Genomic DNA, 72,089 nt, shown 5'->3' with positions numbered 1-72,089 from the left:
CTGGTCCCATTGATGCTGTGTTTTTTGCTTTGGAGAGGGCGGCTCTTACCTGAGCATCTGAGATGTCAGGGGGCAGCACTCTGCTGGGATAGATATTTGCCCTTTTGGTGGGGAAGGGGGGGAGAAGTTTGCGCTGAACCTGTCAGCTAGGATGTTGGCAGTGTCTGTGGGTTCGGTGTATTTTTTGTCATTTTGGACTAATTCTGAGCATATCTGGGAATTCCCACCCAGGTTCCTAACATAAGTAAAGAAAGCCTTGTAATTATCCTTAGTGTCCTGTGCAATTTTTCTCTCGAAGCTGGCCTTAGACAATTTTATGAGTGCCCATAGTTTTTTGCTAATACTGATCAGAGATGCCTTCCCTTTTTGGAATTTTGCTCTATTATGTAGTAGCTTCCTCTTTCTATTGCATAGTTTGTTTACGGCTGGGGTCCACCAGACAGGACACCTAACTTTGGAGGATTGGGTCTTGGTTTTATTTGGGATTGCATGATCCATGCATTCCTGAAGGTGTGCATAGAATGCATTTATAAAGGATTCTGTGGTCTGGGCTGTATTTTCCACAGGCCCGGGGGCTTTGAAGGATTCCACCTCAGTTTTGAGGAGTGTGAAATTTGCTTTAGAGAAGTTTTTCACTGTGGTTTTCTGGTAGGGGCTGGGGTCGGGATGTGAATATCTAGTGAGATTAGTTTATGGTCTGATCTTACCAGTGAGGGATACACTTCTGGTCTGGAGCATAGAGTCCCCATGTTGGTGATGATCAGGTCCAGTATGTTTTCCCCTCTTGTGGGAGTGGCAACAAGTTGTTCCATAGCATTTGAGTTTATAAATTCTAGGAATCTTTGGGCTAGGGTGTTGGAGCTAGAGTAATGCTCCCAGTCTATGTTAGGGTAGTTGAAGTCGCCCAATATAATGGTGTTTGGAGAGACCTTCATATTTTCCAGTGTTCTCAGGAAGGCTGAGTGGGGTTCCTGGGTTTGGGAGGGTGGTCTGTAGCAGGCTATAAACTGGAAGGCAGTTTTACCCACTGTTAGTTGCACATGGATAGTATCTGATGCTTCATGCTGTGCCACCAACCTGGAGGTGTGGGTATCTTTGACGAATATTGATACTCCCCCTCCTTTTGTGGTTTGGTCCAAGTTTTGGGGCCGAAAAACATGGTATGACGTATAACCTGGTAGTGCTGGGGTGCTCTCGGGAGCCTTGAACCAGGTTTCTGTTACTGCAAAGATATCGATGTTCTCCATGCTAAGGAGAGTTTTGAGTGCGTGCATCTTGAGGCTTGTGACTTTCCCTTGTTCTAGATTCTACTTGCTTTGTTCTCTCATGTTTTATGTATTCTCTTCATGTATTTTTATTGTCTTTTTAGTTATTGTTAAACTGTCTTACATATTTCTTCTATAGAACCATTTCAGATGAGCATATTGGAGATGAGATTGCCGTTAGTGAAGGGCTGCTTAGATCACAGTTTATTTACCATCTATGAGGTACTGAGGTTATGAATGGCTGTGATTTCAAAATGAGTGCCATCTGACTAAAATCTTCAATTACATGCCTTTTCTGATGGCTTTGCCAGTGTTGCAATATGTGAAGAGACTTAATATGTGCTGGTCTTCATACATGCACACACACACACACACACACACACACGCACACACACACACACACACACACACACACACACACACACACACACACACACACACACACACACACAGACACACACACACACATATCTATATCTATATCTATATATCTGTATAGATATCTATATCTATATATCTATATCTGTATTGATATCTATATCTATATTTATATCTATATTTATATGTATGTATATGAACTAAAAGAGTGACCTCACAGGAATTTAATGAGCATCATCAGATTCTTACTTCATAGCACTGTATAACTTGGATAAAAGTTATAATAGTGAGGCTATGTTTTTGTGGCTGTACTCATACGTGAACATTCATGATCATCCTAAGAATACTATTAAGGCAGGTGATATGTATTCCATTTTTAAGAGGGTTGAGGGTTAGGTCTTTAGAGACACCATCCAGACCTAAAGGACACTCTTTATGCAGAAGATATTATCATATCATAATTCATACTCAGGACTATAATCCAGTCACTATAAGTAAGTAAACTATTGCAAAAGAATACCATTCTGAATAAAACCATTCAATCATTCATTCATTCATTCATTCATTCATTCATTCATTCATTCATTCATTCACTACTCATTTACCTGCTACATCTAGATGAGTATAACAGTTAGCAGAGCCTATCTCTTCAATGAATTGGTAGAAGAAAGCGAGTGTCTTATCCTGAAATAAGTTCTAGAAACTCAGAGGCTGTACATGCATATTCATATAGCATGCACATTGCAGGCAACATGGAATGACACATCCTGGAGAGGAAACTGGAGCACCCAGAGAGATCCTACAGGAAGAAAGGGAGGAACTGCAGTCTATTGCACAGAAGGTATACCAGCTAAGAACTTGAAGTGGAGACCCAAGTTCTGAGAGGCAGCAATGTGAACTGCTGTGGCACTTATGTAAGCCAAAACAGCTGTAGCAGAACTACAAAATGGCTACACACTTTACTGCCTGACTCTGCTTTTTAGTCAGCATAGTATTAAATGGCAACTCTTTTTACCTCACTTTGAGGCCATAGAAAATTATATATATATATATATATATATATATATATATATATATTTTTTTTTTTTTTACTTGGGCATGTGGACAGACTGTCTTCTGTTTAAGTCATATAAGAACAATATAAACAAAATAATTGAACTAAACTGTCTTATCATGTGTCTCTGTTTCTTTCACCGAGGACATGCAGCCTTGTTTAACAAGGTTTTGAAGTCATGGTTACAAATGAAGTTTACCACCTGATGGATTACTCCTGAGTACAAATACCTGGAAATTACAACCTCACACATGTCTGAAAGAGTGTCCTCCATGTGGATAACTTTTGATAGATTACTATCTAGCCTGTCTAACTACATATAACTGTGAGATGCAATCAGCAGTGGGCAGTTTCACCAAATTGTTGGGATAATAAATAATGATTTCCATGTAATCACTAGACTGAAAACAGTTTTTCATATGTATTATTGTATGAGGAAACACTGGAAAGACTGCACTCTAATGGTTGCAAGGCACACTAAGTGTGCAGTGCAGTGACTTACTTTAAAGAGACTTGTTTAGAGTATGCCAGTTAGAATAATTTTCTTTCCTCCATTCACGGTGGCTGTTCTTGTTTTGTTCTGATATGAGTTTGGAGATAATTACTTAAATGTGAGGGTGGGGAATGCTACTTACAGGGATAGTGCGGGTCTTTGCCCCTAGAGTACAATGATATTTTAGGTTTTTGGGGAAATTACATGTCAGCTGAAGTCTCACCATTTAAAATTACCATTCTTTTGTTTCATACTTTACTTAATTTTTTATTTTACAGACTCATGCTATTAAATCTTGTAACTTAAAACAAACTGCATATACCACTTTGCAAGCAACCTTTTACAGAATGGTCATGCAGGAATACATAAATGATTTATTTTTTTATTTCCTTCATGGAATCTGTCCAGTGGCTTTCCTACCAGGCTGTGCCTCATCGGCTCATACATTTCTCCAGGAACTAGGTTTAGACATCCACAAATGAGACAGGAGTCCTGAGTTCTATTCATTTCTGTTCTGGAGCCTGATCAACCAATTCATTCCCCTGGAGGCATGAGTCAGTCATTGGGGACAATTGCAAATTTTACTTGTACTATTACATTTTCAATACCTCCCAGCCCTTCCTCATTAGTGTCCATTATATCCATGATAGCTGAAAGGGAAGGGAGTCATGAGACCCTTTTTATCAACACAATCTTTGCATAGCCAGTTATACCAGTGATCATCTACTCACCAGCAGGCATCACTAATGTGGTATTTTGGGTCTCCTCCCTCCTGTCAGGATGGACAAGCTGGTTTTGGCTGCTCCAATCTGTCTCCCCTCACCTGCCACCCCCCCCCAGCATTTGTAATTCATAAATTATTCTAACTGCATTGCCCCAGGTCGAGGCCATGACTAAAATGCATATTATAAAATAAAAACAAAAGTAAGTTATAAGGGACTTCAAATGGATAGCAAACAAAATCACAAGACCTGAACAGCACACTTGTGTTACACCTAAATATTTCACCTGATTCCAGTATTTCTAATTTATACTCCTTTATTATATGACACTGCTGTTGCTTTTTAATGTTGCACTACCTGCCTATACATTTATGATTATATGAGCATCAAAGGGACTAGGCAGCCTAGAAAAAAAACGTAGACCTACCACAATGTGAAATACAGCTTTTATCTTTTTCATGTCAGATAAAATGGCATAAGCAATGGGTACACTAATACAGATAACAGAGATTATTTGGACAATTACTTCTTATCAGACAACTTGTAGGTTTCAGAAACTGATACTCTTGGCTAATGTTACTTTTCTGAACAAACAAGGTGCAGACTTCAAAAATTGATAGCCTTGAATATGGTTACTTTTTGTTTGCAACTGATAAAACATGAAGATTATTTTGCATAGTTTCCCCATAAAAGAAAAGTGGGAAGTTGTAAGAAGTCCCTGTGAGGACCATATTAGTTTAATGACGCAGCTGAAATTCCAGAATGACATTATTTATTTCTGCTATGGTAGGGCCAGGGTTTGAAGAATAATGTTAAAGGTAAACAGACATTATGTTTTTTAACTTTCTGTACAAAGAAAGAGTCATGAGACTGCAGTTATTTTCTTCAAAGCTGCCAGTATAGCATACCACACTTTCTTGTCTCTTTTCATTTTTAGTTGCGGACTCCCTGTTTGCACATTTGACATTTTCTTTTCTTTTCTTTTCTTCCATCTCCACATGTCTTTTGTAAATATCCTTAGTTCAGTGTGATGGCAGCATTCTTTAGTTTTGGACAGGATACTGTATAACATTATAGGATCATAGGAGGTTACCTAGCTAATGGCTTTAGAGCCTTTTTCAGCCTAGCCATCCATGCCCCAGTTTTCCCAATTATCAATTCCTATGGTCCAGAATGGCGTTGGTATATGCCTGTGACTTAGGGCATCTACAAACTGCCCCTGTCCATGAGGGCCACAGGTGACAAGCCAGATGGGGTGAGTTTGCAATTTCCCATTCATTGGTCCAAAGTGCACTTGAACTTGCTTAGTGAAGAGTTCTCTTTCGCATGAATAGGGAGTCTGTTTTAGAGAAAGGATAATCTCTTGAGACACATACCTATTTCTCCAATGTATTTTGTTTATGTCACAGACAAGATTAAGATCTTTAGACTGGGTAACTCTAGTGCTGTTTGTATTGTGAATGTGTAGCAGATCCATCAGAGCTGGATAGGAGAATGCCTTTTAGGTTAGGCATAGATCGTCCCTTAGTTCTCTGTAGGAGGCCGAGTACAGGGACAGGGTTTTGAGGCAGTCCACACAAGACATATCATTTACACCCTGTATTCTTTAAGTGAGTTGTCTCTGTGGCTGCTGAAGTTATTGCAAATGCCTGGTCAGGTACTTGCTGAAGGGTGCATTTTACTCGATCATTGGTCTAATGAGGGCTAATTATGATGGGTAAATCCGAAGGCATGGATTGCAGAGGCTTCATGATAAGGAGGGGTGGGGTTAAATATTTAAAACAACTATCTGACCATTTTATTTCTACTGTCTTTTAAGAAAGTGTCTTTATTCTGAGACTCACATTAACAGTATTTGATTATGTGGTCTACTCCAAACTGGATTATGTATTTGCAACATACAATACTGACCTGGAATCTGCAGGAAATTCAGACTACTGTGAAGTCCATACTGCTTTAGTATTGCATATGAGATCTACATTGATAAGCCCTTGGAGTTCTACATTTTCACTTATCATCATCATAATCATTTTCTAAATAACTGAGCAGGATAGACCACACTTCTCTATTCACAGCAGCAGTCTCCAGTTCATCCTGTAGGTGTACTGTAACCCACCTAACATGTCCTGAGTCTGCACTAGCACTTCCTTCAAGAAGGTATCTTCTCAAGGTGTATAAACTGACTCAACTGACTCCTCTTAGTGCGGAGGAGCAGTGCCTTAGTTAAGATCCTCCTGGATTGCTGAGTTCATCAATCCATCATGGAAAGTGAGCCCAACTACTCAGTGAAGGAATCTTTTTTCTGCTGTTTGCATTTCCAGTCCTATAATTTTGGACAGTGCCCAGAGCCCATGAGTGTAGGTGAGAATGGAAGCACAGACCAGCCAGTAAACTAAATACTTCATTCTATTACTGCGCTATTACTTCACAGCCATAGTTGTGCACAGTGTTTATAGTACTACTGCTGCTATGGCAATCTGCTAGTCAATATACCATTCCCTTCTAGCATTACTTATGTGTATGACCCCAGAAACTCCAACTTTCACCAATATTTGTAAACACAAAGTATTTGGAAGCAGGATATGTGTGTGTGTGTGTGTGTGTGTGTGTGTGTGTGTGTGTGTGTGTGTGTGTGTGTGTGTGTGTGTGTGTGTGTGTGTGTGGAGAGGTACAGAGAATAATGTTCATGCCAAGAGGTAAAACCACACAACATAAAAATTGTTCTATAACCCAGCCCAAGAAAGTATGCATGTCTTATATCAGGCTATTTATGTGCATCTGTGTTTGTGTGTGTGTGCGTCTGTCTATGTGTATCTCTGCATGTGCTTGTGTGTGTATGTCTACCTATGTGAAAATGTGTGTGTGTGTGTGTGTGTGTGTGTGTGTGTGTGTGTGTGTGTGTGTGTGTGTGCGCGTGTGCGCGCATATGTATGACAATGGTGGCAGAATGGTAGGATAGTACACAGTGCAGATACAAATATAAATTTTGACAAATGCAGTTTTGTTCAGCTCAGAGAACTCTGAATTTAAAGAAATGCATAATATGCACATGCTCTAATATCGTGTGAGTATTAACAGATAATTTTGTTTTTAATTTCTTACCTTCGCTGTCTATTCAGCATTGTTTCATATATTTTACACCTCATAACCGCTGTATTTCAACAGCTGAGGGAAATGAAAGTGTAAGCCAAGGGAAAAAACATAGAGAGGTGATGTGACATTCATGTGTGGTGCTGTCGTGCTTTAATCTCTCTTGTAACCAATTAAAAAGTAAAACAGCCTTTGTTTTTGCAAATGCTTTAACAATCCTTAATTATTTTTCCTTAGATTAGTAGAATACAGTGAAGACCTGCAGCAAATAATGTTAACAATGGTTATGCTTCCCCACTCCTTGTTTTGTTGTGCCTGATAGCACTATACTGCATATGTTAAGTATATAATGAAGATATAAATAGTAAAACGAATGGTGTATGTTTTTTTCCATTTCCTTTCTTTCTTTGCCAGATATAATATGCTGCCAGCCAGCTTTAATGGAGTATACTCAGAAATATTTTTTTTCTCTTCATTGATAACTTTCTACTTGTCTCACTGTCTGTAGTAACACTTTATAAGTTTAGATGACCAAATATTATATTTTAAATAAGTTGTATTATATATGACACAGGGCACTGAACAGCATGCCTACTTTAATGCGTCTCTGTTTTAATGAAATTACTTCGAATTTGTTCTGTGTCCTTATATCCTGTATGACTACAGCACTGTTGCAGAAGCAGGAAGTTCCTGTGCTTACTATGCATGATTGACAAATACTTTATTACTTTTTTATCTTAAACCCACTGTAAACTTATTTTGTTTCATAAAAAAATGAAGTCAGGGCATTATTATGACACACAATTAACTAAAGGTTATCCATTCACTTAAAACTGATTGTCAAGTCAGTATGTTACTGATAACAGTGAAAGAAATGTGTGGTGAATCATGTCCGCCACACCTGTGTATGCTTGGACTTGACATACTTTAGCTGTGAGCATTTTAATAAAAAATGTTGTGATGCATAAAATGCTCATGATTCTTCAGACAAATCTATACTTTGTGCATTAAATCCTCATGCTGACTACCCCGCTCACCCATCATGACCATTTCTAGCAATTATATGCTTTCACTCACAATCATTACTGTTCTTACTTAAATTTACTTTTCATATAACTAATCACTTCATCTTTTTTTCTATCACAGATTACCATACCTGAATTTAAAACCTTGGAAGGACTGAACCTCGTGGCTTACATAAAATACTGCACTTGGTGCTCAAATGTGGCTGCAAATAGCAATTTTCCTGCATTGCAATATTTACTTTTAACACCAAACGTTAAGTTTATTTGTTGTTTTTGTATCTGTGCCTTATTGTACTATCTGCAACAACACCACTACTATGCAGACTTTTCAAAACACTATTGCATGACTTTTCTATACAATGTATAAACTTTTACAACATGTCTTTATTCACTAGACTATGTATACACTTATAAAATGCTGACTTTCTCTACGCTATTCACTAGACTATGTTTACACTATACACTGTTTATATTCAGCTATGCTTATTGCAAAGTTTAATACTTAACATGCATAATTTAACCTCAAACTGCACAATGTTTGTAATATGATGGACACGTGGCTATACAGGTGAAATGTTCCAAAGTACAGCTATTCCTTCTCCCGTTCTCTTAAAGGCATGCTTTAAAATAAGCATAACAAATACATATTGAAAGTCAGCTGTACCCAAGTGGTTTGTTTACCTGACTATGCTATAGTGGTGTGTACAGACATTGAAAAAGAATATCTAGAAAGTGTTTTAACAAAACTTTACAGATGCTAATTTAATGATTGATACATAATAAATGCATCCAACATTTTGTGACACTCTCCTGCAATAAAAAGAGTGGCCAGGTGTATCCAGTGTCACAAAGGGCCTGTCTTTATGAACACTGAAGTTAAAGGTAAATAGAAACACCTGTCATCCTTTAGACTATGCCACCCAATGGCCAAATTGCTGGAGATAGTTTTCTTTAGTAAGTTATTCAAACATGCCTATATCATAATCTTAATTTTTTTTCTGCATATATAGCTGAGACATGATGGAAATTCACCTTATGCAAGAGTTCTAACTAACTATAAAATACAAAGCACAAGGCAGTTATAATTCAAATAGGTGAGTCAGTGGCTATTAAACAAACAGAACTGATCATTGTGATGAATAAAGAAGAAAACTCTAGTTTTTCAGACATCCATTACATCTTGTGTCAACTGTGAATCTGATGTTGGACCAAATATAATCAAAATGGTTTGGAAATTTATGGAGATTGTACAATCTCTGCCACTAAATGTGTTGGAGAAATTTAATAGAACACCCTCATGTCACTAAATCCAGCAATACAGCTAGTGACAGTCTGTTCTCAACTATTTCACCAACGCATGGAGCACCAAACCTCTCTCTCTCTAAAACAGAACAACATCTCATACATTTTAATCAGAAGCTAAAGTCACACCTGCAGAATCTCTGGCTCTGCCCCTACACTAACACTGGATAAGTACCCCTATACTTAACTGTAATTCTGCACTTCTTCCTACATTTCAGCTACTTCCCTCTCCTCTCTTTCTCACAACCATTTTTCTTTATACTCTCATCCACTTGCCATAACTGACTACTATCCTCCCTCTTTAACACTCACTTCACCCTTCTTACATTCACCTGTAGAATCGTCTTTTCCTGTCCATCTCCTGCTTCTTCATACTTTCAATCACTTCTAGTCCTTCTTCTTTTTCTATTCATGTTTAGTCTATTACACCAGCTGCTGAGTAGCACAAAAATAAAATAAAATAAAAGCATTGAAGGATGCTGCTTTTCTGTACCTTTATGTCTTTTTGATGCCTTTATTATGATGCTGCTTATTGAAGTATACAGTGCTAGTGGTCCACTGAAATTTATGTTTTTATATATAAAATGCCACTGTCCACTGAAATGTTTGTCTGTATATATAAAATGCTACTGGTCCACTGAAATTTATGTCTGTATATATACAATGTTACTGGTCCATTGATATTTATGTCTGTATATATACAACGCTACTGGTCCACTGAAATTTATGTTTTCATATATAAAATGCCACTGTCCACTGAAATGTTTGTCTGTATATTTAAAATGCTACTGGTCCACTGAAATTTATGTCTGTATATATACAATGCTACTGGTCCATTGAAATTTATGTCTGTATATATACAATGCTACTGGTCCACTGAAATTTATGTCTGTATATATACAATGCTACTGGTCCACTGAAATTTATGTCTGTATATATACAATGCTACTGGTCCAGTGAAATTTGTCTGTATATATAAAATGCTACTGGTTCACTGAAATTTATGTCTGTATATATACAATGCTACTGGTCCACTGAAATTTATGTCTGTATATATACAATGCTACTGGTCCACTGAAATTAATGTCTGTATATATACAATGCTACTGGACCACTGAAATTTATGTTTGTATATATACAATGCTACTGGTCCACTGAAAATTATGTCTTTATATATATATATATATATATATATATATATATATATATGGATCTACTTCACAATGCCGAAATTTCAGAATGCCAACAACCGTATGGCCGACACCATATGACCGACATCCGAAATCTTGACATTGTAAGTAGACCATGTAAAAGGAAAATAACATTTCCTTTCAACTGCTAGCAGGGGGGTTATGCCCCCTGCACCCCCCGTGGGTGGCTCCACCCCCCGGTAACTTTAATATACCAAGTACGAGATCGCACTACAGTGCAGGAATGGAAATATTTCCATTCCGCAGTATAGTGAGATGCTGGTTCCACATTGTCAGCATTCCGAATGTCGATCATATGGTGTTGGCCATATGGTTGTCGGCATTCTGGAGCATCGGCAATGTAAGGTAGACCAATATATATATATATATATATATATATATATATATATATATATATATATACATATATATATATATATATATATATATATATATATATATATATATATATATATATATATATATATATATATATATATACATATATATACATATATATATATATATATATATATATATATATATATATATATATATATATATATACAATGCTACTGATCTACTCAGATTTGACTGTATATTGAATTATGCTTATCATCTTCCTTTCCAATAGTCTGTATCTGTGCCTTATTGTATTATCTGCAATGACTCTATTACTATACAGTCTTTTCAAAATACTATTGGATGACTTTTGTATACCAGTTCATGCCTTTATTTACTAGACCATGTATACACTAGTAACATGATGTTTTTCCCCCACATTATGTATAAATCTTACATATATCATTTGGGTCTTTTCTCCTTGGGCTTCTGCTAAAAAGGGGACTCTGTGCACAGTTGGACTTTCCTAGTCAGCAAATACAATCAATCAATCAAGAAAATCTGCCACTTCACTTCAGGAAGATCACAGTGAAATGTAAATTGTCACATTTTTCTTTTATCACAGTCTTACTTTGCAAAGCTGGCATTTTACACAGAAAGTATGTTCCAGGGTTATTGCATATGGTACTTTAAATATCTTTGACTGGCAAAAGAATTTTGGATCACTACACGGCACAATTACAGCAACATAAGTAGTTACTGTTTTTTATTTACCCTCATTCAACAGGCTTGTATCACTAGAATGGTTGCCTTCTCAACATGTGCAATGCAATTTAGATAAGTAACCTGGAAAAAATGTGTTACAAGTATGGAATCTGTGCCATTCAAAAATAATTGAATAAATGCTGAAATGCCAATACTGTTGAATACACAACTCATAACAGATGCATTAACCACTGGTTATAATTAGAAGTAAAACTATATTTGCTTGAGTTGAATGCAGTCTTTACTTGCATTGTCCTTCTCTTCAGGAAGTATATTCAGTTTTTAACAGTGAGACAGTTTTTCCCTATTTCAAGAATAGGTAATGTGTGTGTGTGTGTGTGTGTGTGTGTGTGTGTGTGTGTGTGTGTGTGTGTGTGTGTGTGTGTGTGTGTGAGTGCATATAATGCTCTGCTACCCTCCTCTGATAAGCCACCTTTCTAATATGTGCTAAATACAGAATGCTGCATATGAGCAATGTGTTTTCCTTTAGAGTTTCATATACCGATAGGTGATAGATTACAGGAAATATTTTACTTAGCATGTGAATTGCATAAATGAAATCTAAGATGCTTGTGAAAATTATTACAACAGCTATATAAATAAAAATATTAATCCTTGCTTGTAGATTCTAGCATCACATGCTTCCATTTCTGTAGTAATATTTTCTGTTATTTTAGAAATTCTTATGCTGGGCTTTAGTGTAACAAACCGGCATTAAGTTCTAAATTCCTGAAAAAATAGCATACCTCTATGACATTTTATCAGTCAGTACATTCTTACTATAAAATGCTTAATACCTTACTTTGCCATTATAACAAATTAGTGCTGTTTCTGAAAACTTACAAAAATAATAGGGTCATCAATTACCAAAGAATTTTAAATAACTTCACATGTTCAAAAGTGATCATAGCCTTCTGCTTCAAATCTTTTTGAAGAAGGTATTGACATCCTTCAATGCCTATGCATGCGTGCGTGCGTGTGTGTGTGTGTGTGTGTGTGTGTGTGTGCGTGTGTGATATATATGCGTGAGCATGCGTGTGTTGTGGGACATAACATGCCACAGGGTATTATATATTTAGATTTACTGAAACTTTTTATTATGCATAGCATTTAAAGTTAATTCACAGACTTGACATTTTTAACATGTTCAGAATTACTGCAGTGATTAATTTTATAAAATCAACAAGCTGTAAGAGAAATACAACAGATTAATTATACAGCCTTATAGATACTATCCCCATTGCACTATTCTGGACTCTTTCCTAATAACGTGTTTTATCTCTGTACATACGACCTTTCAAACACAATTTGAAAAATGGTTAAAATACAAGCATTAGGGACACAGTGATCGGTTGCAACAATGTCTCAAGATCACAGTTGACTTGGATTTATATTTTATTGTTTACAAACTTGAAGAGCCCCAGAAGGACTATCATTGTCTGTAGTGAGAGAAAAGAATCTGATTTTAAAATTAAGGTTCTACGTGAAGAGCAAGAGGAACATGATTTACAACCTAAGAAGAAGGTTGACTGTGGGATGTTTTCCCTGAAGTCTAGTCTGCACATACATATATACACAGGAGAAAGATTTAGTGAAAGGGTCTACATTAAGAACTGCTCAACACTACTGCCTGCTTCTGAAAAAAATTAATCAGCTGCTCATTTGTAACCTAACTACTAATGTTTTGTCCTGCTGCACAGCCAAAATGTTTTTGTAAGAGTATACATTAAACAACATTTGAGAGAAACTATCGTGTTCTCTAAAAAATGTCAGGGTAGCTTCCTAAAAAATATTGAACATGCTTAAACTCTAGAACCTCCTGAATTTTCCAGCTGCATGACATTATAAAGATTTTTCTCTGAAGAACACAGTAACATTTTACATCTCTTTGTATATAGAATGTTTTAAAGAATTCCAGGACTGGGACAACCTTGTACTTGACAGCACATGTATGACATTCCACTTGCTACTTGAAGCACAGCAACTCTCAACTGTCCCTGACTTTGTAGAATAGTCCTGATTTTTGGTCTGCTCCTTTGAGGATTGTAGTCAATAAATAATGACAGATATTTTAGTTTCAAACTTGATATCCTTTAGAAAGTGTACATAAATGCAAAATATGGTATTCTAGTAACTTTCTTAGCATATATGACCTATATTTAAAATCTGTCTCTGATATTTGAGCCTTTGCCTCTCATTACTGTTTGGAATTGTTCCTGATTGTTGTGCTAAGAGGTCGAGAAGTAAGACATAAAGACAGCATATTGATAAAAATAGTATAATCCATTCTGCTTTGAAGTCTGCTGGTCATTGTAGCAACACATTCTTGTAATTTCTTGACAGTGTTAAGTGAAAAAAAAATCATATGGGTTTCCCATTTCCACCAAAAGGGGGCACTCTTCATCTTTAACACAGCATAAAGAAACATTTTTGTACATAATGCATGACAACCATCAGCAAAATTCATATACAGCTGGACATGCTGGTCCTTCTTATCTTTAAAAAAGGTGCACAGGTACAGCTATCACACTTTATAATTTAATGAACTATAGCAAAAGAAATGAATATGCAGTATTCATTCCAACTAATCCCTGGCCCTGCGATTAAACTCACATTCCTAGGGTGACATTTGAATTTTACACTAATATGAACACTGTATCTGCTGCAAATTAATGAGTCTCTGAATAGCACAGTGCATTTGTCATTTGAATTTATGCTAATACAGTGAGGTCTCCTGGTGATGCTGACGGTCCTCAGCAGCTGTTCAGGCTCCAGAATGTGCAGACACTTTCTCTCTACTTATCACTTTTTCTTGCCTTGGACTTTCTGGCTTGTCACTGGAGTAGCAACTGCATTGCCAGTTATTGATAGCCCTGCTAATTATCTCTGACTTCACACTGCAGGCCTGACCACCTTCCAAAACACTAAGCAGAAGTAATGGATCATCTCTGAGAGAATTTCTTTCCTCACAAGGTGACAGTCTCAGACCACAAGGTCAATAAGAGTTCAGGCAGCATGAGTGGTAGTTACAAAGAATGTTGACATGGCAACAGATAACCCTTTCTCAAATAAATTTCAGTGAACATAACTCACACTAATATGCCAGCTCGTAGGACAAGGTTGTACTTCTATGACCTAATCTAGACCTGGCTGACACCACTCATGGACTTCAATTGTTTTTCAGAGCAAAAATGACTGATCTGTGTAATAAATGTTTAGTATTTATTATAAGGGATAAAGGATTACTGTGCGTGCAAAGAAAAATGAGTTAACGACCCGTTCAGGAATTAAGGAAAGAATGCAGTGAACAATAAAAAAGGGTAAATGACTGGGAGCCTGGTATAAGACATGGATAATATCTTGGGCTGGGTTAGGGAACAGGTTTTATGTTTTGTGGGTTTACTTCTAGTCGTGAACCTTATTCTCCCAACCTACATATGTGTGTGTGTGTGTGTGTGTGTGTGTGTGTGTGTGTGTGTGTGTGTGTGTGTGAGTGTGTGTGTGTGTGTGTGTGTGTGTGTGTGTGTGTGTGTGTGTGTGTGTGTGTGTGTGTGTGTGTGTGTGTGTGTATGTGTGTGAGAGAGCATATATACTGGCTGTGGAGTAGGTATATATAACTTTCAGGGTATGCGGCCCTTGACCCATATGTGAAGTCAGGGGAGGGCTTGCCTCTACAAAAAAAAATTGTTTTGAGATGTTTCATTTTGTTACATCTTAACATCAGGTTTTGAGGTTGCGTAACTGAGCATTTGCAGCAAAAGTACTGATCTACTGAGGTTTCATAAGAAGATATACACATAGACATAGACACACACACACGCGCGCGCGCGTGTGTGTGTGTGTGTGTGTGTGTGTGTGTGTGTGTGTGTGTGTGTGTCTGTGCGTGTGTACATTTAATTGTGTGTGTGTGTGTGTGTGTATATATATATATATATATATATATATATATATATATATATATATATATACAATTATAATCCGCGGTGGTGGTGCTGTGGTAGCGTTGTCGCCTCACAGTAAGACGCTGTCCGGTTCGACTTTCAGCTAGAGCGTCTTCTGTGTGGAGACTGCATGAATGGGCGTTCCTTCGTTGAAGGTTGTGCGTCAGGGCTGACAACTCGGTATGTAAAAATCAACTGCCAATCATTAGCGGACCGAAGTTCCGCTGTGGCGACCCCTAACCGGGAAAAGCCGGAAGACACAACAACATATATATATATATATATATATATATATAATTATATAATATGTATATGTGTGTGTATAAACACACATATTCAGTGGATATAAAAAGTGTTCACACCCCTGCTAAAGTACCAGGTCTTTGTGATTTAAAAAATGAGACCACAATAAATCATTTCAAAGCTTTTCCCACCTTTAATGTGACCTATAACCTGTACAATTCAATTGAAAAACAAACAAATCTGTTAGGGGAAAAAATATAAAAAATAAAAAATGTACAATAAGCTGGTCGCATAAGTGTGCACACCCTTCAGCTAATACTTTGTCGAAGCATCTTTTGATTTAATTACAACATTCAGTCTTCTTGGGTAGGAGTCTATCAGCATGGCACATCTTGACTTGACAATATTTGCCCATTCTTCCTTGCAAAAGTGCTCCAAATCTGTTAGATTGTGAGAACATCTGTTGTGCACATCCCTCTTCAGGTCACCCCACAGGTTTTCTATTGGATTTAGGTCTGGGCTCTGGCTGGGCCATTCCAATACTTTAATTTTCTTCTGGTACAGCCATTCTTTTGTTGATTTGGATGTATGCTTGGGGTCATTGTCGTGATGAAAGGTGAAATTCCTCATCATTTTCATCTTTCTAGCAGACGCCTGAAAATTTTGGGCCAAAATTGACTGGTATTTGGAACTGTTCATAATTCCCTCCACCTTGACTAAAGCTCCAGTTCCAGATGAAGAAAAGCAACCCCAAAGCATGATACTGCCACCACCATGCTTCACCGTGAGGATGGTGTGCTTTTGGTGATGCTAAGTGTTGTTTTTGCGCCAAACCGTTTGGAATTGTGGCCAAAATGTTCAACCTTGGTCTCATCAGACCATAACATATTTTCCCACATGCTTTTGGGAGTCTTGATGTATTGTTTTGCAAATTTTAGCCAGGCTTGGATGTTTTTCTGTGTAAAAAAAGGCTTCCGTCTTTCAACCCTACCCCATAGTCCAGACATATGGAGAATACGGGAGATTGTTGAAACATATAGTACACAACCAGTACTTGCCAGAAATTCCTGCAGCTCCTTCAGTGCTGCTGTAGATCTCTTGGCAGGCTCCCTGACCAGTTTTTGTCTTGTCTTTTCATCAATTTTGGAGAGATGTCCAGTTCTTTGCAATGTCACTGTCGTTCCATATTTTCTCCACTTTTTGATGACTGTCTTCAGTGTTCCATGGCATAACCAATGTTGTAGAAATTTTTTTGTACCCTTCTCCTGACTGATACCTTTCAACAATGAGATCCTTTTGATGCATTGTAAGCTCTCTGCGAACCATGGCCTTTGCTGTAGCAGGCAACTGAGTAAATGTCAAGAAAATCCTACTAGGACAGCTGAACTTTATTTGGAGTTAATCAGAGTATCTTTAATTGATGGCAGGTGTGTACCCAAGAAGACTGAATGTTGTAATTAAATCAAAAGGTGCTTCAACAAAGTACTAGTTTAAGGGTGTGCACACTTATGCAACCAGCTTATTGTACATTTTTTATTTTTTTATATTTTTCCCCTAACAGATTTGTTTTTCAATTGAAATGTACAGGTTATAGGTCACGTTAAAGGTGGGGAAAGTTTTGAAATGATTTATTGTGGTCTCATTTTTTTATATCACAAATCCTGGTATTTTAGCATGGAGGTGTACACTTTTTATATCCACTGTATAACAGAGTGAACAGAGCACACAGCCAAACCAATTAGTAAAAAAATTACAAAAAAACTAGCCAAGCTAGAGTTTTCACTGTGTGATTCCTTAATTGGCCTGAATTTGTCCAGTAACAGACATAAAAAGAAAAAGTCATGGACATTCAGAACTGCCATAAAGCTGAAACGCCTGATGTCCTTAAGGGGCCATTTGCATATATCCCATTATCCTCTTTTACAAGAGGTTATAAGGAATCACACAGTGAAAACTCTAGCATGGCTAGGATTTTCTTGTAATATTTTACACTCATACACACATACATATATATATATATATATATATATATATATATATATATATATATATATATATATATACACATACACACACTCATGGACATGTGGATGCGTATGTGTGCATGCAGTTAATTACCTGATTTACTTGACTCAAAGATTAGGTACAATTACATAGCATATGCTATGTGAAAGCAGCCTTATTCAATATGCAGCTGTTGCATGAAGAGTTTTGCACAGCTCTATTTTGTAGTTTCTCTGGTTCGTATTTCCAGTACCAGAGTCCGATACTTTGGTGCACATCACAAGTACAGCAGCTGCAAAGGCCAGACCCTATAATATTTTAGATTGATTGTGCTTTACAAATGCAAACATCTTTGTTGCATTATGCGTAGATACTTAAAATGACAACATATCCATTAGGTCACATGCTACTGGTCTGTTATGCAGTGTGCAGCCTTCAAATTCTAGAAACGTTATTGAGCCTCTCCTAGATGTTGGGCCACCTCAAAAGTTAAGCATGCGTTCCTCTGTATAGAAGGTGACCAACCCCCTCACCCAAAGCATGCACTATTATTATTTGGCTAGGTACATCAGTAGTGTGTTTGTAACTTGCAATTAAAATAATGAATAGGTATTGATTATTACTGAATTTAGCCTGAGATGCATAAAATTAATACTGAACAGATACCTTTTAGATACACATTTTCAGGTTTGCTTGGACCCTATTGAAGGAGGTTAAGGATGCACTTGGGTGGCTGCCCTCACTATTTCAGAATCACTGTTTTAAATCAATGCAATAAAGTTGTATAAAAGACTTACCCCAGGATTCACGAAGCCTCCGTGTAAGAGTTATAACTCTTACACGGAGGCTGCAGTTAAACGGAGTGATGTCAGCATGCTCTGCATATTCATGAGAGCATGCTGAATCACACCTAAGTCTAACACGGTCCGTGTAAGACAGTAGGGGGCGTGTCCGTAGGCTGAGCCCTGCAAGCGGACACGCCCCCAGAAGTCTAAAAGTGCCCAAAGTAGACACCCACAACAGAGTCCACGGAAATGTGAATAAACACAACACAACACATGCCCCTACAGACCATAAACATATAAAAGAAATATAAATGAACATGTCATATTTTTTTTAAATTGTAAAGATGTTTAACTGTGAGTGCGCTCGTTTATTGGCGTGCTGCCGTAGCGCAGCTACAGTTAGCAGTCAATGGGAAAGCATATAAGAACTAAATATGCAAAATAAGCCAGGAAGCAATAGCGTTGCGGTAGAGATGCCGGCTGCAGAGCAGGCATTCATGGTTCGAGCCCCCACAACACAAATTTTTTTTTTTGCAAAATAAGCAGGAAACAAGCCCCTGACACATATGTACACATAAAACCAGAATATATGTAAAATGCAATGAAATATCCCATTTATATTGAATAAATGTGAGCTAAGAAATGAATATAAACTGCCAGATGTGCCCATAGCTGAGCTACAGTACAACAGAGTGAGTGTATGTGCCCGTAGATAAGCATTGGTCCAACTGGTGCAAACTGAGTGCCCGTAGCTGAGCAGTGGTTTACCATGCTAAATATATGTGCTCCTAACTGAACTGAGCGGAATATGCGTGCCGATAGCCAAATGAGGCTTAAACCAGCTTACCCCGTTTGTGCGGAGCTGTGCACCATGCAAACAAGCTAACCGACGGGCAACGGTGAGCAAGCCGTATCAAAACTGCCTTTACACAGACACACCCCTCAACATGTCTAGACAGTCATGAAAAATAAAAAGCAGTGGCCAGGTTCGAACCCAGGATACTATACACCATAGTCAAGGTACAGAACCACTAAGCCATGACAGCCGTACCTAGAAATGCAATAATAGCTCATATATAGGAATGAATACAAACTACAGCATGACAATGCAGGTTTACTGAAGTTGATACAATTCCAAACTGGCCAATCACAGATATGTGCGAGAAAAACGGACTATATAAGCCCCATAGGCGGGAATACACAGCATAAACGATTGTAGAACAGACCTGCAGGCAGAATGTCAGGTGTAGGTGAGGGTAGTCTTTCGAGCGCAGAGGTGGGGTGTTGAGGAGTCCAGGTACATGGCCTGGCTCCTAGTCCACAACCATGAGGCCCAACTCATGCAGGGCCAGGTCCTCTGGGGAGCGTACAGGGCTGAGGCGTGGGACCAGTTGGCTCATGAACTCACCAGTGCCACAGGAATTCCAAGGACAGGTGAGCAGGTCCGTCACCACCATGCGGACCTGAAGAGACGCAAGCAGGACCAACTGAACCTTTGGATCCAGGAGGCCCGGCAATCACCCAACGCCCCACCACTGAGTAAGTAACAATTAGTTATGTATGTAGAAAGTTAAACTACCTGAAATTATGGAGATGTGTATTCCAATATTACTTCATTTATATTACAGCTGCAGGTGTCCGTTCTGCGAACCGCAGAGCCTATGCCGATAGGCTGGTGCGGTTGCGCCACCAGGCAGGTCAGTAATCCACTACTAGTAACTGTAAAGATATATAAATGTATGACAGTCAGCAAAAGAGTGCAGTGTAGCCAGGAAGGAATTAAATCTGCAAGTAACAGTGTGAAAGTGTATGCAAGTATTGCCTGATTACAACAGTTCCCAGCCTGTAAGTGTAAACTAAACATGACACTGTCCAACATATATTTTTGAGTAAAACTGCCCTGCCTGTAAGAAAATAGTACACAACCTGCAGCAGCATGTAAAGTATAGCTGCAGAAGAGGATGAAATCACATGTGTGAAATATATCCCTGTGGAAATACTGAAACATGACAGAAGTGAGACTGCTGGAAAGAACTGTAATAACTGTTGTTAAAACATGTCAATAAAGCCTAGAAGTACCAGTCTGAATAGTAACATGAAAGCAAGTGAGAGAGTGTGAGAAAGTGTCAGGAATACAGCAATACAGTAGTTATAACCCCTGAATAAACTATACTGCAGTTAGGACAGAATTAAATGCATGTGAGACTCAGAACCAAACAGCAAAATCTGTTCAAAGTGTTGCTGCATGTGGAATGTGTACACCGACATCTGGATATGTTTCTCCCAGTCTGAAATACGCAGATAGGATGATTGTCTGATATACCAAACATCCACACTTGTCCACAAGTATATAAAGCGCAGGTAACAGGATGATATCTGAACAAAGCTCGATATGAATGTGTATGAACAGCAATAAAATGTAGATTGATGTTGCAGTAACAGTTCCATCTGCAAGGTTAAGTAGTTAACATATAGGACACTGTAGTTAGAACAGTAGTGTGTATATAACTGTAGCTATTAGAAATGTACAGCATATGTATTTGTATTCGAAGGTGTTAATATTACTTTATTTACCCCACCCTCTAACCACCTATAACCCATTCCACGTGAAAATGGTACGTGCAATCACAATTACCACCCCTGGACGTCTGTCCTGTTGGGTCATATATATTTGCATGTCTGTTGATGCATCCGCCCTGTTCATACATCCACACCTGATGGCCTGTTGCCATCAATCAACCCTGCATGTTGTTGGACTGTGTATTACTGTTCAAATTATGCATGTGTTATGCACGCTGTTCAATGGTGTGAATATCTGGGTGTTTGGTTAATGGGAATACTAATGCATGCTGTTACAACTAATTGTGAATGGTATTAAATGTCACTAACCCAAACTGTCATGACATAATGCAAAACATAGAACGACAGGAAGGCGGGTTCCAGCGGACCCACCTCTCCTACCTCAGCTGGTGAGTGCACTTGGCACTAGTGCCGAGTCCGGACCCTCCTCCGGTGGCCCTGTGCCACCTGCGGGTGGAAGCGCTGCAGGATGGGGCTCGCCCCTCTGCAAGTGTGGCGGAGGAGATCCACCACTCACCCTCCGTAGCGTCCGGACTGTGGTGCGTGGGAGATTCGGGACTCTGTCCTCGAGGCCCCACGCCAGCTCGAGGCACGGGTGGCACAACCAACGGGCATGCCCGTTGCCCGCCTACACAGCCCCAGCACAGCCCTGTCCTGGGCAGTGAAGGAACAGTGGCAACTGCCTATGGGTGGGGATATCAGTTCCACTGTTGCCATCTGTGGGCTCATGGGCTCTGGATATCCAAACCTCCGTCCCGTCAATTGTGTAACCCCCACACATGTCATACACCGCCCCTGTATCGTCTTGTTTGTCTTGTCTGTTAACCTACCCAACCTACCTCCCCAGCTGTACCGACTACCTTCACCTGACATACCACTCTCACCTGAAAAAAAAAAAAAAAAAAAAAAAAAGGGCACTCTGTACCCACAAAAAAATTACGCCCCATACATAGCTGCCCATTTCGCACACATGTCTACTGGACATGGAACCTATCAATTCCAATTGGCTGTACAACAAGTATCATTGTTGTCCTGACACCTCTCTCAGGGGTGGAAGGTTTCAAATGTCACACCAAATTACATACATATGCACAGCTGTTGCTGCTGAAGAAATGGGCAGCTATGGGCCTTACCTACATCCCTCCTGCACATCCCAAGCTTGTTTCCCTACTGTTTTACCCTCTTTGTGACCCCTTTTTCACCACTTTCCTGTCTCCCCATTTTCCCCCCTTTTTCCTTTTCCGCTGGGGTGCGCGAGTAAAGGGCATGGCGGGTTTTGGCGGGTGCCCTTTGTTGCCACCGGAGCAACCCCCGCCGGGCATAAAAGGCTGGGGCAAAACCGGGGGAAAAAAAACCCCTGGTTCCCCCTGCTTAAAAAATCCTTTGTAAAAAATTTTTGTTTGACAAGGGCCCCCCTTGTACTCGGGTTTTTTTTTTTTTTTTTTTTGAAAAATAAAATCCCCGTGAATCCCCAAAACCCAAATGAAAAAAAAAAAGGGGCATCTTCCCCACTACCCCAAAAAAAGGCTTTTCCAAGTAAATTACAGGGAAATAAAAAGTAAAAAAATAATTTTTGACCCCAGAATTTAAATAACAAAAACAAATATAAGTTTGCAAAAAAAGGGGGAAGCATGGGCACCAACACCCCAAACCCAACTTAACAAAGGATTTTAACCCTGCCCCCCACTTTCAAAAAAACTGGAAAAGAATAAAATTTTTTTCACAAAACCCCGGGAAATTAAAATAAAACCCAAAAAAGAACTTTCAAGTAAAGGGCCCTCCTTTTATTGAAGGGTTCATTAAACTTTTTTCACTTTTGAAACCCGGGAGAATTTGCCAGAAAATCCCATGCCAAATTAGAAATTGGCAAAAAATTTTGTCAGAGGAAATAAAGAATATAAAGAGTGACAAAAAACATGAATTTTAAATCCCCAAAAACGGGGAAACAAAAGAGGGAAAGGGGAAAAAAGAAGGGAAAATTTAAAATTAAGCAGCAAAAAATTTTCAGCCAGCTCCCCCAAATAAAAGGAATACCAGAAAAAGGGGCCCCCAAAGCCCACCAGGGCACTTAAAACCGGGGGAAAAGAAAAAAACTAATATGTAAATAGTGATGTTTGTACCTAGATTGAAGTTTTGGGTGTGGGGGAAAAAAAAAGGGGAAAATACAGCAAATCGTAAGCGACAACAATTTTATGTAAAGGCCTAGGCACAAAAAGGTGGAAAATGAAAGGGAAAGGAAAACAAAAAAAAATTAAAAATGATGGAAATTGAGTTTGGTATACAATGGAGAAAAATAAATTTATTACCCCCTAAAATGGAAAAATTTTAAATTGCCCCAACATAGATTTTTTAAAATTAAATTTTAAAATTTTATAATTTTAAAAATGAAATAATTTGTAAAAACTGGTGAGAATTCAATGTGTAAAAGGGGAAAAAAAGAAGAAACCCCTACAAAAAGAATAGAATAAAATATAATAAAGGGGACTAGACAACAGGGAAAAAAGGGAAAGGAAGAAAAAAACCCTTCAATTGGGAAAAACCCCCTTTTTCCCCAAACATATGAAAATTAAAACAATAAAGGAAGAACCCCAAACAAAAAATTTAAAAAAATTTTTAAATAAATAAAAATTAAATTAACCCTTTTAAAATGGTAATTTCAAAACCAATTATAAAATTTAAAAGGGAGGGGAAAAGAAAGATTAAAAAGAGTGACCATGTACAAAATTTTTATTAAAAGGGGGCCGGGGACAAAGGGGGAAAAGGGAAAGAGAAAAAATTGAACAAAACAAATTTTTAAAATTCCTGCACAAGGGGAATTGAGGGGGAACAGGGAAAATTGTAAAATAATATATTAAAAAATTTAAAATTTTTTATTGTCAATTTTGTTCAAATGGGAAATGTAGGTGGTGTAAAAACAAATTTTATGTTGGACACATGAAATAAATTTGGAAAAATCATGACAAATGGTTTACACATTAATTTGAAGTGTGAAAAAAAAGGTAACTTTTAAATTGTCCCCCCAATTAATTAGTAACTTTAAAGGATTTAAAAATATAAAATTAAATAAATAAATTTTTTTTATAATAATAATATAAAAAATTTTAAAACAAAAAAATTTTAAAATTTTTAAAAAATTTAAGAAAAGAAAGAAATGTAAAACATAACCCTTGGAAGTTATTCAAAGGTTTGAAAATGATAACCCGTGTAAACCCTTTCCCACACCCGTCCCCCCCCCACATTTGGCAAATTTTGGTCAAAAATATGTGTTAGTCCCCAAAAAATAATATTTAATATAATTTATTTAATTTAATTATTTTTGTATTTATTTATTTTATTTTTTAAGAGGGAAAAACCACGTGCTGTAAAACATGTAAAAAGGTAAAAAATTAAATCCGGGTAAAAACCCCGGGTTTAACAAGACCCCATAGGGTTCCCCCCAGATTTCATAAAGGGAAATAAAAAGGTCCCAAATGTTTTATCCCCTGTCCTGGGTTTTCCCACCTGGACATTGGAGAAGGGGTTAAAAATAAGCTTAAAAACCATTTTGGGAAAACCCCCATAAACTGTACAATTGTGATACTTTGCCATAAAAAGGTTTGTACACAGGGCCATAAAATGGTCCTGCGGGGTGCAACAACCCAAGAAACCCCCCAAAAAATTTATGTTTGTTTTTTAAAGTTGTGTATGTATGATGGGAAATGTCCCAAGTGGCCAGCTCCCCAAAAAGGAATATCTTGTTTCATAGTTCCATTTTTTTTACCCTGTTATGGTGGGGGTCCACAACCAATGTGTTTTGGGAGGGTGCGGCATTTTGGGGGATTGCTTTTGTTTAAATGTTTTGGGGAGAGGGGGGGGTCCCTGAGAAAGGGCCAAGTGTAGGGGTAATTGGGGGTTTGTACTACTTCAAAAAGGGTCCCTTCATTTACAAATGAAAGGGTTGGTATCTGTTGTTTGCCTTCACTTTTGCGGGGTGGGTTGGGAAAAAAATCCAAAAGGTGTGGCGCCCCTTTTGTGATTTGGCCAAAAATATTTTGTTACAAACCAGGTGGGGGTCCCCGACAGGTTCTCTTGGGGTTTGGTAGTATGTTCTGTCCTATTTTGAAGTTGTGGTGACCCCGGGGGTTTACTGCCCTCCCAGTAAAAACCCCATAGCAGACAATGTTAAATTGGGGGTTTTTTCAAAAGTCGGGTGGGGGTGGGATATGTTTTCCAAATTCTGTTGAAAATTGGATTGGGATTTTTTCCGACCCCCCAGGGAAATCCCATACTACAGGTTTATTTTTTTGGAGAGATCACCAAGGCCTGTGCGGGGGGTAAATACCCCTTTTGCCCACCAATAGGGAAGGGGGCTAAAATTGTAAAGGGATAAAAGGGCATAATGGTTTGGCTTTTGGAATTTTAATGCGGGTATTTTTCCGGGACAGGGCCCACGCCTATCCACAGCAAAGGTCCCAAGTGGTGGGGGCTATTTTTTTTCCCCACCACCAAAATGGAGGGATACTTGGGATTGTCCGCCCCGGGAAAAAAGGGCAGCAAATGGCATATGAGAGGTGGACACACGCAAAAAGACAGTAGGGGCCAGATATCCAAAAAAGGGTGACGGTTGGGGGGGTACACTATACCAGTGGAGGGTTCCTGGTTGTGGCTGCCCACCAGAAAACAAAGGGAATCTCATATAGGCGGGACCAAACCCAAAACGTGAACGGCGGTAATATTCATAATGGACGTTGTGCACGGGTAGTTTCATTTTGGGGGGCCTTTGGGTTTTTACTGCAATAGTTTTTAATGTGAAGTGTGTATTAAATTCCCCTGAAAGGGATGTTGTATTTATTTCTACTAGAAAAAGGGCCTTGTATGCATGTTTTTTGTCTGGGTCTGGTTTGAATCACCCATGCTGGTGATTATTAACAATTCCTGTAATAGTGTTGATAGTAATAGTACTATTTGGCTCACTTAGTAGTGCTCTTTGTATGCATGTAGGTGTGTCTGTGTCTGTGTGTTGATATCACGCATACTGAGTACTGTACAATTGTGTGAAACTGTGTGCATGTGTGCATGTGTGCATGTGTGCACCTGTGCATGTGTGCACGTGTGCATGTGTGCATGTGTGCATGTGTGCATGTGTGCACCTGTGCACGTGTGCATGTGTGCATGTGTGCACCTGTGCACATGTGCATGTGTGCATGTGTGCACCTGTGCATGCATGTGCATGTGTGCATGTGTGCACCCAGTGTGCATGTGTGCATGTGCACACCTGTGCACGCGGTGCACGTGTGCATGTGTGCATGTGTGCATGTGTGCATGTCCATGTGCACACATATGCATATGCATGTGTGCACATGCACATGTGTGCATGTGCATGTGTGCATGTGTGCATGTGTGCATGTGTGCATGTGCATGTGTTCATGTGTGCATGTGCGCATGTGTGCATGTGTGCATGTGTGCATGTGTGCATGTGCATGTGTGCATGTGCATGTGTGCATGTGTGCATGTGCGCTTGTGCATGTGTGCATGGGTGCATGTGTGCATGCGCATGGGTGCATGTGTGCATGTGTATGTGCGCATGTGTGCACCTGTGCATGTGTGCATGTGCATGTGTGCACCTGTGCATGTGTGCATGTGTGCACCTGTGCATGTGTGCATGTGTGCATGTGTGCACCTGTGCATGTGTGCACGTGTGCATGTGTGCATGTGTGCACCTGTGCATGTGTGCATCGCTGGTAATGTGTAGACATTGTAAACTGTGTTTCCTGTTTCCTTCCCACAGGTTCTGTTGCTGCTCTGGTGTCATGTAGCAGGGAACCTGAGTCAGGTGCCATGGGTACTGATAATGATGACATTGGTGTAATGGCACAGGAAGGTATGCCAGGGTCCGCCATTGGTCAGCCAATTGACAGTACACAGCTGTCGACCCCATCAATGCGCACAGTTATCCTGCCAATACACCCTTTGTCACCACTGTCCCTAGGTGATGGACAGCATACAGTGAGCATTGACCAGGGTAATGTGGTATCTGTGGCACCTGCTTCCCCACACAGCAGCCATGGGCATGGCCCAGAGATGGTACCACACAGACAGATGTCCAGGGGTTCTCGTGGGAGCATCCATGGGCATACTGCCCCTGTCAGACGTGCCCACAGAGGTCTTACAACCTCGGCTATGTTTCGGACTGTCATGCAGGCACAGTCACGTATGGAATGGTACACCAGACAGGGTCTGAGGGAGCTGGCAGCATGTCGCACAGCCATGACTGACAGTATGCGTGACATTGCGGCTGCCATCCGTGATTTCACCGATGTCGAGACAGACGCTGTGGGGACATATTAGACCGGTTCCATAACTACATGTCCATGAGCCAGGGTGATGGTGGGTGGTTGAGGCGCCGTGGCCGTATGCCAGCAACAGCAGCAGCTGGCAGTCGGCGCGAGACAACAGGGCCGCTGCCCCGTGAGTGCCAGCAGCAGCCCCAGCAATGCTGGGTCTGTGCTGTCATCAGACCGCCCCAGGAGACCACGTGCACGTGGCTCTGGCCAGGCCCAACAGGGATCTGTGTCCAGTCAACGAACACCTGCTTCTGATGACAGTACCCAGTCTGGGTTGGTACCAGATGGTCCGTAGCACCCTGCAAGGCACAGGTACCGTGTCCGTGGCCAGAGACACTGATCTGTATGACCTGGCAGGTACAGTCTGTGGCTGTCCACAAACACCAGTATATGGCAGCCATGAGGTGGAACTGTGTGCATCCATACACACATGCAAATTGGCAACACCTAGGGCTACCAGAGATACACGCGCACACACTGCATCAACATTGCCCCACCTTCTACTGCTGTCCTCACCAACACACATACACATACATGTCAATTGGTGGTATGGGTGGCTGACTCAGGCATACCAAGTTCACACCCTGTGCATATGATGAAACTGTGCCACCTCCTGCAATCTGTAACAACTGTGCAGGTACAGGTTAACATGTTGCTGATGCACAGGGTGACCACATAGATGTGTAGTAATAGTATCATGTTGTTAACAGTACTGTGTGCTGAATTAATTGTGGGTATATCACAGCATGCCTGATGCAGTAGTTGTGTGATTGTCATGTCCTGTTGTCTACACCCATGGTAAGTACCATAGTGTATCATCTGCACATGTTGGCATACTGGTGGTAATGATGTCAACAGAAGGCTACATACATAGGTAGCACAGGGGATAGGGTAATGAATGTAGTAATACACAATGATGGACATGTAAATTGCAAGTGGCATGTTGCCCACACTAGACTCTGCAATGCAGATGTTTGAGGATGTTGATATGTGTGCAGAACTACACAACTGGTACAGGACACACAGGAGCACCCTAGCACTGCATGCAGACATCTCATACCATGCTAGACAGCCCCAACACACATAACTAACTGTCACAGGAGGGAGAGTCCCCATATATGTCAGGGATACTGTGGTGGCAGGCAGGGAGCATACATCCTACTAAGTATGGAACCACTGAGAGAAGGCTCAGTGTCTGTTATTTGACATGTGTATTACTGCAGGTATGGGCACATGGGTTTCTATCCAGTTATTGTACATCCTGACAGTACATGCATGTTCCAGACACTTGTGTGCACTGAGACTGGACCCTAGCCATCTGACCTGTGTATTTCCATGTACATGTGCATAGTGCCTGCATATTTGCAGTGTTACCTTATGGAACTGGTACAGCTTGTTTGTTGTACAATGGACTACATGGAGCCCTGTTTACTGTATCTTTGTTTGCATGCATGTTTGCTTGCAATTACCCTGGAATACCGATCACACCTGCAATGCATAGTTATAGAGCTTCTGTGGACTCCTAGTGCCATCGGCATAGCCTACTATATGTATGTCCATGTCCCACTTGACAGGTTGCCACTGTTTGACCTGTTCACATGTACATTTCCTGTGACACAGTGCATATGACCTGCCTGGCATGTGTCCACGTGAGCAGTCATATATGCTACTGCTAACTAATCACAGGCACTACACCTTCACACATTCATCTTCTGTTGAACTACCTGCTTTGCTAGGGACAGCCTGCACCTGTCACCCCTGGCCTATCAGATATTGGCAAAGGCTCTTGCTACCCCCATAGTGCCTATGTTAGGCAGGGCTCAAATGACAAACCCACCTTCATAGGTACCACAAGGATAAGACACTAAGAGCAATGCTACCCAACGCCAGATGTCTAAACCTCCAGATGCATGCACCCAAAACACTCCTTGGCATGGAAAACATCGATATCTGTGCAGTAACAGATGCCTGGTTCAGGGCTACTGAGAGCACACCAGCACTACCGGGTGTAACCCGGTTGATTTCTTTGATACAGTCACCAAGGCCATTGCCGAGGGGAAGGTGGTTCACACAGCCTACCTGGACCTTGCAAACGCCTTCGCAACAATACCCCACTTGGGCATTCTAGGAAGCTCACCAGCTTAAATATAAGCCCCTATGTCACTAGATGGATTGCACAGTGGCTCAAGAACAGAACCCACATGGTTAGCATTGCTGGAGCCATGCCAGACCCCATAACAGTTACAGGTTGTGTCCCAGAAGGCTCAGTCCTGGGACCCTCTTGTTTGGTACATATTTATTGGAGGTACAGGCCAACACGGATGAACTGTGGCTGTCCAAATATGCAGATGACTGCAAACTGGACACCATAATCGACTCCCCAGCTGACACAAGCATCTTCCAAAGGGGCATCATAGCAACAGACAACTTGTGCCAGAGCCATGGCCGCCTGCTGAACAGTGTGTAGAAGGGGAATGTGCATCCTGTAGTCTGTTCACCTAGTTGCCAAAAGGGACATTGTCCTCACACACTCTAACCCCCCTCAGCCAAAAACACACACTTGCCAATTGCAGGATTCAAACCCCTATCTGACTGTTATGACACGTGAGACGGACGCATTAGCAGAGCACGCTATTTGCATTACTGGGGGCTTTTTCTTCCCCTGCTATACTTATAGAGTGATGACATCATCAGTGTTTAGAAAAGGGAATGGGCATCCTGTAGTCTGTTCACCTAGTTGCCAAAAGGGACATTTCCCTCACACACTAACCCCCTTCAGACAAACACACACACTTGCCATTCACAGTATTCAAACCCCTACCTAACTATGTTATGACACTTGAGACGGACGCATTAGCAGAGCGCGCTATTCGGATTACTGGGAGGTTTCTTTTCTCCTGCTGTACTTATAGGGTGCTGACATCATCGGTGTTTAGAAAAGGGAATGGGCATCCTGTAGTCTGTTCACCTAGTTGCCAAAAGGGACATTTTCTCACACACTAACCCCTCAGACAAACACACACACTTGCCATTCACAGGATTCAAACCCCTACCTAACTATGTTATGACACTTGAGACAGACGCATTAGCAGAGCGCGCTATTCGGATTACTGGGAGGTTTCTTTTCTCCTGCTGTACTTATAGGGTGCTGACATCATCAGTGTTTAGAAAAGGGAATGGGCATCCTGTAGTCTGTTCACCTAGTTGCCAAAAGGGACATTTCCCTCACACACTAACCCCCCTCAGACAAACACACACACTTGCCATTCACAGGATTCAAACCCCTACCTAACTATGTTATGACACTTGAGATGGACGCATTAGCAGAGCGCGCTATTCGCTTTACTGGGAGGCTTTTTTTCTCCTGCTGTACTTATAGGGTGCTGACATCATCTGTGTTTGGAAAGGGGAATGTGCATCCTGTGGGGAGGCAGACACCAAGCACACTATGGCTAAGCTGTCATTCCCTAGGGCAAACAGCCTAGTGTTGACCTCTACACTATTATGTTTAATTGTCAAATGCACATTATTTGTTGCTGATAGACTGTTTGCATATCTTTATTGCCATAGCATTCCCTGTTGGTATGAACAACTTCTGCATCTGTGGAAAATGTTTGCATATGGGAGGGATCCACTATATCACGTATGTCTCTGTAGTCGTTTAACTGTGTGCACTGGGCAGACTGCTGTAATGTGGTTGGTTCCTGGCATAACACATAACAATACCAGATATGTGTGTCCAACTGCTAAACCAAGATTTGGACTAAGTGTGTGAGCATGCCCAGTTCAGCCTTCCCATGGCATGTTGTCAAAGTGTGTGAGCATGCCCAGTGTGAGCATTCCATATGTTGGACTCTGCAGCCCACCACATTTGTGGATGTGTGTGAACTTCACAAACTATCACCCGTTTATGGTTGTGGGTTGTGTGTCATGTTGTGTAGTTACTGTACAACTGCTTTGTGTGTGAACACAACAGGATTATACTGTGCCTGCAGTGTTTGCATGGGATACTTTGCATACAGTTGTCAACATCCTTTCACACTGACCTAACACTGTAGTACTGTATAGTGTACTGGTAGTACTTTGACTGTGGTGGACAGTATCCTGGGCTTTACTGCTATCACTGCTTTACATTTCGATAGTGGGCACAACAGCCTGGTTGGGGCCAGTTGTGTACATCTGACCATGTTGCATTCTGTTCAGATATGAACTACTTACACCAGGCTTGTCCAACATTGTTAGTGTATTCCACAACATAGGTGTACAATTGCAAACACTAGCGATGTGCCCTAGTCCATGTCTAATGCAAGTTGGAGAGTGTGTTTGTCCTTCAACACACATTGTAAGAGGAGTTTGCCATGACATATGTCATGGTTAGTATACTGTGCCTCTGTCTACCTGTGACATGACAGTGATACCCAGGATAAACCTACCATCTCCGTCCACCCATCAGGATTCCTATTGAGGAAGATTGATAAGTGACTCTATGGGTAGCCTGTGCTGAGGGTTCACTCATGGGTGGGAGTGGCTTCTGTGTTATGGATCACACAGTACAGCTTGTCCTATGTAAGTCAGTGCTGGGGTTCAGGTCTGTCATGTGCATAGCTCACTGCCATTCAGATTGTACTAGGTGCAGCATGTTTATTGATGCCAGCAACACAGGCAACACATGGCATCTGTGCAGGCTGTTTGATACTCCTGATGAGGTACTGTTGGGGACTTTACAGTTGATGGAGGTGTCTGCTGAGGTACATCCCACCGGGGCTATTGTAGTCGATTGTACCACTGATGCAGGATGACTGCAGAGCCACAATGACCTCCCCTTATGTAGATCTGACAGCCTTCATGATTAGGTGGGTATATGGTATGTTTCTGTAAACACTACAGCACATGTTTGTCCAATGCAGGATATCTATCACCCTGTGTCCCCAGGTCTCTCATTACATGTTAACTACATAATGGGTTAACACCTATGTGGTAATTGGTGGGCACTTACTGTATATCCATGGGGGTTGACTATACACGTTTCTGCACTTAGCTTGCTGACATAGCTATGGCACCAGTTGTCTGTTTCTATGTGGCCCTTTTGTGGGATGCATGTGTCAGCTGGTGGATCATATGTGGTGAGCAGTTTGTAGTCCTCTGCAAACATGTTAGGACACAGTCCTTCCATGTTTGCCTGTACCTATGGGACATATATACCAGACGAGGGAGATACCAGGACAAAGCCTAGTGGGATGCCAGTTATATCTGGTTTGTAGTCTGACATGGCTGAAGCATGTCTGACCATGTCTGTTCTGTCCTTGGTCTGGTTTGCAACCCCTCTACTGACATGTGGGTTTATATTTACGCTGGTGAGCCTATCTATACTGAACATGTAGGGTATTGTATAGAAGCCTTTGCAAGGTCCAGATACACTGTGTGGAGCACATTGCCCTCATCAATGACCTTAATGACTGTTTCAATTCAGTCAAACATGGTTAGGGGCAGGATCTGCACTTGAGAAGGCCACACTGGGTTGGGTCCGGTGTCAGTAGGTCCCCAACATCCTTATGTCTGTGGTACATGCTGATCCTTTCCATAGCTGTGCAATCTGGGCTTCTCAGGATTCTGGGGTAGTACTGTTCAGTATCCATTCAGGCAACACCTTTGTTGAGAAGGACCACTGTTGTTGTACACTGCTCTTTGGGTACATATTCTGTGGTAAGGCTGACATTGAGCAGTAGTGTGGTTTGGCATTCCATTCATCTTAGACTCCATGTTGCACTAAGCCCAGGACACCATCTCATACCATTGCTGCTGTGTGTTTTGCTTTGGAGATGTTGTCTGTTACCTCAGCATCTGCCACGTCAGGGGCCAGCAGTCTGCTGGGATAGATATTCTGCATTCGTGGGGTGGGGGTTTGCACTGCACCTGTCAGGATGTATGTTGGCAATATGTGTGTGTGTTTGTGGTATTTGTGTGATTCAGGGCATATCTGTGAATTCCCAACATGGCTCCTACCATCAGTTGTGTAAGCCTTGGGATTATCCTTAGTGTCCTGTACAATTTGTATCTACATAGGTTCATAGGTTCATACTAGGCTATCCACCCTGGGCATTTGTTAGCCTAGCCAGAGTGTGTGTGGCTTTTGAGACCCCTTGCTATGTGGATATTATGGCCATTTATGATTTGCTTTGCTGTGCCTCTGTCTGGACATGACACAGTGAAGACCCCCACTGTAACTCTACAATCATCCATCCACTTGGCAAGATTCCTGTTGAACAGTGTCAGTGAGGGCTCTGCCTAACATGGAGTGGGATTCTGGTCCAGGGTGTGGGGAGCCTCTGGATTATGTATCTGTCCCACCGCACATCCTATTTCATTATTTGTTGAGGTTGACATCTCTCACTCTCGCAGCTCCAATGGATATGTGTTGTCTGGGGTGGAGCATGTCCATTACTCCTGTGTTGGGCATGGCCTCCTACAACAGGCATGCAATGCCTCTGTGTGGGCAGTCTGTGACTGAGTCAGCTGGGGTGTCTACAGCCAGGCAGCATATGACATATATGTGAGACACTTTATCCTCTTGGTGAGGTACCTTTGAGGTCTTTCTAACTGCTGCAGGTGTCAGGTAAGGTAGATCCCATATGAGGCATTGTACTGGATTATGGGTGTGATTGGGGAAAAGTATAGGGGCACAGTGACCTCTGTTGCCGTAGATGTGACTCCTTTCCTGATACGGTGTCACATGTAGACAGTCTTCCTAGCCACATTGGCAATGTGGGTGTCACATAACAGGTTACTGTCCACTTGTGTCCCTAGGTCCCTGGTTACTCCTTCCATACATAATGGTTTACCACCTATGTGGTAATTCGTGGTACCTTGTTTGGTATTTGGTGGGACATTCATACTGTCCAGTGTCTTCAGGACGGTTGAGGGGGGTTATTGTGTGTGAGAGTGTGGTCTGTAGCATGCTACAGACTGCACAGCAGTCTTGCCTACAGTTAGTTGCACATGGGTGAACTCCACTGCCTTGTGCATTGTCAGTTACCTGGACGTATGGGTGTCTGTGCTGCCTATGGATACTCACCTCCTTTTATGTTGTGTTCCAGGTTTTGGGGCCATGACACATGGTACGTGGTATAACCTGGTAGTACTGGTGTGCTGTCAGGAGCCTTGCAGCAGGTTTCTGTCACTGCACAGACATCGATGTTCTCTATTCTGGGGATGGCCTCGGGAGCATGCATATTGGGGTGTACACATCTGGCATTGGTCAGCATTTCCCTTATGTTTCTTCCCACTTATGTTTTCTCGGTGGTGGGTCAGTCTTTTCAGCCTTGCCTACAAAAGGCTGTATGGAGGTGGCAAAGGCCTTATCCAATATTCAGACGCCCAGGGGTAACAGGTGCAGGCCATCCCAAGGGCAGCTGCATGGCTTGTCAAGCATGACATCCCAAGCAGACAGACATTGATCCCCTTGGAATGACACCAGTAAGTGTGCTACTTGCTATGACTGATCATTCCGTGTTTGTACTGTGGCATTATTCTTGGTAAGGGTAGGTTGCTGCGGTGAGTGTCATACCGGCCTGGACTACATAATCGGATAGCTCATCTGTGTCTCTTTACATGTAGTCTAGGGCAGTACATCTCAGGTCATTCACACCAGCATGGACTATGACTGCATCATATTTCTATTTGCTTTGGAGTGACCTACATATTTCTGTTATGTGGCATACTGTGGCAGCCTACAGGCAGCTTACTGTACCCTTTCCCTTGTTCAGTCTGGTGTGCGGGACAGCAGTGTGTCTGACTATGGAGTCACCTATTACAACTGTATCAGGCATGTTGTTTCTCCTTCTGGCCTGTGACTGTTTGGCACACCAGCTTTGTGTGCTATGTGTTGCATGTGCTATGTTTGGAGGCTGTTTCATTGGGTGTCTGCTTTAGTGGCCTCTGTTGGTGTGCTGTGTTTGTGATTTCTGCCTCCGGGAATGTATTTCTGTGTTTATGTGTTTGGTTTGCAGTTGTGATAGGTCTATGTGGGTATGTGTTTGTGGTGTGTGTGGTTACCTTCTCCTACTGACTTGTTTTGGGTGTACTGAGTTGAGGGAGCTCTGCCTCTGGTTTGGATGGATGGTTGCATCTCTCACATATATTTGTATTACTTGGGTGGAGTTGGGGGTTGTCTGTGTACTTGGGGCAGGTGTAACATTGCCTCAGGATTCACAGATTCCACTTGTTGTGGCTGGCCTTAGTGGATTGCATGTGTGGACAGATTTTATTGCCATACTACTGATCAGTAATTACTTCATTGTTCATGTTTGCTCTATCATGTAGTAGCTTCCTCATTCTCTTGCATGTTTTGGTTATGGCTGGTGTCCACCATGCCAGATTTAGGCATTGTGTCTTGTTTTAATTTGGGACTGCATAATCCAAGCATTCCTGGCAGTGTTCATGGAATGGTTGTATTACAGGTTCTGAGGTGTGGCCCATATTTTGCACCTGCACGGGACCTTTAATGGATTCCACATCAGTTTGGAGGTGTGCAAATATTGCTTAGCACATGTTTTCCACTGTGGTTTTCCGGCCAGGGACTGTGGTCAGGATTTGTATATCCAGTGTGATTACTATATGGTCTGGTTTTACCAGTGAGCAATACACTTCTCATCTTGACATCCTGTACCCATGTTGCTGATTATCACATCCAGTATGCTTACCCCTCTTGTGGGGGTGGTACGTTGTTCCTGGGCCTTTTGGTTTGTGGATTCGATGAACTTTTGTCCTACACTGTTGCAGCTGGTATAATGCTCCCAGTCTATGTGTCTGGGTATTTGCAGTCGCCCAATATAATGTGGTTTGGAGGACTTGATATATTCATGTATTCCAGCATGGGCCGGATGCAGTTCCTGGTGTTGGGCCAGTAGTCTGTAGCAGGCTATAAACTGGGGGGCAGTTTTAGCCACTGTTACTTGAGCATGGCTAGTCCATGCTGCTTTTGTGGTGGTACCAACATGGGGTGTGGTTATCCTTGACAATTCTTGCTAGTCACCCTCCTTTTGTAGCTTGTTCCAAGTTTTGAGGATGTACAGCACAGTATGAGGTGTAACCTGGTAGTGTTAGGGTGCTGTTGTGAGCCTTGCCTCAGATTTCTGTTACAGCACAGTTATCAACATTCTCCATACTGGGTGGGCTTAGACTGCATGCATCTTGCTGTTTGAACTTATCCCTTATCTTATTCTTATCCCTTCTGGTACCTATGGAGATAGGTTTGTGTTTTGAGCCTTACCTATTCAGGGCACACTGTGCGTGACAACAGCCTTTGCCAGTATCCATACGGCCTGCACTGATAGGTGCACGCCAGTCCTAGCAGGTGGTGCATCATGTCATGCTCAGCATGTCATCCCAGACTGGCACACATTGGGTCCCCTTTGCCTAACTGCAATACTTCAGTCAATTGTTGCACTTCATCATCTCGTTGTCATGTTGTGGCATGCTGCTTGTTGAGGGTAGGATGTTAGTCGGGGTCCTCAGGTGTGCATATGGTACTTGGTGTTACATTACTTAACACATAGCATTCATGCCTCAGGTGGTGCTGCAGGGCTGCCTCTGTCGGATGCACATATTACACTTCCCTGTACATGTTTGTGAGCAGGTTGTGTCACGTTAGGCATCCCTGTTACTATATGAGTGAGTCAGAGAGGGGTATCATTCCCAAGGTTCCTACTGAGCCAATGTATGTGCTATGCGTTGCCTCTTTGCCAAGGCCAGAACATACTGGGCACGCCTCCTTCTGCCTACTGGGGCAGGCTCAGGTTGTTCTTCCTCCGAGTCACGCTGTGCCTGTGGTGGCCTTGGCGATGGTGGGGGGCTGTTTGGCCCAGCCCTATGCTGGTCCTGCTGCAGCTGTTTTCGCAAGATCATATTATGTAGCATAGCACATACCATGACAATTTGGGTACATGTAGTTGGTGTGTACTGCAAGGCTCCACCAGATGTGTCCAGACACCGGAACCGTGACTTGAGCAGCCCAAACACACGCTCTATTACATTACGTGTTTGTGCGTGTGCCTCATTATGGCATTCCTGTTCAGGTGTGTGTGCGTTTCTGATGGGTGTCATCAGCCACGGCTCCAGTGCATATCCTGCATCCCCCACTAGGTGTCGTGCGGGATGTCCCCATTGGCAAATGTCTGGTACAGCTGCGTCAAATGCCAGATGTGGGAATCGTGGTAGCTCCCAGGACAGCCAGCACACACATTCATTATTATGCCCTGGGCATCACACACGACCTGGCAGTTGATGGAAGGGAAGCCCTTGCGGTTGATGTATGCCCTACCCTGCTCACCGGCTGGTGCTTTGATGCGTATGTGCGTGCAGTCTATTGCACCCACTACCTCAGGGTATTCCGCTATTTGCTGGAAGAGACGCATGTTGCTGGCCAATACCTCACGGGCATTGGGGAAGTATACATGATCACCGACATGTGCTGACATGGCATCCAGGAACTGGTGCAGTACCCTGGAAGCTGATGCCTGTGATATCCCCATCATATCGCCAGTTGGTCTCTGGAAGGTACCTGTTGCTAGTATTCTTAGGCCAACACATACCTTGGTTTCCACTGGGATGGGTTCCCTCTGTTGGTTCTGTGTGTGAGGCGTGGCCTGCACAGCTCCACTATTTGCTGCAGGAGGTCTCTGTCCACTCTATAGCTCTACTATCTCCAGCTCATGTAACCCGTGGTACGTGACCCTGGGCCTGTACACTTTTCTCCGCCTCCTCACTGCGGGTTGTCTGGCACCATCTGCATTGTCACCACCCTCAGCAAGTCGCCTATGTCTCATTATGACAGCTATGGCAGCCCCTAACATTTCTGCTCTGAGTTCAGCTTTTTCAGTTTTCACTTCTGATAACTTAACTCCTGTCTTGCAGTGTCTCTTGAGAGAAACATTCTGCACTGCTGTTTGCAGAGTTTTAAGTGCTGGGCTGGCCTAGTATTCTGCCTGTGTAATTGCCTGCATCTAATTGTTTTCACCTGCTAGCTCCAGCAGTATTCCCTGCTAACTTCCTAGTACATCTGTTGCTTCCTTTTTCCTTTCTGTTTCCTCAGGGTGGAGCCGTGTGCAAACCAGCAGAAACACGCTCACAGTGGCTTACACGCAGCACACATACTTACACAGTTTTGGATCTGCTTATTCGATTAAAACGCTGCACGCCCGCGCAAACGGTGTTAAACATCTCCCAACACGCTCCCACATGCTCAGTCTGCCTTACACGCCAAGACACTGTCTTACACGCTACAAGACACCGCCTTTACTGCTGCGTGGCGCGCACTTGCGCATACACGCCCAGCAAGTAACTTTGGTGTAGGCAACAGTGTACACCTTCCATTTCTTGACTTTCTCATGTTTACTTAGTGGCACACCTCTTTCCTTGATATCTGTCTGACATCTGTCATGTAACTCTACCCTCCAATGAACTGCATCTCTTTCTACCATTCCCCCCTGTGATGTCACCTATCTCCTACTCTGTTCCTCCCCGTATGTAACTCTTACACTACTCAGAATGTGCTCATTTGCTATGTGACAGTGGAATTCAGTATCCTTACACTCATTTGCATCAGATTGCCTACTAATGCTTAGTTACATCTCTTAGACTCAGCTTCCCCCCTTAGCAACCACTACACGGTGGCCATGTTGGTTTTCCTCTGCTGGTCCCTCCATTGACACTCCATGTATTGCATAAAACCTACATTTGTAGGTTTAAAACCTTCGTTTTATGTTTTATGCAGCGCAGCCCGCTTGGAGGCTGCGCTTGGTTTACACATCGGCAATTGCGAAAAAAAATTATATTTTTCATATATTTGCATGGTTACCTTGCCAATGGCCATATATTTGGCCATTGGCATGCTGCCTATAACATATGCACCCTTTATTTGGAGCTGACATGGCTCCATTGTGTTGCAGAAACGTACTCAGTTGTCAACTGAGTACATTTCTGCAGCTAAAACGGCTCTTACACGGGCTGTTCTTGGCTTCCTGGATCGCTAATCAGCCTCATTTGCATGCTATTCGGCTGCAAGTGAGGTGATTAGCTTATCCACGCCCACTCCGTGTAAGAGCCGTTTTAGCTTGACTCTTACACGGACTTTGGGCTGTTCCTGGATCGCGAAGGCTGCATGGAGTCTTACACTACTCTTAGACTCTGTGCAAGCCTTCGTGAATCCGGCCCTTAGTATTATTTTGGAATTTATATATTATAAAATTATAGTGAATTTTAGCAAACTCTTGCAGACTAAATGAACAGAAGTGCAAGCACTTATTTTCTTAGAAAATTAAGCTAGTATATATATTTTTCAAAGTTATGGATTTGCCATTGAATCTTTTAATTTATTTAAAGGAACTTTTGATTTCTGTGTATATTTCTATGTTTTGACAAACAGGCATTTAACTTCTTATATATAACTTACAGTTCCTGTTGAGCAACTGAGTTATTAAAAGAAAACTCCACCTTAGAAATAAAAAATCTATTTTAGACTCTATCTTACCAGACTGCGGTGGTGGTGCTGCAGTAGCGTTGTTGCCTCACAGTTAGACGTTGCCCGTTCAATTCTCAGTTAGAGCGTCTTCTGTGTAGCGACATGCGTGAAAGGGCTTTCCTTTGTTGAAGGTTGTGCATTAGGCCCGGCAAGCCAGTACGTAAAAATCTACTGCCAATCATTAGCGGAACGGAGTTCCACTGTGGCGACCCCTAACCGGGAAAAGCCGAAAGACACAAACAAACAAACTTACCTCCAAATCATGTTGAACACTTCTTATAGAATTTTAATATGCTAATATGTTTTCTGCAAAATGGTTGCCAGTGGGGCTTGAAATATAAATGTGATCTTGTGTTTCTTCAGGCCTTTCTCTTTCTCATAATCCATGTCAAGTCTGCTTTATATGAGTCATGCTAGACATAAGGAAGTAGCGGTATATTCTCATGCCAGTAACATATAATGGGATTAGTGTCAGTCACTGTCATCATATATACGTACTGTAACAAGACTGCTTCTTTTATTTCTTGAATGGCTCTTATTTTTTAGTGTCTCGGGGCTTTTTTAAAAGTGTACCAAGTACACAGTATACAGCTGTAACAAAAAAGTAGCTAAACTGCAAGCCTTTGTTCAAATTATTTTTTGTAGTCCAAGATGAATTGACAGTACCCTCCCCCCACACATATATACACTTTAGTGAATGTGTTGATACTTTACAAGAAATGGATTTTCTTTAAGTGGCACAGACATCTTTGATACTACATTTAAGTCATCTTAACATATAAAGCAGTATAAACAACAAACATTTAACGTTTAAAGCTTAGCATTTCAATACTGTGATGCTGCTTATGTAAATTTGTCAAAAGAGATGACAACGGCCTTTGAACCGTTGACTAACCTAACTGCTCTGTTTTCCTATGAAAGGCATGGCTACATTGGAAGCAGATGAGAATGACGTTCTCTTCTGCTCTGCAAGAAAGACAATGGAAAACAGTTTCACACCTAGCTATCTTTTTAAAAGCAGCTGCTCTGCTCCTGACCTCATTAGGACTAATTACCTGTATCATATAGTCAGCAGAATCTGACTACAAGTTTCTCTGTGTCTGTGTTATGTCAAGCAGGCACAGATACATTTCTCTGTAAATTATGTGAGAAGTTAAACTTAAAAATAAAAAAGTGGGTGGTCTTTCCCTTCATTTGATTCCAAGGCAAGGAAATGAAAAGTTTACAGTGTACAAGCAGGCTTCTGGTACCTACACAATCCTGGAACCATGCTGTAGGGGAAAAAAAAGCAACCTAACATTTGGGTTAAACTGTTGGAGAAGGTGGAGTTTTCCTTTAACTTCCCTGCTTCTTTTCTTGGTGGAAACAACAGCAATAAGGAACTGTACAATAACATCTTATTGCATTACTTACATTTTGATATCAGCAGGAATGAAAAAGACTTTAAAATAAATAAAGGAAGAGAAGGATTCTTCTCTGACTTAGTGTGGCTTTAGTATCATTACTCCCTGCTTAGTATCCCTAAATATGACAATCCGTAGCACATGAACCGGATCTACATAGCTGCAGTGTTTATGAAAGATAATGCTGCTAGGAGGATAAAAGGTAATGGAACTCAGGATTTAGACCTTAAAGGAACCATCTGTACACAACCACACCATTTAAACTAGAATCGAGAACAATCAACTTAAGAAACCCTTTGACATCTTTTGTAACCTACTAGTATACCTTAGGAACACCACTGTTATTTGTATAACAGTGCCAATGACTCAAAACTTTGAACACTTGCCTTCAAAGTAAAAAATAAATTCCTACAATAGCGTGCTTGTTTATTTTGTCATTATTGACACTGTAGTCCCTACCTCCTGCCATTCGCACCACTTTCAACCACCTTACATTCAAAAAATCTCTTCACTCTCATCTACTTTCCCAGTGGGAATGCTCATGCTCACATCCTTCATGATCCATACTGACTTGACACGTTCCACTTTCCTCCTAGAAAAAAAAAAAAAAAAAAAAAAAATTTTTTTGTACACTACATTGTCTGCTCTGTTGCAATTGTTTCTTACTTTCTAAATTGAAATGCTTACCTTCTCTAGCCTGTATCATCTAAAATGTTTACCACCAGTTGTTCTTCCTAAAAGTGTTTGCTCTAACTGTAATGTAAACAGTACTCTGTCTACCACATATTGTATACTATATTTGTAAAATTCTTGTAATTATTGTAATATGGATGTAAATCCTACTGTAACCTTATTTGGAGCTTTTCTCCCCAGGACTCCATTGAAAATGGGTTCATTTGGCCCAATGGACTATCCTGGTAAACCAACTGCAAATAAATAAATAAATAAATAAATAAATAGTGCAGAGTAAGGGGATGCTGCACTCTTCAGTGTGCTATCCTTTCGATAAAATGTAAAACTGAGGCCTATCTACTGAATTTTGTCATAGCTTAGGTGGATGAAAAAGATCCATTGGCATTTACTGAAAAACAGTTCTGGAATGTTTCTAGTGCCCTAACCAGTGAATTATGAATACCACCTTGAGTATCCCCTAAAATAGGCCAGAGGAATATTGGGACTAACACAGTCAGCAAATGATAAATAAACCAATCTGTGCAGTAACTGAAACCTGGTTCAAGGCAGAGCACCCCAGCACTACCGGGCTACAACTCATACCACACATTTCAGCCACAGAACATGGACTGAAACACAAAAGGAGGGGGTGTATCCATATTCATCAAGGATACCTACACCTCCAGGTTAGTGGTGCAGCAGATACTTCTGAGATCATCCATGTGCAACTAACATCAGGTAAATCTGCAATGCAAATTGTGGCCTGCTACAGATCACCCTTCATGACCCAGGGCCACCACTCCACCTTTCTGGAGATACTGGAAAACATGAAGGTCCTGCTGAACACCCTGATATTGGGCGATTTCAATTACCCTACTGTTAACTGGGAAAACTACTCAAGTACAAACTCCCAGGTCCAGCGCTTCCTGGAATTTATCGACTCAAATGCCCTGGATCAGCTGGTAAACTCCCCTACCAGAGGTGAAAACATATTGAACCTGGTCATCACCAACATGGGCGACAGATGTTCCACACTGGAGGTCAACCCGTCACTGGTTAGATCAGACCATAAACTAATCACTCTGGATGTCCACACCACACCACCACCTCCAACCAAGGAAACCACAGTGAAAAACTTTTCTATAGCAAACTTCACCTTACTTAAGACAGAGGTGGTAAGTTTCACAGCCCCCACACTAAAGGATAACAGTGTCCAAGATGCAGGAACCTTTACAAATGCACTCTATGAGCACCTATAAGGATGCATGGATCATGCCATCCCTAGCAAAACCAAGACTCACTCCCCTAAGAGAAGGAAACCAGTCTGGTGGACCCCTGCCATAAACAGGCTATACAATAGAAGGAGGAAACTAGTTCAGAAAAAAAGCAAATCCCAAGAAGGGAAGACATCCCTGATCAGTATCAGTAAAAAACTAAGGTCCCTCATAAAATCCTCCAAGACTAACTTCAAAAGAAAAATAGCCAAGGATTCGAAAGATAACCACAAAGCCTTCTTTAGCTATGTCAAGAATCTAAGTGGCAACTTGCAGATATGCTCTGAGCTAGTGCAAAATAGCACAAAATATACTGAACCCACTGATATTGCCAAAATCCTGGCAGATAGATTCAGTGCAAACTTCAGCCCCCTCTCACCCCCAAAAGGGCCCACAACAATACCGGAAAAGTGTAGGGTCCCAGAAATCACAGACGAAAACAGCCCTTTCAAAAGCCAAAAGCACAGCGTCAATGGGGCCAGATGGTGTCCCAGGCTGCGTCTTGCATGAACTACAGAATGAACTAACCCCCCACCTAAACACACTGTTCAACCTCAGCCTCTCCACAGGCTACGTGCCCATAGAATGGCACACAGCAACAGTTACTCTGCTCCACAAAGAAGGGGCCACAACTGACCCTGGTAACTATTGCCCCATAAGCCTGACTAGCCTGGTCTGCAAGGCTATGGAGTGCATCATCATGGAACTCATTAACAAAGACATTGGGAACCTCCAAACACTTGACCCGACCCAGTTCAGCTTTGTTAAGGGCAGATCATGCCTACTAAACCTGGTTGACTTCTTTGAGACAGTCACCAGGGCCATAGATGAGGGGAAGGTAGTTCACACAGCCTACCTTGACCTCGCCAAGGCTTTTGACACCATTTCCCACTCAGGAATTGTAGAAAAACTCACCAGCCTGAACATAAACCCCTACGTCACGAGATGGGTTGCCAACTGGCTTATAGACAGAACTCACACGGTAAGAATATCGGGCTCCAGGTCCGACTCTAAACCACTCACAAGTGGTGTCCCACAAGGCCCAGTCCTGGGATCCCTACTGTTTGGCAAATACTTCTCAGAAGTATAGGCAAACACAGGAGGACTATGGCTAACCAAGTTCGCCGTGACTGCAAACTGGGAGCCATAATTGACTCTCTGGCTGACACAGACATTCTCCAAAAGGGCCTTACTGAGATGGACACCTGGTGTCAAAGTCATGGTCTCAAGCTAAATGCCAAAAAATGCATAGTCATCCCATTTGGGAAAAACAAAACACCCATGAATTACCACATAGGTGGCAGCCCCTTTAATACAGAAGAGGTAATAAGAGATCTGGGGACCCAGGTAGATAGTAATCTCTCCTTTCACAATCATATTCCCAAAGTAGTTAGGAAATCCTTCTGTGTAGCCCATCTAATTGCTAAGGGTTTGCATCTAGAAATAAATAGGTTATAGTGCCCCTCTACTCATCACTCATCAGACCCATCATAGAGTACAATGCCCCATTTGGGATGTACTTCACAAGACACTTCCAACAGCTGTAAAGACCACAAAAGTACCTCACCAAGAGGATTACTGGCCTCAAACATATGTCCTATGCAGCCCGACTGGAAAAACTCCAGCTGTACTCAGTCGCATATTGCTTACTCAGAGGTGATCTCTGCCTGACTTACAAAGCCATGTCCAACTCAGAATTGATGGACATGCTCCACCTAAAGAAATCCAAGTCACTGCGAGCCACTCGCTCTAGTGAGCTAAACCTTGCCACAGCAATAAATAGAACATGCTGGAAGGATAGATTCCTGTCACAGAGACTCCTCATGCTTTGGAACAAAATTCCTAACTACATTAAGCAGAGCCCCTCACTAACACTCTTCAAGAGAAACCTTGACGAGTGGATGGGTAACAGAAAATACACCCCTGAGATCACTTCATTGGCTCTTCTTGACAGAGACTCAGTTAATTAATCAATGGGGCAGCGAAAGCTGACACACTCTGGCTAGGCTTATAAATGCCCTCGGGCAGATAGCCTAGTACCTACCTATGAACCAATGAACCTATTAAAATAGTAAATAAGTTGTAGCATATAGAACTTTTAACTTTCTGTAAGAATGAAGTTAAGAAGACCACCAGACTTCCAAGTATGAAACAAAAATTGACTTATAGGTTAAAAACTTTGAACTGGACATATATTTTTAATTAAGGCAAATTGCACAGTGCTGAAAAGCAAGATGGACAATACATGAACATATATACTTAAATACATGCCTCAGTTGAGGTTAAGGTGAGCATAGTAAAAAATTATTTTGCCTTGATATTGACTTTTCTGTTTCACGCTAATAACCAACTGGTGTTCTATGCAGTGACTAGTGTAGCTAAGTCTGTTCTGGGGAATGGACAAATGAAAATCATGACATAGGACCTCACTTTGGACAACCAACAAGTACACATTATCCTGCCAAGGTATTCATCTTACTATATGCCACAAGGTATTAAGTTTACTGTTTACCACATTGGTTCATGAACTGGGCATGTATGCAGAATTACATGTGTTTGCAATTGGAACACGATGGTAAATGAGACGTGTACCTGAATAATATTTTCTTTTTTTCAGAGAAGAAGTGATAAAGAAGTCCATGCAGGTAAATATATTCAGAATAATGATTAATGAAAGAAGCCAATTTTGAGCTACTGTTTTGATAAGGTAACACCCATCACCAACATACTTCCAGTGATTGCAAACTAGTATTTATAAAGAATGAAACAACAAAATGATTTATACAGTGAAATATTGCACTGATTCTGCAGATTAGTTAAAAAATAGGCAGTACTTAAAAGTTGATAGATTAATAAGTTTGGTTAACAGGCTCAAGAGCTATCAGCCATCAAAGATCTTGATACCCTGCATCTCATGTTGGAACTTGTGGTTACTCATGTAGTTTAGGTTTATTAATCTGCTTTTAACAAAACACCATTATAAATGGAAAAAAAATGGTATAAAAACACATAAAATAAAACAAAACATAAACACAAACAACAAAGATTATTACTCAATGTCATAAACTAAATCAAATGAATATGTATTTAAGGCATATCTAAAACTGGCCAGGGAGGAACTTTCATAAAGCCACCAAGGTAAAAAAATCTACAGGTACACGGCCTGATAGTAAAATGAGTGAAAGCTTGAATTAACAAGATTAACCTGCAGAACTACTAGTAGCCCCTCAAATACTGAATTTAAAACCCATGTAATGAAGTAGGTCTCTGTGAGATCATTAACAGTGATGCAGGTCATGAATGGACAAATACACCAATACCAGTATCTTGAAGATTATTCTATACTGTACAGAGACGCAGTGTGGGAGGGCTATGCAGAACAAGAGTAAAATATCCTGCCTGCAGAATTCTGCACTAACTGTAAACAGTCAAGTTCAGTATTAGGCAGTCCTAGGTACAGGGTATTACAGTAATCTAGTCTGGAAGGGATCAAGGCATGAACAACAGTTAAGAGGTGCTTAATCCCAATGATATTCCTAAAATGGAAATAAGATGACTTTACTACAGAGTCACCTGGTTTTGAAGGGTAAGCCAAGACTCAAGAATAATACAAAGATTCTTCACCTTACTAAATAAATCTAACCTATCACCACTATGCATAATATAGTTAGACAAAGATATGGCAGAAGAATTTCTCAAAAGTTGCATGAACAGCCAAGACATAAGTCTTATTGGTGTTCAATTTCAGTTGAGTATTAGCAAACCAGGGGTGAATGAATTCTAGGTCATTGGCCAGGGATAAAATATAGGCTGTTTCTTCTTGGGAGAAGGAGAGAAAAATCTGAATGTAGTCTGCATAATTATGGAGTGGTAGACCCCTTTCCCTTCGTAAGTCTCCAAAAGGAAGCATAGACACATGGATGTAGTCTTCCAGTTCCTTCTTGAAGGTATGAATTGATGGGCCTGAGAAGGAGAGTTTATTCCATAGGCATGAAAGTCTTCGAGATAGGAAGTTGTGATGTTTCATGATATGGATAACATTCATTTTTTATTGAGGCTTGCTGTCCTGTTGTGTGCAGATGACTGAGGGATGCTCTAATCAAAGGGTTTCAAATAGTATGGGGTTGGTTAGTGCCAGGTACAGATCTCTTCTAGTAAAGCAATATGATATAAGGATGAGAAAGACTTGCAGTCTTTTATTACTCCTCACAGCTCTTTGAATTCTCTTTATGAGGAATCACTGTACCTTCCATAGTTGTACCAGCTATTTGTGACTAAGTTACAGAACAAGTACAATATTCTTAAACTGGTTTTATATGGACTTATGAAAGGGGACAATTACTTCACCCGTATGGCTTTCAACCTCATTAAGGATTAGGTGGGTAACGTTCTCTGCTTTGTGGATTTTAACAGTAATACAGGTATGGAATGACACGTCATCATCCACAAGGACCCCAAGGGTTTTTACTACTTTGTCAAATTTTTGTTGTTGTCCATCAATAGCCAATATCATCTTTCTTTCTTTCTTTTTCTTTCTTTCTTTCTTTCTTTCTTTCTTTCTTTCTTTCTTTCTTTCTTTCTTTCTTTCTTTTTCAAAATCTGCAGCTGAGACACTTGTTTAAACATATTAGAATCCACTTAGACTGGCAGGGAGGAAGGAAGAAATACCATAAATAAATAAAATACACATATAATATGTCAGCAGGTAATGCTGGGTAGATATGGCTAGTCTGACAGGTACACCCATCTCCTCACAAACTGCCTGTGTAATCAGATTGCCTTCATTCTCATCATCTCCTTGTACAAGCTGGCCTAATGGCATGTATTCTGCATTCTCACTTTGCTATGGCATCTATTAAGGTTTGTAGAAAACTTAGATGCCATAGCAACGTGAGAATGCAGAAAACTTTGTTATGCATCCACAACCATCCTGGGGAATATGATTCTGTCTTGTCCTTTATGATGCAATCTTTCTCTCGCTCTCTCTCTCTCTCTCTCTTTATTTTCAGACTCCCTCCTCTCATTCTTGCACAGTTCCTTTTCTGTATGACTGTGTTTATGTGGATTTTACTTATTCTCATAACATCTTTGACAGTTTGTACTATGTTTCTGATATTCCTGATTTCCTAAAGATATGCATGTTCACTTTCATTAATATCTTCCAAAATAATGCTGAATGTAAACTTTTTATAGTTGGGATGCTCATCTTTTGCACACTTTCAATTTATTTATAGCCTTGCTGGGACCTGACCTCAGTAACTGTATGCACTGCCAAAAATATACCTTTCCTTATGTACACTGGAATTAAGATCTCATCTTGCTGTCTTTCTGTGATGAGTTCCTGCCTTTACATTTCTGAAATACATAAGCTAAAGTTTGTTTCTGCTATTTTTGTTGAAAGTATTTCACTCCTCCGTGTATAGCCTTTTCTTAATTTTTTCCAAGATCTATTATTCTGCATTTCTTACATTAAATACAAGCTGCATTGATTAAATTGTGCAGTTTCACCATGTTAAGTTCACTCTCCTTTTGGACTCTGTATTTATCTTACTGCAAATTTTACAGTCAGCTACAGAGACATGCTTTCTTTTTTAAATCAATCTGTAATGTCATTATTTATGTAGCTCATCCAAGAACTCACTCTTAGTACTGAACCTCATGGAGCACACAGCCATCAGTTACTTACTTTCCCTCACTGATACACCTTTAGTATAACTCTCTTTAATCTGCTTTTGTATCCAGGCAAACACCTTTGCAATTCAATGTATGCAAACCCAGTGTCAGCATTAAGAGATTATGTGATACAGTATCAAATATATACAAATCGTATATGCAGCCTTAGCATCATTTGCTGCTTGAGTCAACAAGTAGAACTGTGTTAACTATGTCTTGCATGACCCTGCCCTTGTGAAGTCATGGTGCCTGGGGTGTTACTCATCACTGACCCCTAAATGTTGAATGAATATTTTCTTCAGAAAGTAATCTTTCATTTTACTACTACTGACATAATTTGAACTGGTCTGTAGATGTGCTGGTGCTCTGTGTTCGAGAAGTTGAATCAAAATTTTCCTCCCCCATTTCAGAAAGGAACATCCCAACTTCTCATAGTTTGTAAAATTGATTTCTAAGTAGCTTCGCCAGTTGCTTCCCTGGTGCCTCTTAAATACTGTGATGAATTAGATTTATTATAATATACATATGTATTTTTTTTTTAATTTTGATGATCAATAATTTCCAGGCGGGTAAAGGTTACAATTGAAGTCTTAGGGAGAAAAGCTCCACACCCAATCAATTTCTATGCCCTGACGTTCTGTTTTATCTAAATTTGCCATGACCTTGTTTTTTTCTCAATTCGCATTGCAGTTCATGTTTGTATTATAGTAACTTACCTTTAATTTCTCTATAGTGGCTAAAATTCCTCAAAATATTAAATCATTGTCATATAAGTTTTATTTATTTTTAAGCAATGTTTTAACATTATGTCTAATTTTGTATAATTATTTAAACTGTAGATTTTTTTTATTATTTTTGAAGATTGTAAAATTATTGTTCTTAAAATGTTTTTTAGTCCTTTGGAGCTTTTCTTCCTGGGCCTGTGCTCAAAATGGGCACCTACCCAGTCAGTCTTTGACAGTAATCAAATGCCAATAAATAAATGAATAACTACATAAATAAATAAAAGCATAATAAATGAGAGCAAGAATTTTATCTCTACACAATTACAATAAATACATTTAAAAGCACTAAGCTTTTGAAATGTGACATACATTTGTTGGGTTTACAGTGAACAAGGACTAAAGCTGTGATGTCAGTTTAGAACAAAGGCAATAAAACAAATAGATCCAGGTTCAAATCTAAGCAGTGAATGATAAGAGTAATGTATGTATAACACTAATGTATAACACTAATGTATGTATAACACTAAGGCTTATGTAACCTGTTTTAAGTAAGGTATACTGGGCAGGATATTATAGAAAAGAAAAGTACTGTATATCACAGACAGTATGAATGAACTTGAAATGTGACGTCTGAGAGTTCGTCATAAACATAGATAGCATATAACTGTTACATGAGTTGCAGGAAGAAGTATGCAACAACAGGGTAAGGGAGAATGAAGAGGCATATGAAGATGAGCAAACTTAAGACACATTACAGAGGAAGTGCATTATTAATGTTATAAATCAGCTTCAGCCATGGCTTATAAAAACATGGGATAAGGTAATTCTGAAACACAGATGCCATGATTAAGAGTAATCAATAACATGTTGAAAGAGCTCTAGATAATAACAGCATGGCAGGTAATGAAGAGATGAAAACAGAAGATAAAGCAGTTAGCTAACATTTCCAAGGAGGCTAGAAAGGCAGAAAATCAAAGAATCTAAATAAAAAGCAAAAGTGTGAGTTTAAGGAACTGAGAGGAGGAAGTGCTTAACTTGGTATAGTTTAGTCTGAGATAGATTATTGAATGTGTCCATGTAACATAACACTGATGAAATCATATCGTCATCAGGAGGTTCAACTGCATACAGGTGTACTTTTTTCTCCCTTGCCTTTTCTTAAATTTATAGACTAATGCTACTACTACACAAACTTATATTAAAAGGAAGACATAAATGCATTCTTAGTATCTTGACTTTAGGTAATATAGATTTTCAGTACTGTGCATTCAGTCATGCAAGATTTGGTCTTGTAACTTTCATAAGGCATCTGAGAACCATGAATCTGAGTAAGACAACTGCAGATGAATAATTTCAGTGTAACAATTTGCAGTAAGGCTAAGAAGTAGGAAAGAGAACTAAACAGAAGTAAAGAATAAGACAGCAAGTAATGCCAATCCATGTTTTAACTAGCCAGTACTTAACAGCACACTAGCATGCAAATATATTGGGAAGTTGCCTAAAGCTTCTGGTTATTCCCCTCCAGATCAGTAGTAACCGAGAAAGATAAATTACCAGACTAGTTTGAAAAAGGGGTGATTTGAAGAAGGCTGGACCCTGAAATGTGGACTTTGTGAGGAGGAAAGGACCATTCCAGAAGTATCAGAAGTTCATAGGTTCATAGGTTCATAGGTTCATAGGTTCATAGGTAGGTACTAGGCTATCGGCTCAAGGGTCTACATAAGCCTAGCCAACAAGGTTTCCTGGCTTACGCCACCCAATAAAGTTATTTTCCTGTGCCACTGTCGAGCAGAGACACAGAAGTGATCCCCGGGGTGTATTTCCTATTTCCCATCCACTCATCAAGATTTTTCTTGAAGAGTGCTAATGAAGAACTTTGCTTGACATAGATGGGTAGCCTGTTCCAGAGTATAGAAAGTCTCTGGGACAGGAATCTATCCCTGCAGCATGTCCTGTTTATTGTGGTGACAAGGTTTAGGTCCCTAGAGCATGTAGCTCAGAGGGATTTGGATTTCTTTAGGTGTAGCATGTCCAACAGCTCTGGGTTTGACACAGCTTTATATGTTAGGCAGAGATCACCTCGGAGTAGGTGATATGCTATGGAGTAAAGCTGGAGTTTTTTGAGATGGTCAGTGTAGGGCATTTGTTTGAGTCCAGTAATCCTCTTTGTGAGGTACTTCTGTGGCCTTTCCAGCTGCTGCAGATGTCTTGTGGGGTACATTCCAAAAGGGGCGTTGTACTCTATAATGGGTCTAATGAGTGTCGAGTTGAGGGGAACGATGACCTCTTTTTTCCTGGATGAGAACCCTTTTATGATGAGGTATGCCATGTAGAAGGACTTCCTGACTACTGTGACGATGTAACAATCAAAGGAGAGACTACTGTCCACCTGGATCCCAAGGTCTCTTATCACACATTCGGTGTTATGTAGATTGCTGCCTATGTGGTAGTTCATGGGTACAGAGTTTTTACCAAAGGGGATGACACTGCACATTTTGGCATTGAGCTTGAGGCCATGGCTCTGACACCAGGCATCTGTCTCAGAGAGGCCCTTCTGTAGGATGTTCATATCATTTGGGGACTTGACTATGGCTTCTGGTTTGCAGTCATCTGTGAACTTCGTTAGCCAGAGGCCTTCTGTGTTAGCCTGTACTTCAGAGAAGTAGATACCAAAGAGGAGCGGTCCCAGGATGGAACCCTATGGGACTCCACTTGTCACTGGTTTGAGGTCAGATTTGGAGTCTGCAACTTTTACAGTGTGGGTTCTGTCAGTGAGCCAGTTGGCAACCCATCTTGTGATGTAGGGATTTATGCCTAGTTTATTGAGTTTAGCTATAATTCCAGAATGAGGGATGGTGTTGAAAGCCTTGGCGAGGTCAAGATAGGCTGTGTGAACCACCTTACCCTCATCTACGGCTTTGGTGACTGCCTCAAAGAAGTCGATCAGGTTCAGGAGGCATGATCTGCCTTTCACAAACCCGAACTGGGTGGGATCCAGAGTTTGGAGGTTACCGATGTCTTTGTTTATGAGTTCCATATGATACGTTCCATGGCATTGCAGACCAGTCTCGTCAGGCTAATAGGTCTATAGTTCACAGGATCAGTGGTGGCTCCCCCTTTGTGGAGTGGGATAACTGTTGCTGTGCGCCATTCAGTGGGCACAAAGCCTGATGCGAGGCTATTATTGAACATGGTGCTTAAGTGAGGAGCCAGTTCATTCTGAAGTTTGTGTAAAACGCAGCCTGGGATGTTGTCTGGTCCCATGGATGCTGTGTTTTTGGCTTTAGAGAGTGCAGCTTTCACCTGCGTAGTTGTAATTACAGGGACTCTGCATTCTTCCTGTATAGATATGGGCCCTTTAGGGGGTGAGGGTGGGAGAGTAAAGTTAGCACTGAACCTATCTGCCAGGATGTTGGCAATATCAGTTGGTTCTGTAATTTTCGTGCCTTTGTGCTGTAACTCAGAGCAGATCTGGGTGTTGCCATTGAGATTCTTGACATAGCTATAGAATGCTTTGTGGTTGTCCTTGGAATTAGTGGCGATTTTATTTTCGTAGCTAGCTTTGGAGGATCTTATAAGGGATCTCAGCTTCTTACTGAGGCTGACCAGGGAGCTCCTCCACTCATGGGATTTTACTCTCTTTTGCAACAGTTTCTTCCTTCTGTTGTACAGTTTGTTTATAGCAGGGGACCACCAGATTGGCTTCCTTTTTTGGAGGATAGCGTCCTGGTTCTGTTTGGGATAGCACGATCCATGCACTCATGTAAGTGCTTATAGAGTGCATTTGTGTAGGATTCAGCAGTTGGAACTCTATCGGACCAACGAGGAGTTGACTTCAGGTATGGTCACTCATGTTGGTAATGGCTAGGTCTAGGATATTGTTGCCCCCTGGTGGGGGTGAATGTCACTTAGGTAATACATTAAACTTAGGTAATACATTAAACTTACACTGATTCATTGAGAGGTGCTGCTTAAATTTAAACCATTTAGCTGACTCAAGAGTGACAGTGTGGTGTGTTCTGGATGGAAAACAAGGGAAGACAAATCTGACAGTTTTATTGTTTATTTGTTCAAGGGTATGCAATGAGAGTGATTGCAAACTAATAAAGATGCTAATAGTGTAAAGAAGAGTAGCATGAAAATCATGTTTATCTGTTTTATGTATTTATTTGATAATTGAGTAAGTGGACTGGTATGTGAATCCTTTTCAGCCATGACCTAGGCCACAGACACAAATGCATCACTTGAGGAGAGCAGAGTGTTTAGTACAATGATTGATGTAAAATCAGCCATGCAGTCAATATAGCTGATATGAAGACAACAAAGACAGGATAAATCAGAAACCCTAAGTGAGAAGACAGATGAGAAAAATATGTAATATATACACAGGCAACCAGTTACAAGAAATAACAAGAAATGCAAAAAATTATATATATATATATATATATATATATATATATATATATATATATATATATAGAGAGAGAGAGAGGGAGATAGTGGGTAATATAATTGCTAGTTGAGTACTGAAAAGAACAGCTAATATCATGATTTGCAGAAGAGAATATTACAGTTTTGCAGTGTTTGCAAGCAGTAGTGTCATCTGAATCTGAATACATGACCATTTCTCGAAATGCTTAAGACTATTGTTACACCAACAATGACCAAATGATCAGTCCACTGAGCAGCACAGAGTCATAAATACATTCAATTTGCCTAATATACACATTCTTTGTTTTGTGTGGGTGATGGCTGAAGTGATATATTCTTTAAATTTTAATTTATTGACAATTCTGAGACTAAGGTTGTTTGTAGAGGTAATGACTTTTATAACTATGTTTACATATGATTCCATCATAAATGATGTGCCAGACTCCACAGATAAATAAGATGGCTTCAATGGCATAGTACATGTTTAGTTTCATGAAGATGTATGTAGAGTCAGTTTTATGCTAAGTCAAATTGGTGCTGAAATCTTTACCATGCACAGGATAGTTAAGTCATCAGCATACCACACAGTCCTGGTGCACCACAGTGTTTTCCCTGCTGACAAAAACAATATGGAGTAAGGCAACAAGCTCTGATCTACATACATGGAAACAGAGAAAATGGCATGGGGATGACATGATGTCTTCCCTCCTGATAGATCGGGTCCTTCCTCCTTGATAATTAATGAAACATTCAATAGTATTTTTGAAATATATCAGAGGCACCAAAGTAACAAAATATAAAGTGGTACACAACAGTGTCAAAATCCTTGTAAGATCAATGATTAATGTTTCATGTAGCTGAGTATTTTTTTGTAATATTGAGGTGTGATGTTTTGGCCTTATAACCTAGTTAAAAGCCATGTTGAGAACATACCTCTCAACCTCTTAGCACCAGAAATCTGGACAAAGCCTAAAATAATGGGGGGGGGGCAAATGCCCCCAAATAGGGACATATTATAAATATTGCCCTTATATACTTAGAAAGTTGCAAGAAAAACAAAATTTGTCTTAGCATGCATTTTCTGAAAGAAATTAACTCGAAATTCAAATGTATGACATTTTTTAGTTATTTCAGTCCTCAGTGCTTTACCAGAAAACCACAAATTTTATGTGGAATAGGGCAAAAATGTTAGGCAAAAATCTGGATATTCTGCAAAAAATCTGGAAAGTTGAGAGGTTTTCACCTTTTTGTCTTCATTGTTTTGTACTAAACACTTCTCATATCGATCTGATTGGTTTATTTTAATAACAATGATTGAATTATACGATGCTTATTATAGTGGCGATAGGGGATTTCAGTTCACCTTACTATTTGATGTTTTCATTGTATATGGAGAGGTCATTTTTTAAACATTCCATGAGAGGATATTTTTACTGCCCTAGTATTTATTTAATTAAACTTGATTGATATGATTGTTAGAGTTTTGTCTTTAGATGCCATAATTTTGGACCTGATAGGATTTTCATGGCTATCTTTGATTGGATATCACATCCCTTACTGCCTAAGCGATAGGTCCGTTTTGTCTTGCCTTCTGTTGGAGGGATTTGGTACATAATGAGAGGTGATTTGTTAAACTTTTCCTTTGCTCTGTAGGAGTTAATATTTTATTCCTCTAGCTTACATCTGAGAATGTATTTAAAGTATGCCTTTTGCTTAGATTTGATTGGTGCTTTAAGTTATAGTTTAATTGGATAGTATTGTATATATTTTTTTTTATTATTTTGTCCAGTCCAGCATTATCCTGAGGGGGCTTGTTTGAAATGTCAACTAGATTAGTGAATATTGAAGATAAGAATCTTTTTATGCCCCATCATGGCGAGATGTTTTGTAACTTTTTTGTTGATTGGCTCTATCTTCTTCTTCTTCTTTTGGCTGCTTCCGTTAGGGGTCGCCAGAGTGGATCATCTGTTTCCATTTCTTCCTGTCCTCTGCATCTTGCTCTGTCACACCAACCACCTGCATGGCCTCTCTCACCACATCCATAAACCTTATCTTAGGCCTTCCTCTTTTCCTGTTACCTGGCAGCTTCATCCTTAGCATCTTTTTCCCAATATACTCTGCATCCCTCCTCAGCACATGTCCAAACCAACGTAATCTTGCCTCTCTGGCTTTGTCTCCAAACTTTCCAGCCTGGCTGACCCTCTAATATACTTATTCCTAATCCTGTCCACCCTCGTCACACCCAGTGCAAATCTTAATATCTTTAACACTGCCACGTCTAGCTCTGACTCCTGCCTTTTTGTCAATACCACCATCTCCAACCCATATAACATAGCTGGTTTCACCACCCTCTTGTAGAACTTCCCTTTCACTCTTACTGGTACTCTTCTGTCACAAATCACTCTTGACACTCTTCTCCACCCACTCTATCCTGCCTGCACTCTCTTCTTCACATCTCTTCCACACTCACCATTACTCTGAACTGTTGATCCCAAGTATTTAAACTCAATCCACCTTTGCCACCTCTACTCCCTGCGTCCTCACCATTCATCTATCATCCCTCTCATTCACACACATATATTTTGTCTTAGTCCTGCTGACCTTCATTCCTCTTCTCTCTCGAGCATATCTCCACTTCTCCAGGGTCTCCCCCACCTGCTCCCTACTCTCACTGCAGATCACAATGTCATCTGCAAACATCATAGTCCACAGGGACTCTTGTCTGATCTCGTCTGTCAACCTGTCCATCACCATTGCAAATAAGAAAGAGCTTAGAGCTGATCCTTGATTTAATCCCACCTCCACATTAAATGTATCCATCACTCCCACTGCAGACCTCACCACTATCACACTACCCTCGTACATATCCTGTACCACTCTTACATACTTCTCTGACACTCCCGACTTCCTCATACAATACCACAACTCCTCTCTAGGCACCCTGTCATATGCTTTCTCTAAGTCCACAAAGACACAATGCAACTCCTTCTGACTTTCTCTGTACTTCTCCATCAACACTCTCAGAGCAAACATCGCATCTGTAGTGCTCTTTCCTGGCATGAAACCATACTGCTGATCACTAATTATCACCTCCCTTCTTAACCTAGCTTCCACTACTCTTTCCCAAAACTTCATGCTGTGACTGATCAGTTTAATCCATCTGTAGTTACTACAGCTCTGCACATCACTCTTATTCTTAAAAATCAGTACCAAAACACTTTTTCTCCATTCCTCAGACATCCTCTCACTTTCCAAGATTTCATTAAACAATCTAGTTAAAAACTCCAATTCTATTTCTCCTAAACACCTCCATGCTTCCACAGGTATGTCATCTGGACCAACAGCCTTTATATTCTTCATCCTCTTCATAGCTATCCTTACTTCCGCCTTGCTAATCCATTGCACTTTATGAGTCACTATCCGCACATCATCCAACCTTCTCTCCCTCTCATTCTCTTCATTCATCAACCCTTCAAAGTACTCTTTCCATCTGCTCAACACACTCTCCTCGCTTGTGAGTACGTTTCCCTCATTATCCTTTATCACCCTCACCTGCTGCACATCTTTCCCAGCTTGGTCCGTCTGTCTAGCCAATCGGTACAGGTCCTTTTCTCCCTCTTTAGTGTTCAACCTTTCATACAACTCTCCATATGCTTTATCCTTTGCCTTCTCCACCTCTCTCTTTGCCATGCTCCTCATCCCCTTATACTCCTTTCTACTTTCTTCATCTCTCTGACAATCCCACTTCTTCACCAACCTCTTTCTCCGTATATGCCCCTGTACTTCCTCATTCCACCACCAGGTTTCCTTGTCCTCCTTCCTCTGTCCAGATATCACACCAAGCACCTTTCTAGCTGTCTCCCTTACTAGCTGTGCTGTAGTTACCCAGCTATTCGGTAACTCTTCACTGCCACCTAGTGCCTGTCTTAACTCTTCCCTGAACTCCACATTGGAATTATATTTTACTGTCCTATTTAAGTGTTTTCAATTGGTTCAATTGGTTTTTAATAATTAATTGATTTAACATGTGATTTTATTTCTGAAGTTTGATTTGTTTATTTTTGTATTATATATATGTTTTTGAATATGTTTTTAATGGTCTGAATAAGCGGCCTTGTTTTACTGAAAGCACTCACCATTTGAATAAACTTTTGTCTAGATAGTCTTGGTAGCCTGGAGTTTTTCATTTTTTCTTCATTTGAGAGGTATGGTTGAGAATCATGAAAACATTGTTACTGATCATGGATGGTATGCATTGGAGAAGGATGATTTCCTTGTGGATCTTAGGTAATGGGTGAGGAAGTGTTACATGATGAATATTATTAAAAGCACTGCTAGGACTGGACCTTCTATGTGGAGTGATACAATGACTTCATTTTCCCTGGATGCAGGCGCAGTTGAATTAAGATGGTTGATGACAGAATTGCAGTTCCAGCACCATAATGCAAAATAGGCTCCTTGTTTGTATTTAATAGCTATAGTGATTTTTTTTTAGTTTCACTTTCACCATCTGTGTTTACTCTGTGACATAATCAAGACTGGGGTGCCACAGAAGACATGACAACAGTAAATGGTCTAATCACTTTTCATTTCCTGTTTCTATATGCCCTTTCACTGCAAGCTGCAGAGATGACTGATCATTTTCTTGTCTTCGTTTCATTTTGTTTATATGGTAATTTTTGTGAGTTTTACTTCTTTACTTTTGTGTGTGCAGATTTACATCTTAGGCCAAAGAATGCCTGACAGATACTTTTTATAGTGGCTGACTTTCTGTTTTCTGATACAGAGATTGTTAAATATCTTTGTGTTCTTTCATATACAGCTTTATTTCTTGGTTGTTATACAATGCTGCTACAGGGAATGCTAATTTTCTTCACACCCTTTCCTAAACTGCTTCATTTCCTGTTTGTGGAGTTTAGTCTTTCACTTTTAGCTGGAGTTTTTTTTAACTCTTTTGGATGTCTTTTACTATTTCTGATTGGGTAATGTACTTATATTTGGAGTTTTAGTACTTTGATTACAGTAAACTGTTAGTTTGTGTCACAATTTTGATTTCAATTTTGTTTTCATTTCTTATTTTTGTACAAATATAGTAATGAATTTGATCTGAGTTTGTGTATTTCTTGAGTTTGATGTTATATTGATTTACAGGCTTTTTTTATTTTGATAATTTCTGATAATTTCTATGTTTGGAAGTTCTCCCATGCTGAATGACTTTTTCAAGATAATGCCAGTTTATTGAATTTTTGTAGTCAATGATGGCGAAAGGATCTTTAGTTGCATCTGAAGTTTTAGTGGTCTTAACTAATTTTCTCCTATGTAGTACAACAGATACGATGGACAGGCAATTAGCAATCTGATTAGTCAGTTTTCACTGCCCATGTATATATATATATATATATATATATATATATATATATATATATATATATATATATATATATATATAAAATAAAGTTCAATCCTATGCCTCACAACACCCCTGTTCATATAGCAATATTTGTACCATACTTATCTTTGATTACTTTAAAGTACTTATAGAATAGTTAACTGCATTTTTTACAGTATGAATTTTATATTTAGCAGTTTGTATATGATAATTATAAGGAAGATGGGCATCAGTATTTTTCACATATTGAGTTTTACATTTAGATAGTTCCTATGACCATTATAACACATTGGTTGCTATGGAAAGTTGCAGCTTTTTAACTGTGTGAAATTTTAAGATGAAATTTTCAGGATATTTATTTTAGGGGCCGTTCTGTCAAAGTATTGTGAGCTGTTACACAGCTCCATTTGAAAACAGATACCAATAGTACACAACACCTCAGCAGCATTACTTCATATGCCCTATTACCTTCATGCATTCATTTTCAGTGGAACAAGAAGTTCATTTGTGTGAGGTAGTCACAGTAACAATAGATTTGAATAATAAAACACATTCAGTTTACTGTGACTCTTAGCTGCAGGCAGTTACTTTCCAGCCTGCACCTCTGAGCACTGGTAGGAAATTAGTTCAGATGAGGAGACTTAAAAATATCAGTATCACAGTGCTTCATAAAAATGTATACTGTTTCCCATGTACCACAGTCTTAAAAATAATCACAAGATTGATCATTTTGGTGGCATCTCTAAGAACTGTGATGCCTGTGTAAGTAGTAATACTTCCCAACATAATTTGCCTTTAGTTAGTTGATTTTATGCTTGTTGCAGCCTTAACATTTTTAAAGGGTAATTGTTTTGGTGGCAACTCCCAAAGACTAAAAGACATACCGGATTCACGAAGGCTTGCACGGAGTCTAAGAGTAGTGTAAGACTCCATGCAGCCTTCGCGATCCAGGAACAGCCCAAAGTCCGTGTAGGAGTCAAGCTAAAACGGCTCTTAAACGGAGTGGGCGTGGATAAGCTAATCACCTCACTTGCAGCCGAATAGCATGCAAATGAGGCTGATTAGCGATCCAGGAAGCCCAGAACAGCCCGTGTAAGAGCCGTTTTAGCTGCAGAAATGTACTCAGTTGACAACTGAGTACGTTTCTGCAAACACGGCAATGGAGCCATGTCAGCTCCAAATAAAGGGTGCATATGTGACAGGCAGCATGCCAATGGCCAAATATGTGGCCATTGGCAATGTAACCTGATGCAAATATATTAAAAATATAATTTTTTTTCGGCGATTGCCGATGTGTAAACCAGCGCAGCCCCACAAGCGGGCTGCGCTGCATAGAACATAAAAACGAAGGTTTTAAACCTACAAATGTAGGTTTTATGCAATACATGGAATGTCAATGCAGGGACCAGCAGAGCAAAACCAACATGGCCACCGTGTAGTGGTTGCTAAGGGGGGAAGCTGAGTCTAAGAGATGTAACTAAGCATTAGTAGGCAATCTGATGCAAATGAGTGTAAGGATACTGAATTCCACTGTCACATAGCAAATGAGCACATTCTGAGTAGTGTAAGAGTTACATAAGGGGGAGGAACAGAGTAGGAGATAGGTGACATCACAGGGGGGAATGGTAGAAAGAAATGCAGTTCATTGGAGGTTAGAGTTACATGACAGATGTCAGACAGATATCAAGGAAAGAGGTGTGCCACTAAGTAAACATGAGAACGTCAAGAAATGGAAGGTGTACACTGTTGCCTACACCAAAGTTTCTTGCTGGACGTGTATGCGCACGTGTGCGCCACAGCCGAGTAAGGCAGTGTGCATGTAAGGCAGTGTCTTGGCGTGTAAGGCAGACTGAGCATGTGGGAGCGTGTTGGGAGATGTTTAACACCGTTTGCGCGGGTGTGCACGCGTTTAAAACCGAATAAGCAGATTCTGAACTGTGCAAGTATGTGTGCGCGCGTGTAAGCCACTGTGAGCTTGTTTCTGCTGGTTTGCACATGGCTCCACCCTGAGGAAACAGAAAGGAAAAAGGAAGCAACAGATGTAGTAGGAAGTTAGCAGGGAATACTGCTGGAGCTAGCAGGTGAAACCAATTAGATGCAGGCAATTACACAGGCAGAATACTAGCCCAGCCCAGCACTTAAAACTCTGCAAACAGCAGTGCAGAATGTTTCTCTCAAGAGACACTGCAAGACAGGAGTTAAGTTATCAGAAGTGAAAACTGAAAAAGCTGAATGCAGAGCAGAAATGTTAGCGGCTGCCATAGCTGCCATAATGAGACATAGGCGACTTGCTGAGGGTGGTGACAATGCAGATGGTGCCAGACAACCCGCAGTGAGGAGACGGAGAAGAGTGTACAGGCCCAGGGTCACCTACCACGGGTTACATGAGCTGGAGATAGTAGAGTGCTATAGAGTGGACAGAGACCTCCTGCAGCAAATAGTGGAGCTGTGCAGGCCACGCCTCACACACAGAACCAACAGAGGGGAACCCATCCCAGTGGAAACCAAGGTATGTGTTGGCCTAAGAATACTAGCAACAGGTACCTTCCAGAGACCAACTGGTGATATGATGGGGATATCACAGGCATCAGCTTCCAGGGTACTGCACCAGTTCCTGGATGCCATGTCAGCACATGTCGGTGATCATGTATATTTCCCCAATGCCCGTGAGGTATTGGCCAGCAATATGCGTCTCTTCCAGCAAATAGCGGAATACCCTGAGGTAGTGGGTGCAATAGACTGCACGCACATATGCATCAAAGCACCAGCCGGTGAGCGGGGTAGGGCATACATCAACCACAAGGGCTTCCCCTCCATCAACTGCCAGGTCGTGTGTGATGCCCAGGGCATAATAATGAATGTGTGTGCTGGCTGTCCTGGGAGCTACCACGATTCCCACATCTGGCATTTGACACAGCTGTACCAGACATTTGCCAATGGGGACATCCCGCATGGACACCTAGTGGGGGATGCAGGTTATGCACTGGAGCCGTGGCTGATGACACCCATCAGAAACGCACACACACCTGAACAGGAACGCCATAATGAGGCACACGCACAAACACGTAATGTAATAGAGCGTGTGTTTGGGCTGCTCAAGTCACGGTTCCGGTGTCTGGACACATCTGGTGAAGCCTTGCAGTACACACCAACTACATGTACCCAAATTGTCATGGTATGTCCTATGCTACATAATATGATCTTGCGAAAACAGCTGCAGCAGGACCAGCATAGGGCTGGGCCAAACAGCCCCCCACCATTGCCAAGGCCATCACAGGCAGAGCGTGACTGGAGGAGGAACAACCTGAGCCTGCCCCAGTAGGCAGAAGGAGGCGTGCCCAGTATGCCCTGGCCTTGGCAAAGAGGCAACGCATAGCACATACATTGGCTCAGTAGGAACCTTGGGAATGATACCCCTCTCTGACTCACTCATATAGTAACAGGGATGCCTAACGTGACACAACCTGCTCTCAAACATGTACAGGGAAGTGTAATATGTGCATCCGACAGAGGCAGCCCTGCAGCACCACCTGAGGCATGAATGCTATGTGTTAAGTAATGTAACACCAAGTACTATATGTACACCTGAGGACCTTGACTAACATCCCACCCTCACCAAGCATCATGCCACAACATGACAACGAGATGATCAAGTGCAACAATTGACTGAAGTATCGCAGTTAGTCAAAGGGGACCCAATGTGTGCCAGTCTGGGATGACATGCTGAGCATGACATGATGCACCACCTGCTAGGACTGGCGTGCACCTATCAGTGCAGGCCGTATGGATACTGGCAAAGGCTGTTGTCACCCACAGTGTGCCCTGAATAGGTAAGGCTCAAAACACAAACCTATCTCCATAGGTACCAGAAGGGATAAGAATAAGATAAGGGATAAGTTGAAACAGCAAGATGCATGCAGTCTAAACTCACCCAGTATGGAGAATGTTGATAACTGTGCTGTAACAGAAAACTGAGGCAAGGCTCACAACAGCACCCTAACACTACCAGGTTACACCTCATACTGTGCTGTACAGCCTCAAAACTTGGAACAAGCTACAAAAGGAGGGTGACTAGCAAGAATTGTCAAGGATAACCACACCCACATGTCGGTACCACCACAAAAAGCAACATGGACTAGCCATGCTCAAGTAACAGTGGCTAAAACTGCCCCCAGTTTATAGCCTGCTACAGACTACTGTCCCAACACCAGGAACTGCATCCGCCTATGCTGGAATACATGAATATATCAAGTCCTCCAAACCACATTATATTGGGTGACTGCAAATACCCAGACATAGACTGGGAGCATTATACTAGCTCCAACAGTGTAGGACAAAAGTTCATAGAATCCACAAACCAAAAGGCCCAGGAACAACGAACCACTCCCACAAGAGGGGTAAGCATACTGGATGTGATAATCAGCAACATGGGTACTGGATGTCAAGATGAGAAGTGTATTGCTCACTGGTAAAACCAGACCATAGAGTAATCACACTGGATATACAAATCCTGACCACAGTCCCTGGCCGGAAAACCACAGTGGAAAACATGTGCTAAGCAATATTTGCACTCCTCCAAACTGATGTGGAATCCATTAAAGGTCCCGTGCAGGTGCAAAATATGGGCCACACCTCAGAACCTGTAATACAGCCATTCCATGAACACTGCCAGGAATGCTTGGATTATGCAGTCCTAAATTAAAACAAGACACAGTGCCTAAATCTGGCATGGTGGACACCAGCCATAACCAAAACATGCAAGAGAATGAGGAAGCTACTACATGATAGAGCAAACATGAACAATGAAGTAATCACTGATCAGTAGTATGGCAATAAAATCTGTCCACACATGCAATCCACTAAGGCCAGCCACAACAAGTGGAATCTGTGAATCCTGAGGCAATGTTACACCTGCCCCAAGTACACAGACAACCCCCAACTCCACCCAAGAAATACAAATATATGTGAGAGATGCAACCATCCATCCAAACTGGAGGCTGAGCTCCCTCAACTCAGTACTCCCAAAACAAGTCAGTAGGAGAAGGTAACCACACACACCACAAACACAGTCCCACATAGACCTATCACAACTGCAAACCAAACACATAAACACAGAAAAACATTCCCGGAGGCAGAAATTACAAACACAGCACACCAACAGAGGCCTCTAAAGCAGACACCCAATCAAACAGCCTCCAAACATAGCACATATAACACATAGCACACAAAGCTGGTGTGCCAAACAGTCACAGGCCAGAAGGAGAAACAACATGCCTGATACAGTTGTAATAGGTGACTGTGTCAGACTGAACAAGGGAAAGGGTACAGTAAGCTGCCTGTAGGCTGCCACAATATGCCACGTAACAGAAATATGTAGGTCACTCCAAAGCAAGTAGAAATATGATGCAGTCATAGTCCATGCTGGTGTGAATGACCTGAGATGTACCGCCCTAGACTACATGTAAAGAGACATAGATGAGCTATCTGATTATGTAGTCCAGGCCGGTATGACACTCACCGTTCGCAGCATCCTACCCTTACCAAGAATAATGCCACAGTACAAACACGGAATGATCAGTCATAGCAAGTGGCACACTTACTGGTGTCATTCCAAGGGGATCCAATGTCTGTCTGCTTGGGATGTCATGCTTGACAAGCCACGCAGCTGTCCTTGGGATGGCCTGCACCTGTTACCCCTGGGCATCTGAATATTGGATAAGGCCTTTGCCACCTCCATAGAGCCTTTTGTAGGCAAGGCTGAAAAGACTGACCCACCACCCTAGAAAACATAAGTGGGAAGAAACATAAGGGAAATGCTGACCAATGCCAGATGTGTACACCCCAATATGCATGCTCCCGAGGCCATCCCCAGAATGGAGAACATCGATGTCTGTGCAGTGACAGAAACCTGCTGCAAGCCTCCTGACAGCACACCAGCACTACCAGGTTATACCAGGTATCATGTGTCATGGCCCCAAAACCTGGAACAAAACATAAAAGGAGGGTGAGTATCCATAGTCAGCACAGACACCCATATGTCCAGGTAACTGACAATGCACAAGGCAGTGGAGTTCACCCATGTGCAACTAACTGTAGGCAAGACTGCTGTGCAGTCTGTAGCATGCTACAGACCGCACTCTCACACACAATAACCCCACCCAGCCGTCCTGAAGACACTGGACAGTATGAATGTCCCACCAAATACCAAACAAGGTACCACAAATTACCACATAGGTGGTAAACCATTATGTATGGAAGGAGTAACCAGGGACCTAGGGACACAAGTGGACAGTAACCTGTTATGTGACACCCACATTGCCAATGTGGCTAGGAAGACTGTCTACATTTGACACCGTATCAGGAAAGGAGTCACATCTACGGCAACAGAGGTCATTGTGCCCCTATACTTTTCTCTAATCACACCCATAATCTAGTACAATGCCTCATATGGGATGTACCTTACCTGACACCTGCAGCAGTTAGAAAGACCTCAAAGGTACCTCACCAAGAGGATAAAGGGTCTCAAATATATGTCATATGTCAGCCTGGCTGTAGACACCCCAGCTGAATCCAGTCACATACTGCCCACACAGAGGCATTGCATGCCTGTTGTAGGAGGCCATGCCCAACACAGGAGTAATGGACATGCTCCACCCCAGAAAACACAAATCCATTGGAGCTGTGAGAGTGAGAGATGTCAACCTCAACAAATAATGAAATGGGATGTGCTGGTGGGACAGATACATAATCCAGAGGCTCCCCACACCCTGGACCAGAATCCCACTCCATGTTAGGCAGAGCCCCTCACTGACACTCTTCAACAGGAATCTTGCCAAGTGGATGGATGATTGTAGAGTTACACTGGGGGTCTTCACTGTGTCATGTCCAGACAGAGGCACAGCAAAGCAAATCATAAATGGCCATAATATTCACATAGCAAGGGGTGTCAAAAGCCACACACACTCTGGCTAGGCTAACAAATGCCCAGGGTGGATAGCCTAGTATGAACCTATGAACCTATGTAGATACAAATTGTACAGGACACTAAGGATAATCCCAAGGCTTTCACAACTGATGGTAGGAACCATGTTGGGAATTCACAGATATGCCCTGAATCACACAAATATCACAAACACACACACATATTGCCAACATACATCCTGACAGGTGCAGTGCAACACCCCGAATGCAGAATATCTATCCCAGCAGACTGCTGGCCCCTGACATTGCAGATGCTGAGGTAACAGCCAACATCTACAAAGCAAAACACACAGCAGCAATGGTATGAGATGGTGTCCTGGGCTTAGTGCAACATGGACTCCAAGATGAATGGAATGCCAAACCACACTACTGCTCAATGTCAGCCTTACCACAGGATATGTACCCAAAGAGCAGTGTACAACAACAGTGGTCCTTCTCAACAAAGGTGTTGCCTGAATGGATACTGAACACTACTACCCCAGAATCCTGAGAAGCTCGGTTTGCACAGCTATGGAAAGGATCAGCATGTACCACAGACATAAAGATGTTGGGGACCTACTGACACCGGACCCAACCCAGTGTGGCCTTCTCAAGTGCAGATCCTGCCCCTAACCATGTTTGACTCAATTGAAACAGTCATTAAGGTCATTGATGAGGGCAATGTGCTCCACACAGTGTATCTGGACCTTGCAAAGGCTTCTATACAATACCCTAGATGTTCAGTATAGATAGGCTCACCAACTTAAATATAAACCCACATGTCAGTAGAGGGGTTGCAAACCAGATCAAGGACAGAACAGACATGGTCAGACATGCTGCAGCCATGTCAGACTACAAACCAGATATAACTGGCATCCCACAAGGCTTTGTCCTGGGATCTCCCTCGTCTGGTATATATGTCCCATAGGTACAGGCAAACATGGAAGGACTGTGTCCGAACATGTTTGCAGAGGACTACAAACTGCTCACCACATATGATCCACCAGCTGACACAAGCATCCCACAAAAGGGCCACATAGAAACAGACAACTGGTGCCATAGCCATGTCAGCAAGCTAAGTGCAGAAACGTGTATAGTCAACCCCCGTGGATATACAGTAAGTGCCCACCAATTACCACATAGGTGTTAACCCATTATGTAGTTAACATGTAATGAGAGACCTGGGGACACAAGGTGATAGATATCCTGCATTGGACAAACATGTGCTGTAGTGTTTACAGAAACATACCATATACCCACCTAATCATGAAGGCTGTCAGATCTAGATAAGGGGAGGTCATTGTGGCTCTGCAGTCATCCTTCATCAGTGGTACAATTGACTACAATAGCCTCTGTGGGATGTACCTCAGCAGACACCTCCATCAACCGTAAAGTCCCCAACAGTACCTCATCAGGAGTATCAAACAGCTTGCACAGATGCCATGTGTTGCCTGTGTTGCTGGCATCAATAAACATGCTGCACCTTGTACAATCTGAATGGCAGTGAGCTATGCACATGAGAGACCTGAACCCCAGCACTGACTTACATAGGACAAGCTGTACTGCGTGATCCATAACACAGAATCCACTCCCACCCATGAGTGAACCCCCAGCACAGGCTACCCATAGAGTCACTTATCAATCTTCCTCAATAGGAATCCTGATGAGTGGACGGGAGATGGTAGATTTATCCTGGGCATCACTGTCATGTCACAGGTAGACAGAGGCACAGTATACTAACCATGATATATGTCATGGCAAACACCTCTTACAATGTGTATTGAAGGACAAACACACTCTCCAACTAGCATTAGACATGGACTAGGGCACATCGCTAGTGTTTGCAATTGTACACCTATGTTGTGGAATACACTACCAATGTTGGACAAGCCTGGTTTAAGTAGTTCATATCTGAACAGAATGCAACATGGTCAGATGTACACAACTGGCCCCTAACTAGGCTGTTGTGCCCACTATCGAAATGTAAAGCAGTGATAGCAGTAAAGCCCAGGATACTGTCCACCACAGTCAAAGTACTACCAGTACACTATACAGTACTACAGTGTTAGGTCAGTGTGAAAGGATGTTGACAACTGTATGCAAAGTATCCCATGCAAACACTGCAGGCACGGTATAATCCTGTTGTGTTCACACACAAAGCAGTTGTACAGTAACTACACAACATGACACACAACACACAACCATAAACGGGTGATAGTTGTTGAAGTTCACACTCATCCACAAATGTGGTGGGCTGCAGAGTCCAACATATGGAATGCTCACACTGGGCATGCTCACACACTTTGACAACATGCCATGGGAAGGCTGAACTGGGCATGCTCACACACTTAGGCCAAATCTCGGTTTAGCAGTTGGACACACATATCTGGTATTGTTATGTGTTATTCCAGGAACCAACCACATTACAGCAGTCTGCCCAGTACACACAGTTAAATGACTACAGAGACATACGTGATATAGTGGATCCCTCCCATATGCAAACATCTTCCACAGATGCACAAGCTGTTCATGCAAACAGGGAATGCTATGGCAATAAAGATATGCAAACAGTCTATCAGCAACAAATAATGTGCATTTGACAATTAAACATATGGGTGTAGACGTCAACACTAGGCTGTTTGCCCTAGTGAATGACAGCTTAGCCATAGTGTGCTTGGTGTCTGCCTCCCCACAGGATGCACATTCCCCTTTCTAAACACAGATGATGTCAGCACCCTATAAGTACAGCAGGAGAAAAGAAACTGCCCAGTAATCCGAATAGCGCGCTCTGCTAATGCGTCTGTCTCAAGTGTCATAACATAGTTAGGTAGGGGTTTCAAATCCTACAAATGCTCAGTGTGTGTGAGTGGGGTTGGTGTGTGTGTAAGTCTGTGGGAGAGAAATGTTCCTTTTGGCAACTAGGAAAAGACACTACAGGATGCACATTCCCTTTCTAAACACCGATGATGTCAGCACCCTATAAGTACAGCAGGAGAAAAGAAACCTCCCAGTAATGCGAATAGCGCGCTTTGCTAATGCGTCTGTCTCAAGTGTCATAACATAGTTAGGTAGGGGTTTGAATCCTGCGAATGGCAAGTGTGTGTTTGTCTGAGGGGGGTTTGTGTGTGTGAAGGAAATGTCCCTTTTGGCAAATAGGAAAACACACTACAGGATGCACATTCCCTTTCTAAACACATTCCCTTTCTAAACACCGATGATGTCAGCACCCTATAAGTACAGCAGGAGAAAAGAAACCTCCCAGTAATGCAAGTAGCACGCTCTGCTAATGCGTCCGTCTCAAGTGTCATAACATAGTTAGGTAGGGGTTTGAATTCTGCGAATGGCAAGTGTGTGTGTTTGTCTGAGGGGGGTTTGTGTGTGTGAGAGAAATGTCCCTTTTGGCAAATAGGAAAACACACTACAGGATGCACATTCCCTTTCTAAACACCGATGATGTCAGCACCCTATAAGTATAGCAGGAGAAAAAAAACCTCCCAGTAGTGCGAATAGCGCGCTCTGCTAGTGCGTCCGTCTCAAGTGTCATAACATAGTTAGGTAGGGGTTTGAATCCTGCGAATGACAAGTGTGTGTCCCTGTCTGAGGGGGGTTAGTGTGAGTGAAAGTAATGTCCATTTTGGCAACTAGGTGAACAGACTACAGGATGCTCATTCCCTTTTCTAAACACTGATGATGTCAGCACTCTATAAGTATAGCAGGAGAAGGGAAATCTCCCAGTAATGCAAATAGCGTGCTCTGCTAATGCGTCCGTCTCAAGTGTCATAACATAGTCAGATAGGGGTTTGAATCCTGCAATTGTCAAGTGTGTGTTTTTGGCTGAGGGGGGTTAATGTGTGAGGAAATGTCCCTTTGGCAACTAGGTGAACAGACTACAGGATGCACATTCCCTTTCTAAACACTGTTCAGCAGACGGCCATGGCTCTGGCACAAGTTGTCTGTTGCTATGATGCCCCTTTGGAAGATGCTTGTGTCAGCTGGAGAGTCGATTATGGTGGCCAGTTTGCAGTCATCTGCATATTTGGACAGCCACAGTCCGTCCGTGTTGGCCTGTACCTCCAATAAATATATACCAAAGAAGAGGGTCCCAGGACTGAGCCTTGTGGGACACAACCCGTAACTGTTGTGGGGTCTGGCATGGCTCCAGCAATGCTAACCATGTGGGTTCTGTCCTTGAGCCACTGTGCAATCCATCTAGTGACATAGGGGCTTATATTTAAGCTGGTGAGCTTCTCTAGAATGCCCAAGTGGGGTATTGTTGTGAAGGCTTTTGCAAGGTCCAGGTAGGCTGTGTGAACCACCTTCCCCTAGTCAATGGCCTTGGTGACTGTTTCAAAGAAATCAACCGGGTTAAACCCGGTAGTGCTGGTGTGCTCTCAGTAGCCCTGAACCAGGCATCTGTTACTGCACAGATATCGATGTTTTCCATGCCAAGGAGTGTTTTGGGTGCATGCATCTGGAGGTTTAGACCTCTGGCGTTGGGTAGCATTGCTCTTAGTGTCTTATCCCTTGTGATACCTATGAAGGTGGGTTTGTCATTTGAGCCCTGCCTAACATAGGCACTATGGGGGTAGCAAGAGCCTTTGCCAATATCCGAAAGGCCAGGGGTGACAGGTGCAGGCCGTCCCTAGCAAAGCAGGTAGTTCAACAGAAGATGAATGTGTGAAGGTGTAGTGCCTGTGATTAGTTAGCAGTAGCATATATGACTGCTCACGTGGACACATGCCAGGCAGGTCATATGCACTGTGTCACAGGCAATGTACATGTGAACAGGACAAACAGTGACATCCTGTCAAGTGGGACATGGACATACATATAGTAGGCTATGCAGATGGCACTAGGAGTCCACAGAAGCTCTATAACTATGCATTGCAGGTGTGATCAGTATTCCAGGGTAATTGCAAGCAAACATGCATGCAAACAAAGCTACAGTAAATGTGGGCCCCCCCAAAAAAAAACCCTTCCGGGAAAAAAAAGGGGGGGAAAAAAAGGGGGGGGGGGAAAAAAAAAAACCCCTTTTTAAGGGAAAAAAAAAAAATTTTTCCCCCAATAAAAAAAAAAAAAACCCCCCCCGGGGGGTTTTTTTGGAGGGTTTTTTTCCCCCCCCCCCTTCCCCAAATATTGGGGCCCCCCCTTTTTTTTTTTTGGGGGGGGGGGGGGGGGGGGCCCCCCCCAGGGATCCCCAAAAAAAAACCTCCCAAAAAAACCCGGGGTTTTGGGGGCCCCCCCCCCCATTTTTTATTTCCTTTTTTTTTCCCCCCCCCCCCCTTTTTTTTTTTTAAAAACCCCCCTTAAAAAAAAAAACCTTTTTTGGGGGGGGAAAAAAAAAAACCCCACTTACTGCATCAGGCATGCTGTGATATACCCACAATTAATTCAGCACACAGTACTGTTAACAACATGATACTATTACTACACATCTATGTGGTCACCCTGTGCATCAGCAACATGTTAACCTGTACCTGCACAGTTGTTACAGATTGCAGGAGGTGGCACAGTTTCATCATATGCACAGGGTGTGAACTTGG

The sequence above is a fragment of the Protopterus annectens genome, chromosome 2.part2 (genome assembly GCF_019279795.1).
Source record: "Protopterus annectens isolate FY-2018-M chromosome 2.part2, PAN1.0, whole genome shotgun sequence".
Lineage (NCBI taxonomy): Eukaryota > Metazoa > Chordata > Ceratodontiformes > Protopteridae > Protopterus > Protopterus annectens.
This window is presented reverse-complemented; position numbering follows the sequence as displayed.